Source organism: Hesperophylax consimilis, chromosome 9 (genome assembly GCF_061612785.1).
Source record: "Hesperophylax consimilis isolate HC1 chromosome 9, BYU_Hcon_1.0, whole genome shotgun sequence".
In the NCBI taxonomy this organism is placed as follows: Eukaryota; Metazoa; Arthropoda; class Insecta; order Trichoptera; family Limnephilidae; genus Hesperophylax; species Hesperophylax consimilis.
In genome coordinates this window covers 25,273,853-25,333,594 of record NC_142844.1, presented here as the reverse complement: position 1 = coordinate 25,333,594, position 59,742 = coordinate 25,273,853, and the positions used below count along the sequence as shown (strand labels likewise).

At 36.5% G+C, this 59,742-nt stretch overlaps 5 protein-coding genes across 6 annotated transcripts in view; 3 read left to right on the top strand and 2 right to left on the bottom strand.

The window, feature by feature from the left end:
* Positions 1-2,496, top strand: part of LOC149421103 (tubulin alpha chain-like) — a 7,412-nt gene extending 4,916 nt beyond the window's left edge. Inside the window, exons 4-5 of the mRNA XM_089635163.1 lie at positions 1,139-1,267; positions 1,558-2,496. Coding sequence (XP_089491289.1) covers positions 1,139-1,267; positions 1,558-2,352 — 924 coding nt within the window. The 3' untranslated portion in view covers positions 2,353-2,496. The remainder of the gene's footprint in view (positions 1-1,138; positions 1,268-1,557) is intronic.
* Positions 2,497-10,809: 8,313 nt separating this feature from the next.
* LOC149421102 (uncharacterized) lies at positions 10,810-17,056 on the bottom strand. Of its 2 annotated transcripts, none has more exons than XM_089635808.1 (6): positions 16,906-17,056; positions 16,468-16,813; positions 15,686-15,868; positions 11,753-11,869; positions 11,311-11,449; positions 10,810-11,056 (listed from the first exon to the last, which is right to left on the bottom strand). In XM_089635808.1, exons 1-6 carry the CDS (start codon positions 16,950-16,952, stop codon positions 10,920-10,922), a joined length of 969 nt encoding a protein of 322 aa, XP_089491934.1. In that variant the 5' UTR covers positions 16,953-17,056; the 3' UTR covers positions 10,810-10,919. The 2 variants fall into 2 exon arrangements, with proteins under 2 accessions (XP_089491934.1, XP_089491935.1); XM_089635809.1 differs by having other exon boundaries at positions 16,468-16,832; positions 16,906-17,033.
* Positions 17,057-23,361: 6,305 nt separating this feature from the next.
* mRpL48 (mitochondrial ribosomal protein L48) lies at positions 23,362-26,279 on the top strand. Its single transcript, XM_089635810.1, has 4 exons — positions 23,362-23,453; positions 23,541-23,660; positions 23,753-23,886; positions 25,905-26,279. The coding sequence occupies exons 1-4, from the start codon at positions 23,439-23,441 to the stop codon at positions 26,206-26,208; spliced, it is 573 nt and encodes a 190-aa protein (XP_089491936.1). The 5' UTR covers positions 23,362-23,438; the 3' UTR covers positions 26,209-26,279.
* A 1,818-nt stretch (positions 26,280-28,097) lies between these two features.
* Positions 28,098-35,773, bottom strand: BBS8 (tetratricopeptide repeat protein 8). Its single transcript, XM_089635162.1, has 6 exons — positions 35,483-35,773; positions 34,405-34,674; positions 33,863-34,132; positions 32,866-33,020; positions 29,404-29,578; positions 28,098-28,307 (listed from the first exon to the last, which is right to left on the bottom strand). Exons 1-6 carry the CDS (start codon positions 35,771-35,773, stop codon positions 28,098-28,100), a joined length of 1,371 nt encoding a protein of 456 aa, XP_089491288.1.
* Positions 35,774-36,116: 343 nt separating this feature from the next.
* LOC149421099 (WD repeat-containing protein on Y chromosome-like) lies at positions 36,117-58,288 on the top strand. The gene is made up of 18 exons (XM_089635161.1): positions 36,117-36,398; positions 36,539-36,739; positions 38,042-38,153; positions 40,617-40,836; positions 42,551-42,719; positions 43,351-43,527; positions 45,540-45,773; positions 46,644-46,896; positions 47,390-47,526; positions 47,802-47,890; positions 48,848-49,048; positions 50,575-50,679; positions 50,772-50,878; positions 52,532-52,743; positions 53,581-53,762; positions 54,976-55,114; positions 56,015-56,212; positions 58,091-58,288. Exons 1-18 carry the CDS (start codon positions 36,117-36,119, stop codon positions 58,286-58,288), a joined length of 3,216 nt encoding a protein of 1,071 aa, XP_089491287.1.
* Positions 58,289-59,742: the final 1,454 nt, after the last annotated feature.

The following is a 59,742-nucleotide window of genomic DNA, read 5'->3' as shown; positions in this document are numbered from 1 at the left end:
TTTCTTCTCTCTAAATAAGAATCCAATCAAGTTTTAAATTATTTTATATCAGTAGCATCGATGATATATGTTGTGGAAATTTATTCCATGCATCCACTACTCTGTTTGCAAGGAAGTGTTTGATATTTCCTATTTGGTCGATGAAGGAAGTGTTCCCCATGCATCCACTACTTTATTTGCAAGGAAGTGGTTGATATGTCCTATTTGGTCTATGAAGGAAGTGTTCCCCATGCATCCACTACTCTATTTGCAAGGAAGTGTTTGAACTACAATGTCCTAAAATAAAGTCCCAAATCAAGTCATCCCTTTTTCAACTTCCTTTAACATTGGTAATCCTTAGTTCCTTGTGTCGATCTTCATATTGCCGGTCTTTCAAAATTCAAAACCAAAGCTTTAATTTTTGTGAATCTTCTGTGTACTCTTTCTATTAGATCTACATTTTTCGCAAAATATGGAATCCACATTTTGAGAGCATGTTCCAATCTAATCATGATAGGTCGCACATGTTTTGTTTATTTTTAACATGAATTCCGGTCAAGGAAGGCTTTCCTGAATAATATGTTATCGAATTTGCTCTTTTGACAATCCCAGCGATATGCAGTTCCGTTTCAAGTCTCGTGATTTGGTAACTCCTATTTCTTGTTTTAATGTCACTATTTTTAGAGGTGTTCCAATAAGTTTGTATGCAAGCTTAGGTTTCATCCCCAATAAAGAGATTGACCTACTGACCTGGCGGTAGGGAATAGGTACCTAGTATGCAAGCTTAGGTTTCATCCCCAATAAAGAGATTGACCTACTGACCTGGCGGTAGGGAATAGGTACCTAGTATGCAAGCTTAGGTTTCATCCCCAATAAAGAGATTGACCTACTGACCTGGCGGTAGGGAATAGGTACCTAGTATGCAAGCTTAGGTTTCATCCCCAATAAAGAGATTGACCTACTGACCTGGCGGTAGGGAATAGGTACCTAGTATGCAAGCTTAGGTTTCATCCCCAATAAAGAGATTGACCTACTGACCTGGCGGTAGGGAATAGGTACCTAGTATGCAAGCTTAGGTTTCATCCCCAATAAAGAGATTGACCTACTGACCTGGCGGTAGGGAATGGGTACCTAACTAATATCAAACAATATGTTTTAGGGCTTCCTTGTGTTCCATTCGTTGGGAGGCGGCACCGGTTCAGGCCTGACAACACTCTTCCTCAATACCCTATACGAGGAATTCAAACAGAAGAGCACACTGGAAATAACTATTTATCCATCGCCAAAGGTACTATTGTTTATTACAAATAAAGATTTACCTCAATGAGACTTCCTCCATCAAGGGCCAGTTGTTCCACAGAATTTAAACAATTCATCAAATTTCAACATTAATTTTTAAGTTCTGGGAAAGTTCTATCCAAGTGGCGTATATACTATTATTGGCCAGTTGTTTCAAATAACTAAAACGGTAATAGAACTTTCACAAAACTTTGACTTTAATGGTGAATTGTTCAAATTATGTGAAACAACTGGCCCTAAGACATTTAAGGTGAATAAATAAACACGTTTTTTTTACAGATGTCTTCTGCCGTGGTGGAGCCATATAACTCTGTCTTGTCTACCCACGGCTGTTTGGCACATTCTGATTGTTCCTTCATGATGGATAACGAAGCCATCTATGGCATTTGTCAGAAGAGACTAGAGATAGAGCAGCCGACCTACAGTAACCTCAACAGGCTGATCAGCGTAGTTGTGTCGTCCATCACGGCTTCGTTGAGGTTCGAGGGATCCCTCAACGCAGACTTGTCCGACTTCCAGACCAACCTCGTACCGTTCCCCCGGATTCACTTCCCCATCACGGCACACGCGCCCATCATGTCACGGGATCGGTCCTTTCATGAAGGTGTCACCGTCCCGGAGATAACCGCGCAGCTGTTCGAGCCCGAAAGTCAGATGGTGGTATGCGATCCGAACGCCGGCAAGTACATGGGCTGCTGTCTGCTGTACCGCGGGGATGTGATGCCTAAAGACGTGAACGCCGCTATCGCCAACGTGAAGCTCAAGTCCAATATCAAGTTCGTGGACTGGTGCCCAACGGGGTTCAAGGTGGCCATCAACAACTCCACACCAGCGGTGGTGGCCGGGTCTGACCTGGCGAGCGCCCAGCGCGCCTCCACGCTGCTGGCTAACACTACGGTCATCCGCTCCGTGTGGGAGGCTTTGGACAGGAAGTTTGATCTGCTTTTCTCCAAGAAAGCCTTCGTCCACTGGTACACCGGGGAAGGAATGGAGGAGGAAGATTTCAAAGAAGCCCGTTACGATTTGGCAACCCTGGAAATGGACTATCGTGAAGTTGAGTCGGAAGATATATAATTTTTTTAAATCACGTTTGTGTTTTTATGTATAAATATATTTAATTATTTTATAATCATTTAGTCGGTGGTATTAAATTGAAATACATACTTATAACTAACTATTTAAAATTTTATGAAGTGTCGTTGAAGCTTTGTTATTTTGTTTTATCTAACATATTTTTTGGTAAAAAATAAAAGTTTTAAAAAAAGGTATTTCATTTATTTACTTACTTACTATTTTTTTTAACCGGTTGTGTGCACCTTAAGTGCGTATACGCGCTTTAGGTAGGCGTGTTCACGAGGCCTACCGTATAACATTGGCGCGTTAACACGCTGTTCTATAAGACGATTCGAATTCTATTGGGCCATTTAATTAAAGATAGACAAACATTCCCGGGTTAGCCAGCCGAGGAATTGAACTCACGACGCCTGGATTTATAGCTCCGTAGTAAGCGTTCAAAGGTGGTTTGAAAGTGAGATATGTAACAGAGCGACTGTTAAATAGAGCATGTTGATATTTAAAAAAAAACAATAATTAAGCAAAACTTGTGAAAATATTTAAAAAAACACGACTCGTTTGAAATAGAGCAAAAATCGCTCTACAAGTTGCATTCAAAGATACACTGTGATTTTTTTCATACCTTAAACATATTAAATGACAAAACAAAATGTGTTTTTAATAATTTTCGGAGCTTACTTTGCAATTTTTTTCTATAAGTTTTGTATGTGGCTTGGGTTGGTTCATTGAGTATAAGTTTTGTATGTGGCTTGGATTGGTTCATTGAGTATATGTTTTGTATGTGGCTTGCGTTGGTTCATTGAGTATAAGTTTTGTATGTGGCCTTGGTTGGTTCATTGAGTATAAGTTTTGTATGTGGCTTGGGTTGGCTGATTGAGTATGTGGAACACGATTATTTACTCGTCCACGAATAGAAAGAGTAAACGATCTTGAAGTTTTACTAGATTCTAGAATTACAATAGTCATAACTAGACATCGGATTATATGCATTTGCATATGCAAATGCATATAACTCTCTAATTACGACGTTAATGCATATTTCAGCCTTTTTTCTCAAATCGTGCATATTTCGTTTAATAGCGGGAGGTATCATCTACGTATAGGGAGCTAGGTGACTTGGTTGCCTGTAAAATCCTAGAAAAAACAAATCATTCAACTGTTGCTCGTTTCATAAATGATTCCATAAGATCTTTGTTTCTCGATTGTTCTGTGGATGAAAAAATCTGCATGTTTGTTTCTGATGCTGCGCCATACATGGTGAAAGCTGGCCAAGCCTTTTTATCCAAATTTACTACACATTACCTGCTTAGCTCACGGGTTTCATCGCCTTGCAGAAGAGATACGGCAAGAGTATGGGAATGTTAATAAATTGATTTCCTCTACAAAAAAAGTGTTTTTAAAAGCACCGTCGCGTGTGCAGTCTTATAAAGAGCAATTGCCAAATCTAGCGTTGCCGCCAGAACCCATAATTACTCGATGGGGTACTTGGCTAAATGCAGTATTATTCTATGCTGAAAATTTTGAGGCCGTAAAACAAGTAGTTGGGCAATTTGACAGTTCTGAGGCCATTGCAATTCATTCAAGCAAGCTAGCATTTGAAGACGCATCCATTAAAAAGAATATCGCCCTCATCTCAACACATTTCCATAAGTTACGAGATACCATAAAAAAATTTGAAACAAAAACCTTCCTCTAATTAAAGCAATAGAAATACTGGAAACAATGATCGAACTCGCCAACGCCCTTCCTAATTCAATATCAGAAAAGATTCGTAAAAAGTTAGACTCTATTTTGCTTAAAAATCCGAGTCTTGAAGATATGAAGAACATTAATGTCTACATCAACGGCACAGGTGTGAACCCTGCCTAAACAGATATCTCCAGAAATGGCGCCAAATTTTAAATTTTGTCCAATGACGTCAGTTGACGTAGAGAGGTCGTTTTCGGGGTACAAATTAATACTGGGTGACAAACGTCACAAATTTGAGCTCGAAAATTTGGAAAAATACTTAGTTGTATATTGTCACAAAAACTATGCATAATTTTAAGAATATTTTGCTGTTTTTGTACGGTCTTTAATTAAAATATATAAAAATATAAATGGTTTTTTGATTTTGCATTGTGCATATTTTGGGCAAATCAAGAGTTTTTAGTGCATATTTCGGCCTTTTTTAGTGCATATTTGCATGCATATTTTGGCACTTTGTTAGTGCATATAATCCGATGTCTAGTCATAACATATACCATACATCATAAATATTATTAAACAAATTTTAATTTAGAAAAGGTCGACAAATGCACTTTATTTTACGCAATGCAAAGCAGAGAATCAACCACACAAAGAAAAATGAGTATTGCTAATTTATAAGGAATCTCTTCAATTTATTGATAATTCGGTTAAAAAGAGGATTGCAAGCCGTTTCCTGTAAAACTTTGAGTTATTTCCATATGTATCTTAATTGCCTTGATAATATTTAATCATGAAATGCAAAAATATTAGGATTTTGAAGAAATTGTATCAGGAAACCTGTTAAGTCATTCGTTCTACAGTCTACAATCCCGTGTTTAGCTGGATTACCAATAATTTGAAGAGATTCGCAATACTCATTTGTCTCCTTGCACTTAACCACGGAGGCAATCAATAATCAAGTATGTGTGAGACGATACATAAATGTGAATAAAGGAAGAAAATAATTTCCAATAGGGTCTATGTCATCTCTGGGGATGCTGTGTGGAGGGTCTTTTTTAAGGAATGGATATTAAGAGGAAGTTCTTTATTCTATCCAAGTACTGTGAAACAATCGGCTCAAAATGAAATAATAACAGAACTAGAATAGAACTTTAAATTTTAATAAATTGTTCAAAATCTGTGAAACAAGCCGTCCTTACACATTCACGTATTTAGTACACCTTTAATACCTTTGTTTTATCTTTGGGCAGGCATAGGGCACCAGGTGAAACTGACCTACTTCTAAAACAATGCAATTCGCATTAAAACCATTTCAGACACAAGCGCCAGCTTCTATAAAAGAAGAACATTATATATACCATATAAATATAATTATAATAGATAAGCAGCCTCTTAGTGGCGGTGGACATTCTTTCAACCCTGTTAAATTTCCTGCCTAACTGAGTCATTCCAGTATCTAATGGTATATATAGCTCTTGGTTGTATCTCGTCTACCAGCCGGCATTCGACAAGAGTCTCATCAACATCATTCACCCATACTCCGTGCCCCGCCTATGTTTCTACACACCAAACGGATAATTTTCATTGATTCCGTTGCTTCAACAGTCTGTGCAGTGTTTGGTCATAGTTCACCGACAGCCGGCACACTTCCATGCCATAACTCCCTTCGTTTTCACTATCTACGCTCCTATATTTATGTAGTCAAAATACAAATTTCATTTAAGTATAAATATTTCACCTTCATTAAAAAACAATTAATATTGATTCAAAGGGTGACAAAAAAACAAAATTATTAGATTTTCTTAATTTAATTGTTTTACAATTTATTTATCTTTGTGTAGGTACTTTTAATGTGCCACCAAATAGAAGTATGTGAAAACACATAATATATAATTTTTGTAAGCCATTACGGTTAAAAGTGTCGTAATATTACCAATTCATCTTTAGTATAGGTACAATTCAAGCAGAATAATTTTTTTTTTCCTATGACATAATTAAAATCTCACTCACATATCGAGTGCTAGAGATTGCCTCTCTAATTAAATTAAACTTTTTTTTCTAAAACATAAACTACTTATATGTACAAGATAAGGTACAGGTGAACTAGTTCAAAAGATGAAAAAGTCTTACAAAGATTAATAAGTCGAGTTCCACGATATTACATTACTTTATTTACAAAGAAAATGCATTATTTTCGGCTACTACATACATAGTTACACTTCATCATTAACTGATTAAGCGTTTGATAAAAATACAATTAAACCCCCATTTCGTCAGTTTACTGCCAGAAGTTATTAAGTGAAATTTTTGTCAGAGTTAAAAGTAACAACCTACCTATTTTGTCATGCTTTATCCAGTAAATAAGTTCTTATGTCAAATAACACATTGTTTAGAGCTAATTGAGCACTCTAACGGCCGTTGTTCCCAACATTTCGAACGATCAATCTCAGGGTCCGATCAGCCAAGTGATTTATTCAGTAACGTTCGATTCACCTGTTTCCAAACATCTTTACTGTTGATTATCTTAAGTGGCTATGCCCACTTTCATAGACAATAAAATGACATCAAAGTTAAAACTTTCAATGCTAAATTAACATTGGCGAATTAATTATTGTATTATTATTAATGCATATATTTTTTTAAGTACTGTAATACGTAAACCGATATTTAATATTTAAACGTATGAAATAAGTTAAAAATAAAGTATTAGCTTGACTTTAATGCCACCGTGCCTTGGCCTCGCAAATATGTTTCACTCTGTTGACACTTTTTATAAGTAGTCATTTACTGAGGCAAGCTTAATCCAGTAGTTTGGCTTCCTTAAATTGGTTGATCACTCAGTTGTCACTTTTCCGTTGGAAAGAGCATAGTTGTGCGTTTGAGCAGTGTTGAGCCAAAATTTCGGCTCAGCAGTTGATCAGTAGGATTGGGAAGAACGGCCGTTATAGTCACTAATTGAGTATAATACTTTAATAACTTTTGGATGTTGGATATGTTCACTGTGTGGAAGTTTTTTTTTTTTTTAAAGAAAGATAAACATTCCCGGGTTATGAATAACCTGACAATATTTAAAAATATCTTACTACCACCACAGTAAGCAGAAAATGTTGCTTGTGTTGTGATGGAGAACTTAGCCAGACGAGGAATCGAACACACTACGCCTGGGTGGGACCCAAACGCGATGTCAACTCAGCCACCGACCGGTCGAAATGCACTTAAAATATGCTTAAAAACCATTATGGTGACTTCTTGCATAGCAAAAAAAAATTACCACTTCACATAACAACTTATTAAGGGTATTCTCAAAATGTATTTAGAAACATCACACCGATAGTTGGAGTTATTTTCAATATTCTCGAATAAAACACATTTGACACGTTATTCTTTTAAATATTGAGATGAATTATTGATTTGCTCCCGTACATAAGATATATTAATCTCTATAAATTGTTTACTCTACCTAAAAAACTCAGGTCTCAGAGAATGGCATAAAAACATACAATTTGATGGCAAAAATAATGAATAAAAAATATATTTGCCAAAACTCGCACATGTGTTTGTATACAAATTACATAAAATATATTTGTGAAAAAGAGTGCATCTTAACACAATGTTTGCGGGGGGTTTTTTAATCAATCTACGCCGTAAAGCGGGCAATTTTTATCATATGATTTAAGATTTTCACGGCCAAAAGTATTTTTGTTATTTGTTTTTGGGGTATTATGCCGTGTTGCGCTAACTCCTTCTTTAGCCAACGTTTCGGACAGCATTGCAGTGTCCATCATCAGGGCAGATGTGTTATTAACACATCTGCCCTGATGATGGACACTGCAATGTTGTCCGAAACGTTGGCTAAAGAAGGAGTTAGCGCAACACGGCATAATACCCCAAAAACAAATAACAAAAATTTTTATCATGTTCGCGCGCAAATTTCCGTTTCATGTAAAATAGCTATAACTTCTGAACTATTGATCAAATTTAAATAAAATGTTCAGTATTTTACCTTATTCGATTTTTTTTATTATGATCTGGTCACAAATTTTTATATTTTTGAAGAAACAATTACGATATATAAGTTTAATTAAAAAAAAATTGAAAAAACTGCACTTTTGTCGTATTGTCTATTTAGTCATTTTATGCACATACAACATAGTATATATATTTTTTTAAATACACACCACTAAACACTAATATTGTTTGAAAGTATGAAATCGTTGGAAACAATTCCCTTCATGTAAAGGTACATCATAGAATTTATACATGTACCGGGTTTCGCTAAGTATTTTGTGTACCGCGCACACACGACATCGCTTTCGCAGATTCTTATTTTTACCTGGGCCTTCAATCTTTTCCAATATATGTTTTCGCATATCCATCGATAGTCTTCCTGGAGGATCAGATTTTGAAGATTTTTTTCGGATACCAGATGTTGATGGTGTTGGTTCCGGGTCTCGACTATTATCTGACGAAATCTGATCAGCCACCCAGTGCTCTGCGATTTCCTTAAAAAATTGTTTATATTTTATTTTCCTTTCTTTTACGGAGTTGTACACAACAAATGAGTTGAATAATGCACAATTTATTATATACATCGCTAGCCTTTTTGTTCATTTGGTGGTTTTTCGTAAAATAGAATAATACGAAAGATATTGGTCTGCTAGGTCAATGCCTTTCATATATTTATTGTAATCGATTATCATTACCGTAGTTCATTTTATATGGTATTTTTTATGAAAAAATATCCCTTTATTATGTAACAAATAAATTTTCGAACACAGCACACGAATACTTTGTACGAAATTTTTAAAGCGGAATGTAGACAGAAAAGATAATAGAGAACGTCTTGAACGAAACAATATCGCTTTAACACTGAAGAAATATAAAGATTTTTGTAGTGGTACGCAACTACTTCATTCGAACGAAATTCTAGGAGTCTCGATTGTTCCAAACAAACTTCTTGGATGTTCTTTTATTTATTTGTTTGGAAAATTCTACATAGCAACCAAATTGTTCCAGAAGCTTCTTCACCTTTTAAAAGCTACAGCATGAAGAAGTCGGTCAGTCATCAATCTGCCATCAGTTAACAAGGTGCTCAACAAGTGATAATCCGCGCACCTCACTTGCGCGAAGGACATTCTTCCCGGCTCTCATCATGGAATCCATAGGGACATCATATTAGCGCTTTGGCCCAGATCGCCGTCCCTGGCCAACGCTACATGGATTACAGCGCCCTGGTTCCAGCGTCTCTGACCAGCGCTTCATCCACTCACCATGACCACCACGAGGACACGTAGCATCCTCACTGGTCTACTCAGCTCCCTTTCAACCGCCTACAAGGTCCATCGCACCTTCAGCATTCTCGTCAGCACTGGAGTACTGATTGCCAAGATCGCCAGTGCCTGACAGTCAACGAGTCCGGTCACCAGCGCCCGGCGTCGACTCACAGACCCGCGCTTGACCTGTCATCACCGCCTGCATCCGGAGAATACTACATCTGTCCTACGCCCACTCTCATCACGGCCCTGACTCACAAATAAACACTAAGACCTTCACAACATCTTTCATTCCGTGCCTCCTCACCAGATCACCAAATTTAAAAAAAAAACGAAACATTTATCTTACAGTTATTTTATTTCATGTGCATGTTTTATGACCACAGTCGGCCGGCCACCCGACCCAATTCCACGAATTGCCAGGTACCTAGTACACGTGTCACGAGAGCTGACGCATAATTTTTACTTCACAGAGTAACCAACATCATACGTTACTTGTAATATATTGTTACTCTACGTGTACCTACAACGCATTTTGGCGTCTCCCGCGCTTTACCAATAGTGTACAAATACGAAAAACGCTTTTAAGCGTCTCCCGCTCTCTACCAACAGTACGCAAAAGACGCTTTTAAGCGTCTCCCGCAAACAATGTGTTAAAGTCAGGACTTTTTGAGCCAGGACTTCCGCACCAGTGCGGAATGCTTATATGCCTTAAGATGATTGACAAGATAAATAAAAGAGCATTTTAAAATGACTTTGTTACATATTATTTCAGTTTGAATTAACTATTTTATTTACCTATGCGTATTATTTCTTACTATGTACTTCATTTTAAATAAACCTTTGATTAAAGGTAGCTAAAACTTTAAAGATGATTATCTCAGAATCAACATTTTGTTAGTTATTGACTTCTGACAGTAAGCCCATGATATACAGATGTCCGAGGGTAAAGCGCACAAACTTCGGGAGGTGATTCTACACGATGGTAGAAGTAAAAACGATAAATACTTTTTTTGAAATTCCAACATAAGACATTTTCACGCTTGACCCTTTTGGCCTCATCCATTTTTTAAATACCCTAAATGTGTAAAAAATTATGTTTCACAAATCAATTAATCAGATCTCCAAAGGCTCCTCTAATGGACTTTCTTTAATTGATGATGTTTCCTAAACAATCATCTTTATATGATACATTAATGTTAGCACTGTGAGGTGTTTGGCATAGCCAAGGGCTGCCTATAGATGGGGGCTCCGAGGCTAACTGGGTTAAGGTTGGTTTATTGACACGAAAGAACGGAGTGGTTTAAATTGGAACCCATATACTTACAAGGTTACAAGTTACTAAGTAACCAAAAGACATGATAGACCAAGAAATGTTCATCCATCTTTAGATATCTACATGTATTTAAAAGGATTTTCCCATTAAAAAATTCCCCTTGTTTGAAAAAACCTTGTATGAGGGTTTAACTGTACTGCATAGCCACAAGACACTGTACTGCATAGCCACAAGACACAGTAGACCGAATAGTGTGAGACTCGAGACATTTAACCATCTTTAGATACAGTTTTGTCTGCGGTAGCCTTGTGGGCGCGGGGTTTCTGATGTCATGGCTTGCTGGGGCCGCTGGTCAGCAGCGAGATGAGGGCGGCCTTTTCCTTTTCCTTCTTGCGCACCACGTCCAGGGAGCGGTTTTTCCAGGAGCTCTTGCGTAGCTTGATGGGTCGGCTGCCCACGTAGCGGCCTGGAGACAATACAAACCGGTTATTAGAGGAAGACTAACACAAATTAATCTGTGAGAAATAGTTATGATGGAAGCAAATTCTCCAATTAATTTTTGTTTTACTGTCATGTCTATTACTGTCTGTATCTGTGTTTTCTACAGTAAAATAAATTTAAAAATTACGTCATGAGTTATGGAGCTTTTGAATATCAATTAACTGTTAATTATTGTGTTATACAATTGAATCAAAACATGAGAGATTAATTTATTCTTACCATTCATTTCTTTCATGGCCTTGATGAAGTCGGCGGGTTCTTTGAAGCTGATGAAACCGAAGCCTTTACTTTTATTAGTCCTCTTATCTCGCACCACTTTGGCTTTGGAGAAGGAACTATACTTGCTAAATGTTCTTATCTGAAACGCAACATAACATACTTATCATAAAATACAATACAATATCATTTATTTTTATTTTTAACACACATGATTTCAAGCTGTGGTCCTGCCGCTGAGAGTTCCATTGTAAAAAAAATTTTTTTAGAGTTTTTGATAAAGAGGGATCGGTTACAACGGAGCTAAATCGTTGGGTTTGTCTATACAGTGAAACTCTCTTATAAGGTTTTCCAAGGGACTGGATAAACTCCTTAGGCAAACACTTGTTAAAAGGGTTTCACTCTATTGACTTCATAAAAGATATTGGTGTTAGGATCCACTCACGAGTAATTCATCAGTGACATCATTTCCCAGGTCGCCGCAAAACAAACGGAAGTCTTCCTCACCCCATTCCATCAGGGAGAGGTCCTCCCATGTCTGGCCTCCCGCTGTCCGGATGATCTGAACAAAATGACAAACATTCACATTAATAATACAATCACTTATTTTTTAGAATGATTCAGATACAGTTTTGCAGCTTTTCACAGCTGTTAAACTACAAACACTTATTTGTGATGGTTTTAATCATAGATAAACGAAACAAAGGGAGACATGGTATAGAAGCGTGCCGACTGTAGCCGAGCTTAATTATCTATTTTTTTCAATGTTTTTATTCCAGATAAAAGAAAATTACATTTTCACTTATTTAACCACTCGGAACATTAGAACGTCAAAAGACGTAAATATGATAATAGCGGTCAAGACATTAGTACGTCTTTTCACGTAAACGCGTGAGATTTTACAAAAATCGATTTAAATATTGAAGACAATATTAGTGATTTTTAAACGAAAATCTGAAACAGAAAAATCAGAAAAGGAAACGGTCACATCTGGGACTCGAACCCAGGACCCTTGTCTTTCCGGGACAATGCTCTACCAACTGCGCTAATGGGACCCTTGATTTTTCTGTTTCAGATTTTCGTTTAAAAATCACTAATATTGTCTTCAATATTTAAATATTACAATTTGAGGTTTTACTCAATAAAGTTATTCCGAAAAATTAAAAATCGATTTATTTCCATCACTAGTATACGGATTGCCATGATTTAAAAAACAGAGTATCGATAATGAATAACGCTACGCGTCTGCATTCAAGAATATCTATGGAATTTCGAGGTGCATTATCTAAGTCGATTGGACTTGTCATCTTGTTTGTTCATAATTTATTGCGTTTTTAAATAATTTATTAAAAATATTTTAGTTTGGACGGTTAATATTTTGAGGTGACTAATAGTTTTTAATTATATTTCTTCAATATATAAAGTGTTATTTCTTTATGATACTCAGAAAATAGTACATTTTTCACAGCTTTGAAATAATGGTCAGCGATTTTTACATATTTTTGACGTTTTCAGAAAATGTATATTTAGAAACGCAAATATTTACGTATAACAAAACAATACGATAGTGAATTTCATAATCTTTCCAAAACATTTTTTAGAATGAGGCTACGTTTCCCAAAACGTGAGTTATGAAGCTTTTAACAAAACTCGTGAATAACACAAAAATTTTCGCGTTTTGACAGTTCGCAAAGGAACACAAAGTAAATAAAAGTCCTTTTCTGAGAGGTTAACTAGAAATAACTCAAATAAATACATGTTTTAATTACATTACACCTAAATACAATATTATTCACATTCAGTGTTTTGCTGACTGAGCATAAAAGTGAACAATTTTTTTTTTTAAATGTACCTATACTTTCTTTATTTTTAATGTTGTCTGGAAGGTAATCATATATGTTGCCCCCCACGTAACTAATGGATTGCTTGCCATGGTGAGTATGTATGGTGTTTAAACAAATGTGCTCGTGTCCAACAGTACCTACTCGTTTATCATCTATGCATAGTGAAAATAATTTAGCGACCAAGCTTACAAATTTAGAAGGAGATATTTTGTCTTTGAAAAAAAAGGCCCGTATATCGGGTACCCGGTGATAGAATGCCTACCCATATATTGGGTAACAGGTATAAAAATTATTAGTACAATTACAGGGTGCTCCAGAGAAACTTACTTATTTGAAAAAATTCCCGACCGTTGAGTTGGGCAGGTAGAGGGGCGGGAGGGGGCGCATCTGGAGGGGGACGTCCCCAAGTTTGTTTCCCATTCTCGTCAGTTACCATTATGCTGTGGTCTAGAGAGCAGCGGGCCTTCGCCGTCGAGAGCTTCTTTTGTAACGGTCGAATGCAGCTCGTTACAGAAGCATGATCGAGGAATTTTTTATTCCAAGCCTCGAAGAAATGAACGTTAGGGACGTGTGGTTTCAGCAGGATGGAGCCACAGCACACACAGCACGAAACTCAATGAATTTGCTGCGACAACATTTCCCCAACCGCCTCATCTCTCTCCGAGGCGATCTCCCATGGCCGGCGCGCTCTCCGGATTTGACTCCATGTGATTTTTTTTTATGGGGTTATTTGAAATCCCTTGCTTATGTCGATCGACCACGGACCATAGATCACCAGAAGAACAACATTCGCGATGCTATTGCCAATATTCCGATTGATATGCTGAGAAGAGTGGACGAGAACTTCAAAAAACGACTTAACCAGTGTATGCGAGATGATGGTCGCCATTTAAAAGATGTAATTTTTGAACAGTATGAAAAAAAACTTGGTACATTGCATTTTCAAATAAAAAAAGAATTACAACAATAACTACAGTGCTTTTGTTTTTATTAAACTTTCAAATAAGTAAGTTTCTCTGGCGCACCCTGTACTTAGATAATAATATAAGTATTTTTTAAATTATAATGCATTAAATTAAGTTTATAATATATTTATTATTTTTGTACTGAAATTACAATCCAACGCTTTAGAAATAGTAATGTATTACGATGGTAGAGTATTCAAATCTTTTTTTTTTTTAATATTTTTTTTATCATTACTATGTAGCAATTTCTAGACATTTTTGTTTTTTTTTGTGTTTTATTTTCCAATGTACATTTGTTACTTTTGTTTACTCTACTTAATTTTGATCCCAGTTTCGTTTTAAGATTGCTAGTTAATGACACGGGTGTGTCGAAACCGGTATCAAAGTAAACAAAATTTAAGTAACAAGTACATTTATAGTTTATTGGAAAATGAAACTCAAAAAAACAAAAATGTTCCAATCTTCTTTACCAAAGGCAAATATCACAAATAAAATCAAAGTTATCATTACCAAAACATTATACGTACGTGTGCACATTTTTTCATCCATTATTCTCCTCTGAAATTAGACGAATACGCGTATATATACGAAATAAATACATACTGAATAACTGAAGCCTATTATCGGGTACCTGAAGTTGGGCAAAGCCAAGTACCCAGTGTTAAGCATAACACAAATCTTTTATACAGTCGCAACAGAAATGTAACAGAGCGAAGACATGTCAACACAAAGCATGTTGAGTGAAGTTTATCACACGGGTTTTTATTATAAATAATAATAATCCTAAAAACATTTACCTTTGTTATCAAAATATGGATGGTTAAAACTGTCTTGATATCCAATTTATTAGATTTTTTACAAAAATGACTCCCACTTCACGAACGTGGGAGTGACTGTTGTCGATCTTCGCCTCGTAATGGCCGATGGTAAGATCCATGTTTTACCAATCAATATGTTCACACAGTTGGCATCAGTTTCGAGTTATATGGCGTACATTGCCGGCATTGGGCAATTACCCGGATAATGGCGACTTTACTCTACATATAAAATATCTTTAAAACTTCTTCAACTGTCAAAATTTTTACTAAATACTTTGCCCTATAAAAGGATGATGTTGCTTTGAGTGTTGGTTGGCTTGTCTGTTATTTAACAATCACATCCATGCCAGAGCGCTAATGAAAAGTGAAGAAATGGAACACATATACAGGGTGTACCAGCACGTACCCAAAAGACCAGCATGTCAAGAGTATATTGGCGTAAAATTTTTTTTTTTCAATTAAAAACAAAAAACATGTTTCCATCACACATCGCCACTGGGTACAAACTACAGCATCACGTGCTAAACTGAAAGAAAAGCTCATCCAGTCCAGGCTACTCAATTAACCTTTTAAAAGCAAACCAACCAAGCTGCACTTTTAGACCCAATGCATTTTAATGAAACTTCATGGAGCACATATTACGTTAAATTCGTATCGGGGATAGCTACCGATGAACACGTATGCGACAGCCGTGAATATCAGGTTAAAGGGACAAAAGTGATTGATATTTTTTAATAGAAAAAGAATTAACCTTTCTATTTTTCTTCTCCTTCTTTCCGGGCTTGTGATGCGAGTTGTGTTGCGGTGCGGGCTCGGGTGCTGAGGAGTGTGAGGGGGCTGGGGCAGGGGCGGGCGCCAGGGGGGCTGCGGGGGCAATTGGAGGCAACTCCTCCTTCATCTCCTTGGCCGTAACAACGACAGGGGGCGCCTTCTTCTGTTATAATATGCACGTAAATCAACAAATACATAATAGTCGCAATGAAAACAGTACATAAGAACATATATAAAAAAAAATTAACAAATATATGTGCATAATTTAGTTCTTATTTACTCTTCTATAACACAACTACTGACAGGGGCGCATTGATAGATAGCTGAAACCTCGTTGAATACCTCCTTGCTGTTTATACAAACTACTGCCAGGATCTGTCATGTATTCCATATAGCAAAACGTCCCCTATTCGAAACTATTTTGTGAATAATAATAGTCTTCAGAATCAATAGATATATTTTAACAGCAGGGTAAGCGTAATTTGGATAAGGAAGAGACAATGTTTTGTTGTTGCACTTGCAAAAACGGCTATGAGCCAGATTTCAGCAAAACATTTTTATACAATAAAAATTTCAAAAAAAATCAAGATACCTATCCAAATGTTGTTTTTTGACGCATTTGAATACAAATCTGGGAAGTTTTTTAGATTCCATGCCAAATTTGGTAAAACTCACATAGCCTGTATAGATTTGTATATATGTTAACTAAAAACAATTTGAAACCGACTGCATTCTAAATAAATAAATAAAGAAGTTATTTACCTTTACTTTCTCGGGCTTAATCTTATACAACTGAGGAGCCCCACTCAATACCACAGGCTGAGGCATACTTGGCATCATGTAGGGGCCAGGATAGTTGGGGCCTGGGAGCGCCATGCGTGCCCTCACCTGGGGCGGCAGCAGCCCACTGGGGGGTGGCGGCGGGGGTAGCATGTTCCCAAACATCATGTTCACCATGGGCGGTGGAGGCGGCGGGGGCAGCAAGGGCCCCCCGTGCCCGGGCCCCTGCTGGTCCAACCTGTGTTGAACATTGCTGTAAGTGTTCACTCCGATCACAGGCCTGGGCGGGGCTTGCATGAGCCGCTCCCCAGATATCTCCGCCTCGAACCTGCAAAGCCAACACAAACCTGAACATCCATCAGTAAACAATATATAAATTATAAATATTGGATGACCAATACATATGCATATCAAATTTACCTTGACATTTCGTCTTGCATTTGCTGAAACTTTAATTCGTCTTCCATTTTGAATCTTCCGAGCTTAAATTAGTAATATGTTATCGATAAATATTGCGGTACAATAACAATTTCTTAAATAACATAACCTTTCAAACTTGCGTATGGATTCGTTTTCTTGCTACATAAATTCTCTGTCTCTGTCAAAAAATGCTGTTAGTGTCTACAACACAAATGAATACATCACAAAAAATTGTTTACATGCAAAAATAGCTTTTATATCTAGGTAACTGAACACGTAATTTCGGTTATCTATCAAATTTATGATTTTTTTTTTTTTTTGGTTTTAGGCATTCACCCTGAAAAGAGTGCTGTGTGAAATTTTTAGTTTATACACTTATAACCTGGCTTTTTCATAACCTTGTTTATGGTCAACACTAAAAGCATGGACCTAAAAAGCCCTAGATGGAGCAATTCAAGAACAATTTGAAGCCGCGGGTTGAGGGGGAAGATGATGGAAAATGCTAAAACCTACTTTTTGATGATGTCTCATTCCTTATCTATCAAATACCCCAAAAAATCATCAAAGTGTTAGAACTACATAAACAACACAAAATTAAAATAATAATAAAAATAGTTCATTATGCACCATTTTGCATACAAATCAGTTCAAAAGTTAGTCATGCAAGATGGCTGCCAGGCAATTTCCCCTCAACCTATATTTGGCTTCAATGCCATTCATACAAAATCGCACTAATGTTCTGTCCAGGGCTTTTTAGGTCCATATCTAAAAAGACATACTATCCGTTTTTACCATGATTTAAGATTTTACCCATTTTAGCGCGTTCTGAAAGAAAAAGAAAGGAATTATGGAAAAGAAGCTTGTGTTGTCTACTACTCTTGTGTTTTATAACTTTTCAGTTGTGTTTTGTTATATTTATAAACTTTCAAGAGAGCATCGCGTACACAATATCTCTGTTATTATCAAAAACAGAAAATACATCAAATTTATTCAATATTCAATCAAGTCAAGTCAATCATCAGGGGCAAAATATAATTTAGTACATCGCTTTTAGTGATTACGCGAATACAGCACAATATTTCCCTAATAAAATGGAAGTCGACGGTCCTCCAGAATTCCAGACGATCCGTTTTGACTAACTTGAATAATATCCGCAAATCAAATCTGTAGGCCTTTAATACTTTTGTTCCGTGCAACAATATGCAGGGGTCGTATAATACTAATGGAAATGCAATGTAATCCATAGTGACCATAATGAGAATGAAAAATAATAACCGTTACGGGAGGCCTGGCAGATCTGAAACGTTGAAATTGACTTTTATCGAAGGAAGTGAAAATGTAGCTAAATAAGTCTTGACACAAAGAAAAATATTAAAAAAATAAAAATTCATTATCATTTAGAATAGATCCTCTAATTTTAGTGAGAAAATAAGCAAATATATCGCAGAGAGTTTCGGCGAGCAGAAAGATCCGACGAGTCACAAAGCTGGCCGCAAAAGCGCCGTTTTGTGCAAGAGCGCCGTCCCATATTGCCACATTTGCTACGCAAGAGTCAATTTTACCAAAAGTTCCTAGATCACAAGGCCGGCACATTCCTTCCAACAGCCTCCATATATGATATTGTACAAAATATTTCGTTTTATTTTTTTTCATTTTACGGTTATTTATTTATATATTTTTATGTTTGGCATAATTTAAATAAATAAATAAAATCCGTTTTATGGAGGTTCTTACACGAGTTGGAAGGCTGACCCGGCCTCGGGCCTTGTGATCTAGGAGGTTTTGGTTTTATCCCCTCGGTGCGCCAAAAGTGTTTCACATGTCCCACCTATGTATCTCATCGTCACTCATCGTATTTATCATAGCGATGGGTACAATTGATGAATCATCGACGATTTTTTCGATACTTTTGACCATCGAAATATTTCTATTCATTGTCACGGACAAATCGATACTAAAATCATTCGAAATCACAGTCCTGAGACAATCGTTTTGAAATGCCATAGAACAATGAATCGATTCTGTAAAAAATCATTCGAAACAAAAGTCCAAGACAATCGTTTTGGAACGTCATCGAACGAGGATTCGATTCTATAAAAAACATTAGAAAGGATAGCCGTCACGCCATTGGTCAGAATTAATCGATGTAAAAGCAGTCATGTCATTGGTCAGAAGTCATCGATATCAATTCGATTTCCAAATCCGAGATACGTTAAAATATCTCAGAGTGCTTGACAAACGAGATCCCGTGGGTACATTGTGTTACGTTCTGCCTAATATGATTTGATATGCATTTGGGATTGCAAAATTATTCTTTGCTAATTTGGATATTATCTACCAACCGGAAAAGTTACGAGACCACTACTGCTCCTGCTGAACCCCGAGCGATTTAATTGGTAAATCATTCGATTCTTTTTATGTTTCGATTAAAACATTTCGAGCCTGCCCGTCACTAATGTATCCGCTCCTCGGCCATAAACAAAGAGTTGATTTATGAACAAAGGTTCTAACCATAGAAGAAATATTACCGCGTCATTAATTTTAAAGAGTTTTAGGTTATGTGACGTTTGTTTTGTTATGCTTATTTATCCGAAAATATAAAACATTTTAACGATATGGGTGACGAAGAGGATGCTAGAACACTTTGGTGTGGTAATTTGTCCGAAAGAATAACACACGAAATATTGTACGAGCTGTTTTTGCAGGCAAGAATACCGATGAAAATTTGACAGTACGATACTACCTGTAAACTGAGCTTGTAAATAATAATTCAAACATTTGTTTTAGGCTGGACCTTTGGAGAACCTGAGAATACCCAAAGATAGAGAGGGCCGTCCGCGAAATTTCGCTTTCGTTACTTATACTCACAGCGAGTCGTGTCCTTACGCGATATCATTATTTCGAGGCACAGAAATATTCGATCGAAAACTTTCCTTAAAATGGCAAAATAGTTCCTCAGGTAATAATATGAATGGTCACGGACCCGCCGCGAAAATTCCAGACTCAGAAACTGCGAGGTTGCGGGGTCGACCTCTTCAAAATGACTATGCTGATATGGATGCGGAACAAAACTTCACGAACATAACCAATCGGATGATCACTAATGGTGTTCCAAATAACCATCCACCATTCGGGGGCTATGAGCATCATCATTCTGGGAGCCTGAGCAACGCCAGCCTTCAGGGCGATTGGACCACGAGGCACCCGCCGCAGTGGGATGACAGAAGACACGACTCGTACAGACCAAGCAGGGACCATGACAGAAGCCGGGGAAACAGAGAGAGGAGCAGAAGTGACAGAGACGGGGATGGAGGCGGCAGACCGGATCGACACAACCAACGGGAAGATCTAAGACAGAGACTAGACAGGTTTCCCAGGGAAGAGCAGAGGGACCACCGTAATCGAAATAGAGGAAATAATTACAACCGGAACAACACAAACTATTCCCGAGATTGAGAAAGACTTTTTGGATACTTTTTCGACGCAGTGCGTGAATTCTTTCATAAAAATCTGCAAGTGTACAAATATGTTTTGTGTCTTGACTATGCTTGGTACCTATGTATTGACTGCAGTGCAAATATTTGAAGAGCAATAAGAACAAACATATCTCACTAGAAAACATTTCACATCTAATCAGCTAATCACTTATAAATATGATAACATAATCTCAAGAACATCTCAATAATGTATTATTGCATTGTACAACTTTTTCCAAATCAATGTAGACACAATTTTATGCCCAAATACATAGTAAAACTAAAATTCCTCTGGTTTCTTGCGCAACCGTAAGCTAACATGCTCTGTTCTCATAAAATGTGAATGGAAATGTACCACTAGGAAGTGTTAATAATGTATTTTTATATAAAAAAAATTATATTTTATATTCTCATAGAAAGTAATTTATCCGTGGTTTGACATTATGCATGAAATAAAATGCTCACTTTGTATAAACCACTACTTTAACCACAAATTAGTTGTTCATACAATGGAAATGTTTTATTTCATGTTAATATTTTATTTAAAGAAAGATAAAATATATTAAAAGATAAGATTATAGCAAATCAAATTATATTAAAAGTACAAAACATTAACATGTGGTATAATATTTTTAGTGGTAGATTCAAATATTTTGTCAGAAAACATTCAACATCAATTTATGATTACAGTAGTTCTCGTTACCATTTTTGGCAAGCAAAAAACTGCTGAAAATTTAATTTTATGCAACTATTGTGTTAGGGCTTCCCATGATTTTTCATTTAAATTCATTATTCTTGTAAAATTCTGAAGATTTTCCAGAAGAGAGAACTTTATTTTACTCAGAACTTTGTTTATTTATACGCTGCAAAGTGTATAAATTTGAGTACATTGTGAAGGCTTTTTTTTTACTTTTTAAAAATGTAATTTTATTTTCAAGCTTATTGGCAGGAATTTGTTTTTATTTTTAAATCTTTGCCATTGCAGAAGCCATATATGATTATGTGAAAGACTTATAATCCACATTACCAAAAAGCTGACTGCAACGTTCCACAAATGAACAGCATTAGAAGACATTAAACAAGAATAATTTGCACTTTCAAGTACGACCTAAGTAAAAACATAAGGTAAAGTTGCCGAATGCCGCTGCACCCTTAGTATGCAAAATTTAAAAATGTAACACTTGTTTTGACTTAATTACTACAAGAAACAACTATATTGAGGGATATGGTAAAAATTGCATTATAGTTCCATTTTTCCTCAAAGTTTTGTTTGAAGGTTAGGAAATATGCATAAATTGAATAATCCAAACAAAGAACCTATAATTGTTTTCCCATCCCCTGCAACCTAAATAGTCGTTTTCAGTAGTAAATAATTTGACATTGAGTGTTATTTAAAAAAAAAGTAGAATTCGTTAACTTTACCAAACCCATTTTTGATTTTAAAGATTATAATTTAATCGACATTCATGTATTGTAATTGTTAACAGTTGTTGCCCTTGATTATTAAATTTTATTTTTACTTTTTAGTTGCATCCATCATTTATCCAAATACCCATCTTCTGCAAATAATTTCTCCCGAACAAAGAATGGGACAACTTGTGTTAATTTTTTTTTTTATCATATTTAACTTAACATATTTTAAAACATAATTTACAATGTTGGCCTCACTGGGTGGGTGCCTTACCCGTGCTGAGGCCCCCATTTTATAAATTAATAATGTATATAAATAAAAATGTAAATGTTCGTTTGTTCAAAATCTCAAATCTTCGAAAGTTCTTAACTAATTCTTTGAAATTTTGACACAGCGTTGCATTTGAAGACGCATATGCTTATTATATAGATGTTCCTTGTGATAGGTAAAAACATGCTTTTTGTCACTTGTCACTGTTTTAAAAATATGATTTTTTTTAAAACAGTGACATCTGCTGGACTTAAAACCACCACGCGCTATTGTTTTTCTATCTGCACATACGGACTGAGTTACATCAACGCGTGAGGGGGCTCAGCTAGTATTCAATCAAAGGATAAAATGAAATAAAATAAAATACAATAATAAAGGTAGTAATGAAAAAAAATCAGCAAATATTATGAGGTACAGTGGTCTATGTATAATGATGTGTGTATTGTAACGGCATTCTGTATTACGTAAATGTGTTTCATTCTGGCTTTTTTGTTCTTTAATCCATCTTTTAATTTATGTTTGAAATGTTTTTTGTTTCCCGCACTTTTTGTATCGATTGAAAGATTGTTGAAAATCTTCTAATTAATGAATAATAAATTGAAATTTCAATAAAACTGTAAAATATTGGAATTTATAAGAAGTATTTTTTTTAACTCATATGTAATAAAATTAATTCCAAATCGCCTCACTCCACATTTTATAAGACTGATTAATAAATAATAAGTCTTATGTTATTCATAAAATTATGAATCTTGAAAGATTGACGATGCAAACAAAATGTTTATAATATACACGCATAATACTTTACAATATAATGTTAATCAAAAGGAAAATAAATACCTTGTTTTTAATGTTTCACAGTTTAATGTATTTTGTTGAATATAAAAAATCTTGATACAAACAAAATTGTTCCAATAATGTCTAAGCATGAATAATATACTAATCCCTCTGGTAAAAAAATTGTTTTTACTTGTCACACAAAAATGATGTATCCGTCCACAAACTTGCCTGAATATTGTTGGATCTATTTGTAAGTGTAAGTTTTTGTAAGTGAGACTATGAATGAATCGAGAGCAAAAAAACTGATAGTGGATCTGTTCTAAGTTCCAACTCAATTTGTCGGGCGTCTAACAATAATATGACCTAAAATAAAGATTCAATATTTTCAATTGGGGGTAAGATAAAAAAATAAGATTTAAAAAATATGTATTATGACGTTCATCGGTAAGTACTATAAATACAGAATGTTGCATTTACGAACTGTTGCGAGCGCTTTTTACGGAATTTTCTACATAACCTAAAAAGTCACAACTGTCAGAAAAAGTAAAAACTAACTGATTTTATTTTACGATTACAAATTAATATCTATCTTAACAATGTCGCTGTGGAAGGTTAATTTTTATTTCTTACCGTTATAACGCAAACCTAGCTAATTTTGTCTTCTAATAATAATATGTAATATTTCACCTTTTTACCAGGTACCGAAATTCCTACTATCCAGAGGAAGTTCTGTATTATCGAGAACTATTTCGACAAAACCTATGCATAATTCTAACTCTACTAATTGGACGGAAGTATATGAACCAGATTACCTTGCAGTGAGTAAATTTTTAATAATTATTTGAAGTTTGAAGACAATGGTTTTATCAATAACATTTACTAAGTACGTATCTAATATTATTCCTTCCAGAGTATGGAGCCTGATATTCCCATTTATGAATCTTTGAACGTTCAAATCAAGGGATATGATTACCCCATACTAGAAAACTACCAGAAGCTTATCCATAAATTGGCAGAAACATTAGAAATTGAGGTAGATGAATGGTAAGTCACACTTTCTTTATATTCTCCATAAGTCATAATGTACATTTTTGACAACACAACATTAGGTTTTATATTATAATCCTATTCCTTAGAATCTTACAAAACTTTGAAGATTGATTTACATAATATACCTAAATACTTATATTTAGACTAGCAACTTTCAAGTGCCATGTCGTGACTCTTCAGTGCAAGAGTCGGGAACCATTTTACCTCCAGGGACCATTGTAATATCATTAGAAGGAAGAGATAGTTAATATGTGAGAATCTATATTCAATTTTGTTTTGCACTCCACTCCCGCATGAAATATTTGCATAAATACGTCTCCAGGTTAAGTTACATTGTTTTAAACCCTCCACTCGCCGGTCGATCACACACCTATGTGGCAGCAGCGCAGGGTCGTGACTTTCCAAATACGTGTGCGTCAGCTGCGGTTAAATGGATATATTTACATCACGACACAAACAATATTTTCCGCTTTCTGTGGTGGTAGTGGAATATTTTCAAATTATTGTCAAGTTATTCGTAATCCGTGAATGTTTGTCTTTCCTGACATGAATTTAGAGCAAAATTATGTTTGACTTCCGAATTTGACAATTTAAAAAAAACCAACAGTTATAATATTTTATAATGTACAGTTAAATATTTGTAATTATTCAACCAATAAAAGATTTTCACTGATGTATCTTAATTTACTGAATATAAAAGAGAAATTTTTCATCTTTTTATATTGGTGTGAAAAAAATATGGAAAATGTGTGCTTTTTTAACTATCCCGCAACGGGAGAGTAGGTAGTACCCAAAATTACTATCCTTCTTATATTATATTATTTAAAAAAGACGGATTAATTCTACTGTGTAATTATTATTACGCGTGGCAGCTGTTTCGCCTTCTGAAGCAGCACGGCAGAATTTGTTTATAAATCAATAGTTTTATTAATTGAATGGTAACATTATTGAATATATGAAACGAATTAGTTTTGCAATTTAAATTTGATGGCATTAAAAAATAAATCCTAAAGAGTTATGAAATGTATGTAAAAACATTCAAATGATTTGCTAATGTGACCACCGTAGTAGTCGAAACCTGGTAAAAGAGATTACGTTTTTAACTATCCCGTGGGGGAGTAGGTAGTACCCAAAATTACTATCCTCCTTATATTAGCTTAAATACTTGACATATCATTTTAGTATTTCTGCGCAAATACATAAGTTACCATTAATAATTGGGATTTGTATAGTTTAAAAGCCCATAAGACATGGGGTCATCGGAAGACCCGCTTGGTTACAGATGTTTTGTTTGGCATCTTGGCCTATCAAGAGTTAACTAGATAATTATTGTGTCATCAAGATTGGTGTTGCCAATTAAAACAATTTAAACAATCCCAGCGTCCTCCATTTTTGTCTGCTTTATTTATTATTTTTTTTCAAAAGAAAGATTCTTGGGTACTACGAATAATCTGACAATATTTGAAAATCTCATACTACCACCATACTGAGCGGAAAATGTTGCTTGTGTAGTGATAGAGGACTTAGCCGGCCGAGGAAATGAACTCAAGACGCCTGGGAGGGATTCGAACGCGATGCCAACTCAGTCACTGACTGGTCGAAGCGTCCAAATTGCCACTGGCATGGAAGCGTCCCAACTGCCGCCAAAGTTACGACCAAACTGCACAAACTATCAACACGGCGGAGCGTTAAGCTTTTACCACTCTTCAAGACAAAATACTCTTAGGACGGGTTGTTTCGGAGAATTTGAACAATTCATCAAATTTCAACGTTCATTTCCGGGTTCTGTGAAAGTCCTATTCAAGTTCTGTTATTATATTATTGTAGGCTAGTTGCTTTACAAAACTGAAATAAAAACAGAACTTGAAAAAATCTTTCACACAACTTGAAAATGAACGTTGGAATTTGATGAATTGTTCAAATTCTCCGAAACAACCCGTCCTTAGTGTCCACCATTTTATCGTTTATTTAAACTTATATTCTCATAAACATTATCTTTGTTAACAAAACAGCTGGGGAACACCGGGCCAGAAGCTAAAAATCCAAAAGATGAAACCATTGACTGCGGTTGTTGAATCAGAATACATTCTCTCTGTGTACGAGAGGAATGTGCAGATCATCGATGTCCCGTCTACTAGCTTTGCGGTCCTGCTCCGCCTGATCCAGGAGTCCATTCCCGAGGGCGTGTCGTTGCAGGTTCACGAGTCGGAAGAGGAGCACCAGCGCATCAGATACGTACCGGATAATACGCTCAAAGCCCTCAAGGTACAGTTGACGGATTTGGGTGGGCCGTCAAAGCAAGTGAAGAAGAAGTAAATAGAGTAGGGAATTATTGTTTAGTATATTATGAATTTGCTGTAGCTTTGTTGTAAGTATTTTATTTTTAATAAATATTTAACAGTTTTCATCTGTCTTATTTACACGGCCGCTCTCCGACGGTCCGGTAAGGAATCGATATAAACGGGGTGCAGAAAAAATGCGGGAAATATTTCGCAATATCTCGCTCTGCAGAAGAAATTTGTAGCAAGTAAACTGTCAGATTTCTGTTTTACCGTCAAGCATTTATCATAATAAGTGTGGATAATTTTACATTTATTCACAGTGCTTTTGCGATACTGTCATTACACTATAAATTCAACAATATATTTTTAAAACATTTTGAACTACAAGAAATGTTATTGATAGAAAAGTTAATTAGAAGTTCGTTAAGTGATCTCGACAGCGCCAAAATAATAATTGCAAAATAGCTGAGACCTCGTCTCCCTTGTGGTATACTAGAAGTACGTCACAACACTCCCGCTCCCACCCCGCACCGTGTACTGGCGCTAATAGAAATATATGGAACGGCGCTCTCTCGGTATCTCGTATTCGGCTTATGACGATTCTTTACCGGCCCGTCATGGAGCCACCTAACATACGGAGTTGTAGAAAAAGGTGTGCTTGATTTTAAAATGAAATAACAAAGTGTACATTAAAGGTATACTATATATCTATACACCAAAACATGCTGAATATCTTAATCTGTTTTAAATTACTTAGATCAATTCAATATGAGTTCCCTTGTTGCAAAATCTTTTACTCAAATACCTAATTGTATATTTGACTTTCCTCCAAGTACGCTGAATTGACTGAAAAATATCAGGAGTCACAGTCGTAATTGCCATGAGGATTCTCTCTAAAACCCCACATGAAAAAATCAATAGGAGATTGATGTGTTCACCTAGAAAAGTGACCACAAAACAGGAAGGATAACAGGAGAACTCGTATTGAAATTGTAAAGTAATGTAAAATAAAATGAAGATTTTCTGCGTGTTTTGGTATATAAATAAAAAGTGTACCTTTAATACAAGCTTACTTATTTAATTTTAAAATCAAGGATACCTTTTTCGATTGCCTTGCACAGTGTATTTTTAATAATACAGTAGTAATATTTTAATATCTCACTATTCCAGCACTACGGAGGTTTAGCACCACAAATAAACCACGCACTAGATCGATAGCTTCGGACTTTTTACATGAAACAAATTGGTCCTAAAAAACCATAGATATGCCAATATATAGACAGTACAATTCTCATTCGGTGCCTACTTATTATACTATACACCAATGAAAAACTCTGAAAGTCAATGGAATAAGCTAGTGGATATACATAGTTAGGCAATCATATGATGTAACATTATTTCGGTTCCAATTTTCAATCAGAGTTATACCTACCCCCCTGTTTAGCACCTCCAAAAATTTATGTTTTACCGTTACCCATAGAATTTTCCTGATTTTTAAATTAACACAATTATGTAGGAACCACATAACTTTATTTTCCAGTTTTCTACTATTCAGTGATCCATTTTTTCTATTGAAATTTCTGTGGTTATGTAAATTCATCTTGTAATCAAAAACTCCATCTCGAAGCATCTAAGGACCAAGGTGCCTCCTTCTGTATTATTATATTGGAATAATTAAAGTGATTGACTTTATTTAACCTCTTGTTCGCCGGCATATCTAGCTATAATATTAAAAAATAATTTTTCTCAATATCGAAGTAAGGGTAACTGGATAAAACAAAACAGAACATGATAAAATAATAGTTAGGTTAGATTTTTTTGTTTGTTCTTTTTCTTCACTGTTCTCAATGTTCCGTTTTGTCGTGGAACTGATAGTAAGATACCACGATATTGTAATAATATCTAACAAAATGTTGCCATAATTTAAAAAGCCTTAATATTATTGAGGTTCTCCTTAGCCTCGACGATGTTCTGGTCAGCGGAAAGAGCTGCGGCTAGCAGAGAGCGTGCCGTGCTGACCCGGCCGCGCCGTGCCTCCAGTGTCGCTAGGTTGTTGAGCGCCGCGGCGTGCGAGGGGTCCACTCCCAGGCACAGGCGCAGGCATTGGATTGCTAGGTTTATGTCTCCGATGGACTATAGGAGTAAAAAATGTAAGAATTATAAACTTTAAATCTTAGCAACTGTCACGCTGAAATGTTTTTATTTATATATTATCTCGCTATAAAAACTTGCAAACAGTAAATGGTAGATACTTTCAGTATCGTCCTAGTGAAAGACCACCATTCAGAATCCTTGCTTTGGTGACATAATACTTACCAACTTTCCTCCACCCCTTCTCTTTCTCTTCCCCCTCGCCTCAAAACATACCCCAATTAGGGAGTGAAAATACATCTATTCATTGTGCGTGCATTGTTCACTGTTTCCTCTATAGTATTTAGACCAAACTAAAATAGAGCTAGAGTTGGAACAAGAGCTTCTTTCTTGATCTTTAGTGTAAACAGTTATTCGATTTCACTATTTACACCAACAGAATACCAACAAACAAGAACGAGAACAACAAGAACTAGAATTCTTGCAGATGTTCTAGGGATGTTTAGATGCGGCAAGCGAATGCTCATTGCTCATTCTTAAACAATCAGTAGTAGTGTTCACTACACCGTGTCCAACAGTGAGAGCGATATTTTGATTTCAAGTGTTGCATTTATCGTTTTGACTCAATTATCTAAAAAGAAAAGAAGGAAGGGACGTTGGTGGGTGACGAATTTAATTAAAAGAAGAACACTAGATAATATGGGAGATACTATTATAGGTATGCAACGACAAGAAGAAAGTGGTAAATGCAAAAACTATCTACGCTTCTATCATTTGTGCACATTTTTCATTATTCCAATCAATAATTAGTACAAACAAGTTGATGCACGTTCCAAGAATACAAGAACACTTTGAAGAGACCACCTCGAGGAGCGATCGCGAGCGAACATGAAGGAATGCTCTAGACAACTGTTTACTTCAAACGAACGAGCATTCTACAAAATTTCAGCGAATACACTTGGAGTACCCCAAAGAATGCTCTGTAACTATTTACACCAAAATAATTTGCAAGAGCAGACTAGAATGAGGATTTGCTCGTTTGGTCTAAATCGACCTTTAGGATTAGTAGATAGTCTAATAAATATCTTTTGGCGATGAGAATATGTATATCTCATATGTAAAAGAATTGCCGCCTTACCAGAGCAAGATGTGACAGGTTATACCAGAGGCCAGCGCAGACCCCGGGCTCAGTGGCCAGCAGCAAGGCTCGCCGGAAGCAGGCCAACGTCAGGTCCCAGTGCTGGGCGCGCAGGCAGCACAGGGCCAAGTTGCTGAACACCTCTGCTGAGTAGGCGCCCATTGCCAGGATGCGACTGTACATATCAACAAAATATTTCCAATTTAAGCTCAACTACAAAGTGTGAAAATCTTTATGCTGAAGCAGCATTAACTCAAACAGTGAGCTATTCAACTGGCTCAACCCCATAACAGCTCATGACATCATTTAAGTCATGAGCTGTTGTGGGGTTTTTAGCTTCTAAATGGCCATTGTGGTGTTTTGCAAAACTGTAGAAGATATGGGACATCACATTTCTTATTGTAAATTAAAAAACATTTGCTTCCCAGAAGGCTTATCGTTAGCTGGAGTTAATAATCAAGGATCTTGGCCCCACAAAGGCTCCAGGCTTTGATAAACTTAACTGTGCCATCATAAAACAGGCATGGAAATATGTTGTAGGAATTGTCCACACTTATTTGCTGAGGGGGATTTTTCCCCTAAGGAACTGAGGCGTGCTCAAAATCATTCCAAATGGTAATGATAAGCCAAGGTTGGATCCAGGAGCCTACAGGCCGATTACTTTTTTACCAATTCTTGCAAAATACCTGGCGCTGTCGCCTCCTTTAGACAGTTTGGCATTGTTCTGAAAAAATCTTTTGAGCATGCCATTCTGCAATGCAAACATAAAAGTCGTGAATGCCCTAATGGCTTATTTAAAATACTGGCAGATTATTTTTCGGATCACACAGTATCGGTCTCCCATGGAGCTACCAAGGTATGAAGAGCTGTCAATATTGCTGAGGGTTCTTCAGAAGTCTCTTCTCCACTATTCCACCATCTTCATAGGGGTCACCTCTGGCCACTATGCTGCTGGGGACGGTGTGAAGGGTTTGTAGAACCACCTTCCTGTCCCACTGCTCACTGTCTCTCGTTGGGACTGCCTGTAGTACGCCAGAAGCTAAGACTGTTCTTGTGTTGTTCGCTGCCATGGGAGCGTGTTTAAATTTGATATTTCTTTCTTTTTCCTTTGTATGTTCTTCTTTATAAATGTTGTCTCTCTTCACTAGCTTCAAGAACAAGAACAAACTGCCTTGGATGAGAAAACGTTTTTGGTATGTATAAATGTATGTTGTGCCATGTACGGACAGGGCTTTCAGAATCATTTAATAGTAGCTTCGTTTTAAAAAAAAACAAAAATAGAGTATTGATGTAAGAACTGATAGAGGGTCCCATCTGGTCCTGAAAATGGTTCGGGAAAGTGGTGGGTGCCCTCGACTGTGCATTTAAAAACTATTATTGAACAAGAAAGAAGTACATATAAACTCATTTCAGTCCAGATTCATTTAAATCATAAAGGATTCCAACCAGTGGCGTAGCTAGGTAACCAAGGGCCCTGGGGCAAATTAAAAAATGGGGCCCCACTGCTATGTAAACTGATTAGGTTTTATCAAATAAAAATATGAAATATACAAACACTTTAAAAATGCTAAGCTACTTAGCTCTTTTTTGTGTCCAGCTGAAATAAACATTATTATTATTATTATGTGCACTGCAGACTGCAGGGCAGGTAATAAAAATATTAAACAGTAACAAAATAAATTACAATTAATACTAGGTGTAGGTTTGGCTAATAAAACGAAATAGAGATGATTCAAGGGTTTATTATATGAAGGTCGGGCCTACCAACTGACTAAATAACAATTATCTTTACAATTTTTTCCTAGCTTTAGTTTTCGCAAAATTATCAGTGACTTCGTTTATAAAATGATTTTTTCATTTCATTTTCAAGTTCCTTGTTGATAGTATTAGTATCGTTTTTTTTTCCAAAATTCATACACAGCACATGCTTCCGAATGGCCACTCGAACAACTGTGTTGTTTAATTCTTTCTGATAAATGCTTCCAATCTCTTCCCGTACACCAAACATTATTCCTTTGTGAAGCAAATAACCAGCAGGGTTGACAATAGGCAGCGTCTAGTATTTTGGAATAACACAACCAAAAAAGATTAACTGGCCCATATTTAGAACACGAAAAGTAGTACGATTTTGAAAAACACCTATTTTTCTGGTTGATGTCTGTTGGAAAAGGTCCTGAAGGCTGTAAATGCCCCATATCAAGAATTTGACGTTTTTCGTTGTCACTTAATATTTTGTTCGTGAAGTTTCCCAAGTCATAAGAAGATTTGTCGTACACATTTTCGAAAAATGTAGAGGTCTGTGGTTCCTCCAAACCCTCCGCTCTTATGTGTGTCATGCAAACATCATCCACGTTCACATGATCGGCGGCGGAGGTATCTCCAACTGCAATAATTGTCGAATCTTCTTCAGTAGGCTTCTCAACCAACACTGCAGTTACCACATTATTTGAGTCACTATCAATAGAAATATTTTGGCCAGATGTACTTGCAGAAGGCTGACTAAAAAACTTGTCAATTTTGGGCAATTTTTGTTTACTATCTTCTCTTTCTTGGCGTTGTTTGCGTTTAAATGCACCACTGGGTTTCTTCTTTTTAAAATTACAACACTGCCAACCTACAGAAAGAATTTAGGGGAATTCCCTAGGCATAACTTTTGAATTTCTCTCAACTGAGTTGTCATGATTAAAGTGGGGTTGCAAGTTGCAACCTGTCAAATTTATTTTGAAAATGGGAGAAATTTCCAAAAGTTCAGTTCGATCGAGATTTCTGGTAAGGATTTGAGGGCCCCCTGAGCTTAAGGGCCCCGGGGCACTGCCCCGCGTAGCCCCTAGGTAGCTACGCCGCTGATTCCAACATATTTTGGATAAATGCAGTACTTTTAGTAGAAAATTGAAAGCTGTTTTTCCTATAATTTAAAAAAAAATCGACATGCTTAGTTTATACATTCTGTACTTTTCTCACTTCTCTGTATAACCGCATTTTTGATTTGATTTCCTAAGAAAATAAATCTTTTAATTATTCAGAGTTCTTCAAGTGCTGAAGACCTCCGATGTAAAGTATGCAATTCGCCTTACCAAGTGATTTTTTACATAACTGTTATTTATTTTAAATCATATAAAGGGACAAAAATATGGAGCGTTCGCTCGACTCCGCAGTTAAGATTACACTGAAGTTGAAGATGAAGGATAGCTGATTGACCCAAATGTACAAGGCACCGGCGTACCAACGTTACATATTTTGACTCGCGCTCGTGAATTTACATATATATGCACATTTGCATTATGTGAGTGAACGAAAAGAAAGATAGCTCGCTCGTGCAACCACACATTATAACGATTCCTGGAATGTGTCGAAGCCGGACAACTGTTGTTTAAAATACTGCGTTATAACAAATCCGCACTCACCTGGGTCGTGATAAACGGGGGTTACCTGTACTAGGTTGTTATTTAAAGAACTACTAACCGGTAGTATCGGAGTGCCAGCTCGGGCTGATCATTATAGAAGTGGTAGACTGCGATGCTTGCAATGGCCTCCGTGTTCATGGCATCTTGAACAGCCACGCTGCGGTACACCTTCACTGACTGGGGCAAATCCCCCAGGGCTTCTAGTAATCTGGCCTGCATTAATCAATTTACATTTACTGCTACACTTATGATAATAATAATGAAAAATAAATAAATATAGGTACTTTTTTAAAAATCCACACAACGAAGCTCAAACTTATTTTTTTAAACAGGTACTCCTTCCAAAATCCTTATCAGGAGATTGAAAAGCTGATAAGGACATTGAAAGAAAGCGAGGTTAGCAGTCCACAATGGAGTGCTGATAACAACCCTGATGTATGGCAGTGACGCATGGAACTGGCAGAGGAAGGATGAAAGTAGATTGAATGAAATCCCTGAGGTATATGTGTGGTAAAACCATGTATGACTGTGTTACAAATGTGGAGATCCAGAAAGAATGCAAGGTTGAAGAAAGCGTAGTGAACAAGATTAAGACAAGGACGCTAACATGATATGACATGTAGAACGGATGAAAGAAGGGTGAGGAAAATTATAATATTCCTAGTGAGCTATCGAAAATTATACACAAAGTTTTTCAATCATGAAATAACATAAGGCGGAAGTGAATTTGGAAGAATTTGGGGATGACTGAGGAAAATGTGGCATGACCAAGTGAATCGCATATACTTGTGTTGTATCATGTCAAAAGTCTAAATGACAGAAAAGAAAATATGAGATGGTGCATGAATGTGAATGAAACAAGAAGTTTATGCCAAGACAGTGTGTGAAAAGGAAGGAGAGAGAAACGAGGAAGACTGGGAAGTACCTGGCCAATCAGATCTGGTCACCAAACATGCTTAAAGTCATTTTAAGCAATGTTTTGATTCAGAATGGTGGTCTTCATCAGGGCAATATTGATTACTACTATCTAAGTTGCCATCGATAGATAAAAATACCTGTTCTGTCAATAAGCCAATGTCTCCTGGAAAAGACTTCTCGGCTGCCCTGCAAACCTGCAGTGCTGCGGTGGGCTGGTCCAGGCGGCACAGAACCCGAGACACCCTCAGCGGAGTGTCGGACCTCCTCATCTGGCGGGAGGCACTCTGCAGCTGCTGCTCGGCGTCACGCAGCAGTCCCAAGGTCAGGTAGCAGCGCCCCAAGGCCAGCTTCCACCACCAGTCTGTGAAGTTGCAGGCCTGAGTCGCGTGCACTGCCAGTTCCATTGCCTGTAATGTCAAAATGGCTGATGTGTGTCAGTAATTGTTGCTTTTAACTCTTATCTGTAGGTTACATGTAACTTGTAGCAAGTACAGTGATAAGTGACTAACTGCCCAACTGTTTTTTAGAAATTGTAAGCCCGTCAAGCCTGTACGTGCATAACTCTATATAGATGACAAGATGGCAGAGATAAATTTTTATAGCATCCATAAAGTTAAAACGTCAGTTAAAAATTGCAATGCTCCCTATTATTTGACTACGTAAAGAACTATATACTCACATTTCTGTAGTCCCCTTCATGAAAAAACAGATATTCAAACATCGTCTTGGCCACCTTGGAGTCTCGGGCGTACTTGGGCACCTCGAGGCGCGTGACGTCCACCAGCGGCGGGATGCGGTCATTTTCGCTGGCCGTGCCGAGGCGGACAGCGCGCGCGTGTGCCGTGGCCAATGCTGCCCGGGCGGTGGCCGGAGTGCGGCCCAGCCGGGACGGGCCACCGCGCGCGGTTCCTGGGGTACGAGCCGTGGTCATGCCGGTTACTGGGCGGCGCTGGAAAAAATAAAAGAATAGGTAGAGTTAATTTGATTAAAAATGAAGGAATAAGTGGAGTAACTAACTAACTAACCATCAAGTCTTTTCTCCGCACGGGAAGGCTCTGCCTGCGGAGAAATGACCACATACACTGTCTCTGCACACACTCTGTGCTTTATTCACATACTCTTGTTATTCTCGCTTTCGACATGACAGGATTTGAGCAGAATGGAAAGGATGGAAGATTGGAATGGCGAACTGGGATTTGAATATATTATGGTTAAAATACATTAGACCAGTGGTTTCCTTACGTTACAGCAGTACTTTTTGAGCCACGGAACTAAAAAGTCGCTCACATCGAGGGTTCCAAAACCAATTAAAATCTGCAAAGTTTAGTGAAATTTGATTGGGGAAAGGTTGACAACATCAATTATAGGTGTGTACACCTAACATCTGTATCCACACAACCCTTTCTATCTATTCTCCTACAGACACAAATGATTAATGGATATACATTATAATATGACCTCCTTAAAATAAATGTTTTTCTTTCTTTTCAGGAGTACTTAATATAATTAGTTATATAATTTTCTTATAAATTTCAATATTTTTTATTCTTATTGTGTTGTTTTATTATAGGTACAGTTACAAGGATGAAATCTATAATTGGTTTTATTTTGGCTATACTAGACATGTACAAACTAATAAAATATAACTGTTGATTTCCTGAAAATAAATAAAACTTACACCGTTTCACAGCATGTATTTAACAGTATGTTTACGCAGATCTTAAGAATGACATTTTATTTATTTTATTGTTTATTACCAGAGCAGTGTTCACAGTCTGCAACGCATGTCTTAATGAGGTTCCTGGTCTAGGTGCTGTAGCTAGGGCTTCACTCCACACCCCCTCCCCCTCCGCTAGAGCCCCCACGCCACCCTCGGCCCCTTCTGCATCCAGTTCATCCATCTTCACCCGGGCTGTCATGGCCTGCAGCTGTAATGCCCAAGCGGCCTGGTCCGATGGATTCGATAGTAAGATGGCAGCACATTTCTCAGAACACTTCTCAAATTTTCTATTTCGGAAGAGAATGAGAGCTTGGTATAATGGCTCCATTAACAGTTTTCCGGAAAATAGATAATTTATATTGAATGATTATCACATTAAAGTATTTAACAAAAGTTGTAAAATGTCAAATACATCACATCAACCTTCACAATACTGCATAAATAAACCAATCACCAATAGTGTTTCAATGTTTGTTTTTATGGTAACCAGGCAACCATTGAATGTACAAAATATGATACAAATTCGAAATTTAAATTTGACATAAAATAATAAATAAATTCATCATTTTCTTTGGCCCTTATTAATGTTTTAAATTTTTATAAATGTCTTTTTAGTATTTTTTCTGTTGAATTATTTATAGAAGTCAAGGTTTTTTAAATAATTTAACAATATGGATGAAGATGAGGATGAAGACTCTCAAAAGTCAGAGGAATCTCTCAAACCAGAGATTGTTGAAGAAATTGTAGTAATAGAGGAAGTCACAGAAGAAGTAGAAGAAAAACCGAAAATTCAATTAGATGAAGTTTGCAACGTGGAGAACTTGGTACATCTGAAAGTGAGATTTGACGAAGCACTCTGGAATGTTCTAGACCCAAATGAATTGAGAGAGTGCCTCAAAGAAGTAATAGATGTTGAATTTGATGACGATGACTTCAAAATAATGTTTTTAAAGGTTTAAATTTTGATTTGACTTTTCACTTGAATTTGGTTTCTTTTGGATTGATTTGGCTTCCCTTGGATTTTCATGGTTTGGCAATGTTCACATTATAAGTCCAGTTGGTGGTGTAATAATTTTATAATTATTGTTTGCAGATCAATTCCAACCGGAATGGGGTTGTGAATTGGGACGAATTTGTGTCATACCTGCTTTTGTGTTTTGCTGCAAAAGACAGCTTTGAACTGAAATTTGAAGCTGGTGGATTGGTACCTCCCATCAGTAAAAAGCCAAAGATCTTAAAATCACAACATCCACATGCCATCAATCGGATATGTTTTTCACCAAATGTCGATAAAGTAAGTACATATTATACTACTTCTTTTTTCATAAGCTATAACATTATGATATACAGTCGAACTTGGTTATAACGATCACAGCAATAGCGATTTCACGGCTATAATGAGCAATTACAAAACAATATTTTAGTTCAGTATTATTTTCATTAATAGTTGATTGTTATAATGAGGTAGATTTACTAATATACCGAGCAAATAATTTTTTCAACACAATTTCTGAATACATGAATACATGTCGGGTTTGAAAAAATTGTTGGAAATTATTCATGAATTTCTTATCCCGTTAGGGACGGATTCATATTTTTATGGCACTGCTTGTGTAAGATTATCGGCTATGTCAATCATTGCTATCCATCGGACAGAATGTAAAATTGTCATAAAATCTGCGAAAGTCATGCGAAATTTGAGCTTCGCATATTTGTTCCCTTTTTTATGTCTTCTTTTGTATTAGAACCCTTAGTCAATTTTGTTTTAAAAACCAAAAAATTATGTTTATGAAGGTACCTAGTTATGAGTACTTACATCCCAGCACGGGGTAAATATATAATAGTGATGCACAACTTTTTCAGCAGAGGGGCCGCTTTGCCTATTATTCAAACAGGCTGCGACCTACAAGCGATTTTCAAGAGTTAAGGTTTCTGTTGTTTTTTTTTAATCTCCTGTTTTGTTTTCTTCAAATTTGGTTCTATTTAGGAAATGCAGCATAAATTAATCAAAACTAATAAAAAAATATTCTCAGCCAGGGTTTTCAAGAATTACTCAAAACATTTCGATTTTTCTCTATGGCCAAGTGGGCCGTATGAAATTGACATGCGGGCCACAAGAATGGGGCCGCGGGTTGTGCATCACTGGTTTGTGAGAAGTCAAATTTTATAGCCAAATACCAAAACAATCCCGCAAGCTAGTTATTTATGACAAATGCGATTTTACAAGCGGTAGTACAGTATGCACAAGCTAGTGATAAAGATAGACAATTTAGTGATATTTTTCTTGGAAGCCTTGACCAAATGATGATATTACAATGCGTTGATTGTTTTAAAGAGGAAATTGAGAAGTATGAAAGCGAAATCTTTAAAACAATCATGGAAAATAAATTTGAGTAGTAAAATAAGTAATACCTACTCGTATTTTGAAAATATAATGTACTTTTGCGAATATATTGATAGTAGAAGCAGGTAGGTGGGTACATATGACTTTTAAAAAACCTTTTTTGGATATAACGATTAATGGCTATAAGGAGTATTTTTATTCAGTCCTCTCTTACTAAAGTAGATAATTTTTATTTTATAATAATTTTCACAGCATAGCTGGGGAAACCCCATCCAAGGCAGCTATATCACCCTCAGTCCTGAAGGAGTCATCAATCGTTGGACTCTTGACATGGAACTCATCAGGACCACCTGGGCAGATTGCGGTAATATATAACGTACAATTATTATTAAAACTGTTGCAATTAAGTGCCACAGGCGAAATTATTTACATTGTATCCCCAATTGGGATGCCTCATGGAGGAAAGAAGGGAGTGTTAATGGGTATCTATGAGGCATATCCAGAAAGTAAGTGTACTGAGGCTCTCACGACCGAATGAATTTTATTTTCGATATGTCTGACTCTTCCCCTCCGCAACGAGACCTGTTCAAGGTCAGTACGTTGAGAAGTGTCAACGCGACAACACGTTTCGTGAAAAATGTCAATCCAATCTCCCGCCAAATGCGAAATACGCGGCGTCATCCGTTATCTCGTTTGGAAGGAAAAACCTCCGTTTGAGGTTTATAATGAGGTTAAAACTGCATATGGTGATAAAGCTATGAATTGTACGAGTGTGTACAAGTGGTATCGCGAGTTTAAAAATGGTTCTCACCTCTTCACCCTCCACCAAAAAGTTCAAAACCACAATTTCAGCCAAGAAAATCGTGGCATCCGTGTTTTGGGACTGTCAAGGCATAATTTTGATTGAATATCTGCCTCAAGTGGAGACCATCAACTCTGCAAGATACTGTGAGACCCTAAAAAAATTGCGGAAGGCGATTCATAACAAGAGGAGAGGCATGCTGACAAAGGGAGTCAGCCTGCTGCACGACAATGCCAGACCACACACGGCCAACGCCACGAAGGAACTGCTTGCTTCGTTTAAATGGGATATCCTGAACCACCCCGCGCATTCCCTTAACCTAGCACCTTCAGATTATTATCTCTTTACCTCCCTGAAGCTGTACATGGGTGGAAAAAGGTTTTTAACCGACGAGGAGGTAAAGGAGGAGGTGGAAAAGTGGACGAAGGTGTTGGCGGGAAACTACTTCGAGGAAGACATCAAAAAGTTGATCCCCCGCTTCACCACCTGCATTGAGAGGAATGGCGACTATGTCGAAAAATAGCTTACATATGTACTACGGTAACCATGTAATTTTTTTGTTTCAATAAAAAGATTTGTAACCTACAAAAATTCAGTACACTTACTTTCTGGATACTCCTCGTATATGGTGCAGGTGAAGGGAGTGAAATATAAATTATTACATTCACAAAGACATGGAAAAAGCACAGCAGGCGAATATTTTACTAGGTGCAATGCTTTCGTTTTTTATTATTCGGAATGTTAAAATCTCAACAACATTTAGACGGAAACCTTTCAGTATTTTATTAAATGGAAATCTTTTAGTATTGTTGAAAACGGAAACCTTTAAAATGTATCAGCTTAACCGACTAGTAGCTCCGGATTCCCACCCAGGTGTCGCGAGTTCAATACAATACTAGCTAAGTCCTGCGTCATTGCACAAGCAAAGTTTTCCGCTTACATAGAAATGTCAAATATTTAGTTCTGTGTTCTCAATGTGTGTCATTTTGATACCCAAAAGGGGCCCCTCCGAGGTTAGGGCCCTATGAAAGAATTGATATATTATTTTCTGTCCTGTGTCCTCAGTGTTAACCATTTTCATAGCATCCCCAAAGATGATATATTAGGCCCTAAGGAACTTATTTCCTATTGAAACCTCCTGTGCAAAGTTAATGTTAAAAAAACAATGTCTACATTATTTATTGTATGTATCTTAATAATAATTGGATGATTTGTAGTTGTACAGTGACGTTATCTTAACAAAATTATGTCAAGCTTTAAATATTAAGGCGATGCACTACGTAGTAATTTAAAATCATGTGTTTTTGGTTTGAAAATTTGGTCACCTAGAAATGTTTCAGATGCTTTAATTAAATACTGCGAGTAGAATACATCCTGGCCTTTGAAATAATCGAGTATTTTTTAGATAAGTCTTTTTATAAGCCCAGAAAAAAATAATGTATAAGCCTATGAAAACTGCTTTAAAGTTCAAAATCTCCTACCTGCAAACCTATTTTCGGTTGTTTTTATTGTATAGTGTGGAAAATTAAGTTATTTATAAAATGATCGGAAAAAAATTAAATATTTATGCCTGAACATCCACAAAATAAAATAAAAGGCACTTTTTGGCCATGTTTTTTTCTTGCATAAATCAAAACAGGCAGATGGTGTTAAGCGGGAATTTAAACCTTATCGCCATCTACGTAAGGGTTGTTATTGATAGCGGCTCAATTAAAAATATTACACAATGTAGTGCATCGCCTTAATAAAATACTGCGATTGCTAGCCCCAGGCTGGCCGGGTCCAATGAATTATACCCCCCCGATCCCCCTCGGCGGCTGTTTATGGGCATGAGTTTGAGGGCCCTGGGCTTTTGCCCCGCATGCCCATAGGGTATAGACGGGGGCAGTCAGCATGTGCTGAAATGCTAAGCATTAGATCCGCCCCTGGTAGTGGAAGATTTTGGGAATGTTTATCTTTCTTTTTTTTTCCATTAAATATTTATATTTTATTGTTCACGGTATCAAATGATGTCATGATTTTTAGCCCTAAAGAGAGATTCTAAGACCCGTCCCACGCTGGTGGCAGCTTGCTGCATGCCAGATGTGAATATCTTGGTAGTGTCCACGTCTCTAAATGAACTGTACTTCTACGACACTACGGCTGGTTGCATGACTGCTCGGGTTGTCGTGGTCAAAATGAAACATGTTGTGGAAGCATTGTACTTCCACTCCGACAGCTTGATGAGCCTCATGAAGTCCTACAGGTAATGAATCTACTAAATGGATAATAATTTGCATGCACTTTAATCGCTTGAGCACTGATGTAAACATATGGATTCTGCAGCACAATAAACAAATCATTTCTCTGTGCTATTCTGGGGAAACTACTTGTGGTAGACAATATACTGTTTTCATCAACAACATCAAACACAAAAACATTGTTGTGCAAAAAACAAATAAGTTGTTTCGAAAATAGAATTAGCTGGTAGAGTTAATAAACATGTTTTTGTTGATTTCAAAATGAATTAAATACATATTGACTGAGAGAAACAAAGTTCTGTTTACACTCAACCGTTTGGCATTTCATTTGTCTTTAAATTTGTTTGTAAATTCCGTTTCCGGTTTCGAAAATCTGCAGCATCCACTTTATTGTTCAAGCAAGCCTTACTTTGACTATGGTTCAGTAAAGATTCTTTTTTCAAAAGTGAAATCATCGCATTTATTTGGACTTTCTTATTTAGATTTTTTCAATATTATGATACCAACCAGGTATTGGTGATATTTTGGAAAAATTGTGTAATTCCTTACAAGAAATAAAAAAATGTTACGTAAAATATTTATGGTTTATAATTAAGTAGGTAGGTATTTAAGTACCTACCTACTTGCAAATCATATGATTTCAGGGGATATTTTGATTTTAATTTATTATTAGAGAATATTAGAAAAATACTTTTTAAATACATCTATTTGAATTTAGATTTTGTTTTCGTAAATGAATGAATGCATATCTCGGAAATTGGATGACATTACAGCTGTTAATACACATCGATAAATAATGTCGATCCTACCCAATCATGATTTGGCTCAGTTGTTAGCGTGGTTTACTCCAATCCCTGGGTAGAAGGGTTCAATCCTCAGTTAAACAATTTTTGGTTGTTTTTGTTTAATGTTTTAAAATTTCACAGCAGTTGAGGAGCAAGTCCATAGAGATTAAGGTTCAATCCTCAGTCAAACAAAAATAAATCATATATATTTTTAAATACATCTGATCGATGTATTATAATAAAAAAAAACTTTGTTTTTTGCGGGTTGTTTTGCTTCGGACGAGATGTCTACTGTTCACAGAACTACTAGTTTGTTTAACCAACACATATTGTGTAAATGCCAAGATACTGACAGTTAAGATGGCTGCCAATATTGTTCCAACATTATTTCTTTAATGGTGGATGCTTCTTTATTTATTAAAGTTAACTTACTGAAAAGGCAGCCAAATATGAAAAAAATATACAATTGTAAAAATGTGACCAAGTGGGGACTGGAGCAGGAAGGGAAGATAACTGAAGGCGAATAGTGAGGGACCAGAGACAGTGGAGAATATATATGGAGGCCAAATCCCACTCTCAGATGTGTCTCTTAGTTGTAATGGTGAAGAAAAAATATGAAACGAAATTCAAATGTATGAAGTCAATAAATGTGCCAATGCGTCTGCTACTAGGGGAGTTGTGGCATTTGAAAGGAAAGTGGAAACATGGAAGCGTTGGTTTAGTTGGATCGTCTTTTGTAATTTTAGGTTGTAGATTTGATTCCTGCTACAGCACACAAAATATTTATGGACATAGCTTTCTTCTCTGTATTTATGAACATATTCGCCATGAGTATTGCAATCTTAATTATTAAGTTTGATTAACTTTATAAAATTGATCTAGCTGCTATCATAAGGTTTATACTGTTAAATAAGCTTGAAATATTAACTAACAGGAGTGGTGTCAACTTGGGTCCTCCTGTCAATGCGGAGAGTTGCTTTTTGGTTGCGGGAGACAACGGAGGAAATGTATTTGTCATGACCTTTTCTACCTGGAATTTGGGACCCTTTCAGAAAAGGATGGGCAAGTCTTTGACCAGACTGTCCTTTATGAACCTTGTAAAGGTAAACAATTCTTTAATATATTTTGTCTTCCGAAAATATATGTACCTACCTACCTAGATTATATTTTTTTACTGTACAACTTTAGCAAATTTCTCTGATCATCTTAGCCCTTTGGTGATGACATTGCTGATAGATTGAGAACTATGTGACGTATCTGACCCCGATTGCAATGACTCATCGGGCTTGTTTTCAGTAGGCAAGAAAACTAAATGTCCAAAAATTTGACCATAGATATTAAAAAAGTAAATATGTAAGTACATAATATTATACACTTTCTATTTCATTATTCAATTCTTCTTTTTTTTACACGGGAGATACGTTTCACAGAACAACATGTTAAATAAATGCAGTAAGTACCTACATTATGTACCTGAAAATTAGTAGAATCTAATTAGAACATGTAATTCCGTTACATTTTGTCAACCGTTTTATCAAAATCGTGCAAAAAAAGATCTGTGTTGACAGTGAATAAGTAAGTTAGACGGTGAATATTGTAAAAAAATAAATAAGAAAGTTGACAAGAGTTCCTCATTATTGAAAGTTTCACAATGTTTACAAGTACTCGATACAAATTATGATGCTTCTTTATTTATTAATTTATTTAGAATAAAGTAGTAGGGAAATCTTTCAGGGAAAATTGTCTGGCATGACGGTGCGGGAGTTCTATGGTATCCACAGCGCCCCAGTGCGGCAGGTGTGCTACTATGCCAGTCTGAGCTGCGTCATCTCCTGCAGTGACTGCTCCGTCCCTCTCTCCATGTACAGCTTGACCAGTTCCAACTCTTCCAAAGTGTTTCACACTACCAAGGCAATAATAACTAATTACTCCATGCGCACACGGTTAATTTTTGCTATGGCAACAGTTTCGTCACTATTTCAAAATTCATAAAAAGTCACCCTAATTTTACATTGCTTCAAAGACCGCAATGGATTTTGAAACATTGAAGGAACCGTTGCCGTCAAAAAAGTCGCCTGTGGGTGTAACTTGCTTAATACTGCAACGATAATTATTTTTATTTATTATTCTTATTCTTCTAATCTATTATCCCGAAAATTTTGTGATATTTCAATTTCGGAGGTGGGTATTGGTACCGCCTTTGTCATAGGTCACCCAAAGTAACCTTTAAAATCCCTACGTTTGGTGACAAAACAGGGAATGGCCGGGTTCATGCACACAGCTTCCCTAAAGGTGACATAGGCCAAGGGAAATTATAGGAATCCAGGCGTGGTAGGTCATTTGAAAAAAATGTGTGACTTATCTTTTATTGATATTGTGATGCCTATATATATTATTATCTATATCAAGTATTAGGTAGGTACGTCATGAGTCGGCGATTCAAAATATATATTATGTTAATATAGTAAATTAGAAATAACTACACAAACCATGTACTTACTGCAAATTATTTTAAGGAGGATACGGTTTAATGTAGTTGTGCAGTAAATAAAATAAGAGCTTGAAACACTCTTCCGCAGTATCCAAAGATACTGGGTGCAAAGCGAAGAGTATGGTGGTTTCGTGGTGCGAAGCGACGCGACGTTTATCAATTCCATTTAAATTTAGACTTGCGATTCTATTTCACAATGATCTTCAACTTTTTTTAATTTCATTCTTCAGCTTCATTCTACATAGATAACAACATAAAGAAATATTCCAAACCTTTGCCGAACTTTTTAATTGAAAAACAACCATTGTTTCACACACGACAAGCGTGTAAAATGAAAAATCGATCTATGTTTAAACATATAATATTCATTGTGCTGTCTCCCTCATGGCCATGACCTAAGCGTTCCTAAGTTTTCTTCAGTACCTAATTTTTACTGAGAAGAAAGACATAGTGCTATCTCGTATATTCTATGGCGCGCATAGGGACAGAAGATGCCAAAGCCATGGACATTTTTAAAATTGACCCATTGGTACATTTCAAATAAATTAAGAATAAGACCATTTTTTTTATGTACATAATTTATTATTATTGTCATTGTAATTTTGGGGGTTCAAAAACCAATTGACCTAAGGGAAGAACCGCCCCTGGTAATACCTACTGAATATTTTATCATTTCGAGAAAGCATTGCTATTTGGAATGATGAAATACTTGCTTTGTATATGTTGCTTCTTTTGGCTAACCATATTACTTATTATTTCTTTTTGCTTCCATAATTTTTACTTTGACCGGTCATTGTCTGAGTTGGCATCACGTCTGGGTCCCACCCAGGCAAACATGGCATCCCTACATCCCTAGAACTCTAAATTCCTAAATCCCTACATTATGTACTACATTCATGGTTGAAATAACATTACAAAATGTATCCAATGTAAATTTTCTTAGAAATAAAATAATAAAAAAAAATTGTATAAAATAACTTAACTTCACTTGACTACCACTTTTTTATGAAATATATCTTTAGTATATAAAACCAACAGATTTCGGTTCAACCTGAACCAATACGGTTTTTATATAAACCTGATGAAGGCTCAAGTTAAACAGGTTGGTTTTATATATTAAAGATATATCTATACAATAAAGTGGTATTCAAACTAAGTTATTTTATTATAATTATGTACTCGTATATCCACGAAGTGTTTGCTGCATGTGAAAATTTAGTAAGTTATAAGGTAGGTACCCGATGCATTTGTCAATTCATCATAATAATATTATGTATTTCATAAATATTGCAATGTTCACTATTGTTGCACTCGTAATTAATATGAGACGCCAGAGGAAGCAATGGAACAACCAAATAAATCAATCTATCTGTTGTTAGTTCTTACTTGTTCTTACTTTTTGGTTTTTTACATTCAATCTATTAATTTGAAGGGGGTAGTGTGCTTTACGTTTGACGAGAATAAGCACGTCCTAGCAACGGGAAGCAGCGACGGAACCGTGTGTTTCTGGAGCATATTCGTCCCGACGAAAGCCAGCATTGTCTTCAAGGGCCACCACGCCTCCATCGTAATGGTCATACTACAGAGCAAGAGTACCAAGCTGTACTCATTGGATGCTGCTCGAATCATCAAGGTGTGGAGCATCAGAGATCAGAGCTGTTTCCAGGTAAAACTTATTATTTCTTATGCACACCATTTATGATATCCAAAAAGCTAGGGAAGTTTTTAGACAAAAAGTTGACCACCACCTCTAGAAGGTGCTTGGAGTGAGGCCAACCTAGTCAATTTCAACGTCTCGAAAACCCAAGCGTGTCTGATTTCGGCAAAGTGGAAGATCAATACCGTATAAGAATAACTGTTTGGTGCAATTTGATGGAACCACCTTTCCTAATAAAAACTCAATTGAAATGCTTGGAGTAAGTATAGCAGATCGTGTCAAGAATCGGGGCTTTATATAAGCCCATGTAAATCTGGCTTTCAAGAAACTGGTCATCTTGTGTAGGGCTAACAGGTTCTTCAATACTAACCACCTGTTTTTCCTCCTTCATATAATCTGGGCTTCCCGAAGACTCGCATTAATAAATCACTTCCTACAGCCCCTACCTTAACCCGCCTCACAGCGCTGCCCAACGGGGTGGCCTGCCCGTACAGTGTACAGAGAGAGACGCTCTTGAGATGTGTCACAGAAAAAAAAACCATACAGAAGTGCATATCAACTCCGTCCTGACTCATTGGGAACTGCCTCGAAAGCTAAGAGTGCGGTGATCCTTAGATCACTACATACCTAGGAATGGTGGTTGAAATAACATTCAAAAGTTTGTCACACAAGATGGCCGCCAGGCAATTTCCCCTCACTCTAGATTTGACTACATTGTCATTCATACAAAATCGCACTAACTCTCTGTACAGTGAGTTTTAGATTCATGGTTCTAACAGTCTGCACCGGGTCACCAAAATACCAATGTAATACATCTTACCGAATATTAATACCTACATGTACTTACCCACTATCCTGTGCACATATATTTGGTTACAGACATTCAGTGATCTCCCCGTCACCATAGGAGAGCACACAGAGCTGGCTGCGGTCTATAACCCCGCCAACAGAAACCTGATCCTGGCCAGTCTCCAGCTGGCCATCATAGAGTGCGAACCCAAGCTAAATGAGCTGCACACGGATGGCTTCACCCATGCTAAATCTGTCTCTGTGGTCCTCTACAATGCCCTCTTTAAGACCGTGGTCACTTGCGGCGCTGATAGTATCATCATTTGCTGGGATATCTCTACAGGCAAAATATTTTTGTTTACTAGTTAAGCTTACCCGATTTTGAACACATGAAAAAATTTTAAACTTACACAAAAAATTTTATATAAAGACTAGCATTTCCGGGTTACGAATAACTGAACAATATATATAAATCTCCTACCACCATCGGGTGGAAGATATTGCTTGTGCAATGATGACACATTGAGGAGCTTCCTCCACAGGTGCGGTTCTAAGATTTTTTGTGAGTCAGTTGTTGTTTGGTGATGTTGTTGTAGCTGAAATTATATATAATTTTTTTATAAATTGAGTTTTATCGTAACGCTCACCAAACATGGGGTTCATGATTCTCAGCAATGCGGAAATGACTAAAGAAGAAGAAGAAGTTAGTAGCACTAAGTGAAGAGGCACTGTGACATCACAACTAGACTGAAATATTTATTGTAAATCACTATCTCTAGGTATCTGCAATATCATTACAATATTTCGCATAGTAAAAATAAAATTTTCAATTTTAGGTGTCCGTCAGACGACCATTCATGAGGCTCACAAAAGGGTCTTCAATGGAGAAACAATATCAGTTGAAATAACAGCGGCTACTTTTGATCCCAGCTATCAACTCCTGCTAACCGGAGCAAGAGATGGAACCCTTAAAGTAAATCTTTAGTAATATGTAATAATATTTACTAGCAGGTAAGAATGTATAAATTTTTTATGTACATAGAAATATATAATCAAAGTATTACTACTCTGGAGAGTGCCACAAATATTATAATATTTAATATTAAATATTTGTGAAATAACAAATTTAGAAAAATATACATACATTATTTTTTTGAGCCGGGTTTTGAACCCGCGATTTCTGCATTCGTACCGCTCGGATACGGAGATCATAATACAATCTTTTTAACACATTTATATAATTTTTAGACTTGGAATTTCAACACTGGCTCCTGTTTGAAGAACATGTCCATAGAATATATGAATGAAGTTACCTACGTTCTATGGATATCAAATATGTGAGAAAAGTTTAATATGTTTTATAGCGCCCAAAGATGAGAGACTTCAGTTGCAGCGATAGTTGCGATGCAACAGTTGGAGGCATGAAAATCTATGACGGTATGTGGAGGTGTGCGAACGAGCGATGCGACACTAGGAAGACTTTTATGAATTTTGGAAAAGTTTCCAACTGTCGTCGTGACTGAAGTCTCCCGTCTGCGGGCGCCCTTATTCTTTTTAAATACTATAATGACTGTGCGAACGAAAGAGCAAGAAGAAAGAACTAATAATAGTGTGAATATTTGTTCCATGTCTCTTCTTCATCACCAGACTCGTAATAAGAATAATAAATGGTGTTAGATATTGACTTTTATTCGGCCATTCTAATAAATAACGTTAATACATTTAACTGACATTACGATTACTAGATTTCAAAACCAGTAAAACTGCTGACTGATGAATGTTTTGGTTTAATTTTCAAATGTTGAATATCTGAAGAGAAAGTAGACTGAATGCTGTAAAAATGAGATCCCTAAATGTGTGTGGTAAAACCGTGTATTACCGTGCTAAAAATTTGGAGATCCAGAAAGAATGCAAGGCTGATATAAGCCTAATGGATAAGATTAAGAAAAGGACGAGTTGGGCATGTAGGACAGACGCACGAAGAATGTAGTGTAAGGAGAATATATGATGCGGAAGTGATTGATAAAAGAAGTCAGGCAAACCCAAGGAAGACAGGCATGGTCAAGCTAATCAAATACTTGAGTCAGGCCGTGTCTGGAGTCAGAAAAAAGAAGAGTATGTATGATACGATGCACGAATGCCAATGAAGCAAGGAATATGTGCCGAGGCAGACTTGTGTGACAGTTCATCCTTTCTGCCTACCCCTGCGGGAAATGACATAATAATTAGTTAGTTAAGCAGTTGGAATATCTGAAAGTTACAAAAATTTATAATCAATTTTTTTTAATCTTCAGAATTTTGGCAGTAGGGTGGAATAAGCACATCACGGAATTTGACGACACTTCCATAAAGGCGGGTGACACAGGCAAGATTTGGGAGACTCGCCACAATGACGACGTCTCGGGGGCCGCCTTGCGGACCACCGAGGTGATCGGCACCATCAGCTTTGGCGGGGAACTGGTGCTGTGGAAACTGGACACCGGAAGAGCTATCAGGTAATGCTTTCGCATAAATCTATAATAAATCAGTACGGTGACAAAATAGAATATTTAAGAAAAAGTACAAACAAACATCATATCGTTCCGCTTCCGGTTCAAGTTGGAGGCCATTTTAACAGTTCAAGATTCTTTTTTCAAATGTGAAATCTTTGTGTCTATTTGGATTTTCTTATTTGCCTTTTGTATATTATTTGATATCTCCAATTGGGGTACCTGTATGATTGTGGGGGAAGAGACTGTAAAATTTGTAAGAACTCTCACAAAGACACGAACAAACGCCGCGGGCAATTTTTTTTACATGCCATTCCCAATTGAAGTACCTATGTGGTTTGGGCAAAGTGAGTAGAAAATTTGTTATAAATCGCACAAATGCTTTTGATTTTTATTTTTCGGAAATAATCCCAACAATATTTAGACAGAAACCTTTTTTTGTATTTTATTAAAACAAAATCTTTAAGTATTGTTGAAAACAGAAACCTTTAAAACGTATCAGCTTAACCGGCTAGTAGCCGAGTGGATAAATGCTTTGGATTCCCACCCAGGCGTTGCGAGTTCAATTCTATATTATAAGTACTCTATGAGCCTACTACAAGTAGAATTTGTATTATTTACATGTAAAGTGCATGACAGCAATATTATTGACTTGTTATCTTTTAATTAACCATTTAATTTATTGTGTGCATCTTAATAGCAATTTATAATAATTGGATCTCAAGGGTGCATTAAATATTAGTAAAATACTGCGATTGCTAGGGCCCCGGGCGGTCCTCAGGCCAGGTCTGATGATTTATACTCCCCCCTGAACCCTCCTTTCGGCGTCCTTGTCTATGGGCATGAGTTCCGGGCCCCCCTCAGGCCAGTGGCCCTGGGCTCGTGCCCCGCGTACCCATAGGGTAAAGACGGAACTGCAGGAGGGCCCAGAGGGGCCCAGCAGGGAGGGCCCAGTCAGCATTTGCTGAAATGCTGACTGTTAGATCAGCCCCTGATACATACTTACAAATTTAAAGACTTCAAAGGAATTTTTGACTCTGATTTATTAAATAAGAGAAAATTATGAACATACTTTTCAGACTTGAAGTCTACTGTTTACAGAACTCCAAGTAATAACATCTTAAAATCTACATTAAAATGTGGGTTTTTTATTTGCTTTTAAATTTTTTTTATTTTAACCCATTTCATTAATCTATGGACGCACATTGAAATGGTTTGTGTTTATGTAAAATCTGCTGCTAATTCAATCAGTAAACCAGCAATTTTCACTTTCGTAATATTGACCAGAGCACCGCCATCTTTATTAATACAGGCCGTGCTGTAGAAAATGCACTGATAGTTAAAAACTAAACCCTGGTACGATGCCAAAAACATAAACAGGTCTTTTTTACTGTCAATGCATTTTCTACACCACTGCCTGTATTAATAAGGATGGCGGTGATTATAGCCATCTTGCGCTATTGGAGTATGGCGAAGATTGAGAACATTTAAAAGTAATATGTATTATAAGTTCTTTTAAAAATTTGTTGCAGACAGTACTTGTGTCAAAATCCCACAGAGAGGGTCAAAATTCAATATTCCAAAAGGACAACTAGAAAGTTGGGTTCTCCATCCTCTAGATCGCAGGACATTTTCAAGTAAGATTTTCAAACATTGTTTTTGTCTCAAGTTGACATCATCCATCCCCTTTAAGAGTCAATATCTAGTTCATACAATCTCGCATCCTCAGGCAAAGAAGACGCAAAGGTGAGCCGCCCAATATGCCGCAGATGATCCAACAAACCTCGTGTCATGCCATTATCTTCCTTAGTGCACGAGCCATCAAAGCTGGAACAGGTAAACAAAGAAAATAAAAATAAAAAACGTTATAAAAACAGACATGATTTTAGATTTTCACACCCAAAAGTAACATAGTGATTTATTTTTGGGGTATTATGCCGTGTTGCGCTACATCCTTTTTTAGCCAACGTTTCGGACGGCAATACAGTGTCCATCATCAGGGCCAGGATCGGCCCTACGCGGGTGCAATTGGTACCGTCCGCTCCGGGCGCCTAATAGCCAAGGCGCTGATAATACTTAACAGTCCTAAAGCATTGCCCTTGAGATTATTTTTCATTAAAATTGCCCTACACAAAAATACAAATCATCCAAATATTATTGATTGCTGTAATCACTTACGTACTACTTACTACCTAGGGCAGGCATGGGCAACTTTTCTTAGGTCTGGGGCCAAATTATCATGCTGTCTCCGAGTCAAGGGTTTGGACCAAATTATTAAACATAATAAAGTAATATTAATCATGAGCAAACAGCGGCTCGTAACCTACTGTAGGTGTTATCCAAGCGGTGTTGATCTTGAACTAGTAGAGTGGAGCCACTGCAAGCGAGTCATCTCAATTATTTAATCTCTTCTTGGATCAATTATTAATCTTTCTCTACTACTTCGCCGAGATGAATCAGGGCCGGACGAAATAGCTCAGCGGGCCGGCGGTTGCCCATATATGACCTAGGGCCTAGATGTCCACTGGTTTTGACAAGGGGCCACCGCTTGGCTCACGGCCTGCCCTGATTGGGTAGCTGTAATGTCGGACAGTGGTTTTATCGGGCACAATCCGACAATCTCGCCTAAAATAAACGCTACAACGAATAACAGTAATTTAATAAAAGCGCTGAATAAGGTACGAAAAACATCATGTATAATTATATTCCCATACTATATACAGTAAATAATTGCACATATTTCAATATTTTAACAACATGCCCCCAAAATAGTGTTTATTCTGGTCCTTTTAAATTAAATTGAAAGGAAACAGCAAGTTCGTTACCTTACTTTCCTGTCGTAAGATAAACTGTAAAACAGTGAGACTATGGCATCCCCAATTAGGGTATATTTTGAGGCTAGGGGTAGTGAGGAGGGGAAGGAGATGGGGAAAAGAAAGTTGGGGAAGTACCTGGCTATCAGATCTAGTCTACTAGAGCTTTAGCCATTTCAAGCAATGTTTCAAATATGATGTGGTTTTACACCAGGGCGATATTTAGAGTATCTTCCACAGTGGAACTTGCCACAAATATACTACTATGTATTATTTTTAATTAATAAATTGCAAAACAACACAAATAATAGGCGTCAGGTGGGAATGCTTTCCTTGTCCTACACAAGGCCGGCAGTCCGCTACGGGTGCTGAATTTCCAAGGTGCCAAGGCGCTGATTACACCTAACAGTCCTAACACATCACTCTTGAGGTAAAAATTATCCGAATATTATTGATTGCAGTAATCACCTGCCTAGACGTCTACTGATTTTGACAAGGGACGTCAAAATTTTAGCATCATTCATCGGTTAGCTTTATAAGTTCCAATCCGATTTTTGGTTCTTCGTTGGTGGCCCAGCAAACAGAATATGTGAAATCATATTGTATTAAAAAAACAAGAATCTCTCCATTACTTGTTATGCATATTTAAGTTTTAACTTAACTTATTCCAATCCAGCCAATTTCTTGATTGCCCTGGGCGACGGGTCCATCCAAATGTGGTCGGAGCACGCAGCCGGTGGCTACCTGGGATCCTTCATCGCAGTTCACACCGAGGGTGACTACATCTCCAGTCTGGCCACGGATTCTGACAACAAGTTCATCTTCACGGGCTCGGCCACCGGCTACGTAAAGGTGTGGCTGATGGAGGGGTACATGACTGGTGAACAGGTTAAATAAACTTTGTTTAAGGATAATATTAACTGTTCTACTAATTAATCTAACTAATCGTAACTGGTTTTGTGTCGAAACATAACACTGAAGAAAAGTAAAGAAACAAAATATACCTAACCTATTATTTTCTCGTGGTTTTTTTTTGTTATTGTTCTACTTTGGTCGGTTACTATTGTAAGTGTAAAGTAGAAAATTTGTGTTCTAATGCAGCAAAACTCTCAAACTACCGTTGTAGTATTATTTTCTCATGTTCTGTTTTGTTATTGTTCTACTTTGATCGGTTACTATCGTAAGTGTAAAGTAAAAAAATTGTGTTCTAATTCTACAACGGTAGTTCGAGAGTAGGTGTTAGTGTTAGTTTAGGTGTAGAAAGTTCTACAAATTTTTCTGTCTAGAATTTCTAGGTCTAAACAACTATTTTCAGGTTGCAAGGTCTTTCCATCATGATGCCTGGCTTCATGAAAATTGAACAGATTTTTCTGACTAGAATTTCCAGGTCAAAACAACTATTTTCAGGTTGTAAATTGGAAAGTCATCCTATCATGACCTCAAAATTATGCTGCCGACAGTGCCGACCATCAGTTATGTATCATTCCACTTATTTTATGAACTCTGAGTTAAATGCCTTCGGAATTAGATTCATTCCACTCATTCCGGCCGGAATGACTCACTCCTACCGACCCTTGAACGATGATTATACTTTCCTACCCCAAATGCTTTTAAAATTGCTTTAGTAAACATAATATGCTTGGTATTTGAGGTTATTAGTAGGTGTAGGTAGTGTTTGATAATTTTAGCATTGACATACCTGATCAAACTATAAGTGTACTTAAGGTTCACGTCTGCATGCCCCTACTGCGCCTGCAATTCCCGTTTCTGTGGCGGGACCGTGTGGAAGGACGAGCCAAGAGGTTCTGCCGGAAACAGCCCCTCCCGCTGCTGTGCAACAGCTACCGGGCACATCTCAGAAGCATAAGCTCCCTCGTCTACATACAGGAAAAGAACTACGTCTTGAGGTGATCAACACGCTTCCATGATTAAATAAAACAGTGACAAAACAGAACTGTGATGAAACAAAACACTGAAGAAAAGTGAAAAAAATAATAAATAAACCTAACCTAACCTTTTTTTACCATGTTCTGTTTTGTGACTGTTCTGTTAACTGACTGACTGTGATCCTGTTACCTATCAAAACCTAGGTAACCTTATTTAACTTAAGTATTTTAATTTTATATTTATTCATGCCCGTTAAAAAAGATTTATTTATTTTTGTTTTTGTGATCTCACAAGAGCGTCCCTGTCTTCACAGTGTAAAATTTACATTTAAATATATACATAGTTTATACTGTATAATCACAAATATTGCAGTAGGTTAATAGGTATGCCTGATGCACACATATTTATATTAGGATATAATATACAGGGTGTCCGGAAACTCGTAGTACAAGCGGGAAACTGGTGAATCTACATCACATTTGTAGTAGATTTTGTAGATTTTTTTTTATTTTTTTTATTTTTTATATCAAATTCTTATAAATTATCACTGAAGATCAAAGTAGCCAACTAATTAAAACTATTTGAAAGTAAAACAAATGAAGAAACTCGGATTTGAAGCATTATTTTGAAATCACCCTTCATTTAATCCGGTGTAGTCATAAAATATTTCTTCTCTGCAGGGTTAAAACATCTGTTGTTCAACCCTAAACACCAGAAAAAACTTTAACCCTAAAATAGCCGAAAAATATTTTTTTTTGTTTTTTTTTTTTTTTTGTGAAAATGCTCAAATCAAAAAACTTTATGTTTATTTGTGTTCCCCATGTGGTGTAGATTCTCCAGTTTCCCGCTTGTACTACGAGTTTCCGGACACCGTGTATATTTTATATTAGGACTGAGTCATTCAGATACTCGCTTGTACCTATATTACATGCAGTTGGCAAGACTTTCTCAGAAATAGTAGAAGTGTTCGACCGAACAGAGTTTAGTTACAAGAAGACTATAATGACATACCTCATGAATAAATATTAATGTTAGCTTTTATTATTCTTTCATATGTGTTCTATTTTATCATTTCTTTAACAAAATTATTAAATATATCACATGTTTCTAAAAGCCCATATGGGCATAAGTATAATACAAATAAATAAATATAAAAAAATAATAACAAAATAAAAACAAATTGTCTGCACAGTATTTAAAAAATTTAATAATTATTTTGAATTGCTTTATCAGTGGCAGTGCTGATGGCAGTGTTAGGATCTGGACTCTGGGGGGACAGTACCTGGGCACTTTGGGCACCTTTCTCCCGTGGGACCTGCAGCCACGCAAGCCCCCCGACATCAAGAAGGTGGCTAGTTCCACTACACTCAAGGTACCGAGGTTGATGTGTATAATGATGAAATTGAGATGTCAATTTAAAAATTAATGTACAAGCTGGCAGATAATTATTTGCCACTTCCCATTAGGGCCATGACTGTTACTGTTCGGAGGAATGCAGACAGGCGTGGGTGGCCATTAATTATTAATTATTTTTCACAAGAAATAAATCTATTTGCTGTTGTAGACCCGTGAAAAATCACAGTATAGTCTGAAATCTTGACAAATCAGTTCCAATTTTTTACACTTATATTCAAAACGAATTTGTGTTCATTGAACAAGATTTCACTCAGGATTAATGCACAGCACAGGCAACTGAAATTAGTATGTTTGATTACTGATTACAATATTGTTATATCTGTCTTACTTTGCAGATTTAAGGGTTGGGAACTCTTTGTTAAAAAGTAAAAGGTTCTACATATAATGGTATTTATTTACGTTAAATAATATTATTGTTATTGGTCTGGATTTAGCTACACTGTTCATTAATCGAGGGTTGGTAATTCTCTGGTTCGAGAAGCTTGTTCCCTGTCACTATAATCTCACAAGCATCTGTTACACTCTAGCGACATCTGACGGACGCTGGAGTAAGCTTTATGACTAGGGCCATCATCGCTTAAATACTCAACTTATTACCATACATCACAAATATTATTTTTACATTTTTGTTACATAAAAATATTGTGGTTAAGTTGTCAAATTTTTTTTTACTTAAACATGCTTTCATTATTGTAGTTCAATCAAGTTGTTGCAGTGACAAGGAATTACTTTTGTAAACGCACTACTCGCTTGGATGAACTCCTCCTATAAGTGTTATATAATGAAACCCTAAAACTTTCCAAATTCTTATCATCAATATTATTAATAATACATCAAAATAATGATTATTTCCCAGGTATTGAACGGCGGAGAAGTATCCCGTTACGTTCCGATCAGGGGCAGGAGTAAGCTGGAGATTACAATGAGTGATTTCAAGTTGCTGAAGACTATTGATGATAAACTACCCTCGGACCATTTGCTCACGAGGATATGTCGACTCCCGGTCCATCCACCTTCCATACCGAACATTGTTCTTAATGATGCACTGGCACATGTAAGATTTCTTTAATATAACTATTTAAGGTCAATGAGAGGCAAATTGATACAAAGTATCCTTTAAATACATTATTAGTCTTTCTGGTGCTAGTGGTTACTATATAGGATGTTAAGGGACGTACTTGACTTACTTTAACCAGTGATTCTTTAGATTATTAATAGTAAAAAATGTAAATAGCTTTGTGCTGAGTTGATCAGTAATTTTTTTGCCTCTGTAGGAAGGTTTCTTCGGACTGAATTGAGACGTCTTAGGTGAAATACAAAAATGGCATATATCTAAAGTAATTAACAGGAAATTGATAATCATATTATCTATCTGGTTGTTTCCTAAATATAATAAAATACAAAGTAATCGGAAGAAGAAGTCGGAGACACCCGGGGAAGACATGGCAAGATCAAGTGAATCAGATACTTGAGTCAGGCCATGTCAAGAGTCAGAATAATAGAAGAGTATGCATGAGAGGATGTACGAATGTGCCTAGTTGTTTGGGGGTCCGTCCTCTATGCCTACCCCTGCGTGAAACAGCATGATGTTTAGTTAGTTGGTGTTATATCTGCCTTTACTCAAGCAGACTTCGGGTGTTGTGAACTCTTATAATTAATAAAAGGTTCTTAATATAATACTGTTTATTTACGTTACAATAACCTGTCTGGCTAGCTACCACTGTTCGTTAACCGAGGGTAGGTAAATCTCTGCGCACCCAGATGCTTGCTCTATCCGATAATATCTCTCGCTAGTACCTGCTATACACTAGCATCATCTAAAAATATTGTACCTCCAATTTTGATCGAAAATGAGTTAAGCACTGAATTTTTTTTTTGACAGCTTATATTTTGTTGGATTCAAATATTGCATCTCCTAAACATATCGTCCCAAAAATATAAACATTAATAGAATATTCCTTAGTCCTTAGATTTAAAGTATTGTACCTCCAATTTTGGTCGATAATGAGTTAAGCACTGAAGTTTGTTTTTTTTTTATTTTGACAGACTATATTTTGTTGGGTGCAAATATTCTAAACATATCGTCCCATAAGATATAAACATTATTTGAAGATATATCGTAAATATTCCGGGCAATGTTTTTATGAGCACAGATATTGTACCTCCATAACAATATAATTTTTCAATGTTGAAAAAAAATTAATCATGGAAAATATTTTCCTGAAAAATTTCATGGTGGAATATTAGAAAAAAAATTGGTATGAAAATTGATGGGAAAATGAGTCAGGAAATTGTGTAACAGTTTTTAAAAATGAGATATTCCAAGTTTTGTAAATTTTCTTTTTAATATTTTCTAATCGGGGATGTTGTTTGGAAACTTAAACGGTTCTTTTTTAAAATAAGAGACTTTTTTAAAATAAAATAATCCTAAACTGTAATCTTTAAGATAATAATACTATCAGCTTCTTAACACCAATAACGAAATACACGTCTTATAGATGGTGAATAAAAAATAATTAATTATATCCTACGACAATCTGCCAATCAAAAGCGCTGTTAGCATTGTCACTTTGGTCTCTGATCACATTTTTATTCATTTATAAACTAAAAATTACCAACAAAACTCTAGTGCCAGCACGCTCATACCACATTGTAGGCACCCTTTTCTATTCACATTAATTCTTCTAAGCCAGTTGAGGATGCATGCGAGAGGTTTTAAATATAAATAATATTGTACTGCCACTTGCAACATTATAAAAATACTAGAGAAGGGTCATGTTAAGAGTTAGTATAACAGAAAAGTTTGAAGGTGAAAGAACCAAGGAGTGTGTGAAGAGACCAAACTGAATGGTGGTCATACTCTCTGCTTAAACTCTGAAACGGTGTGTTGGTTAGTTAGTTTTAATAAATTCTTATTTCCTTTTGCTTTCAGATTCCTATCTACACCCATTTATCGACTCCTGCGTCCAAGCCACTGCTCCCCCGCAGCCGGTCACCCCCTACCATACGCAGCGTGCGCCGTAGGAAGGAAGCCTCCGGCCAGAAGAAGCAGCTTACCTTCATCGCGGACCAGGTCACCGATGCCAAGCGGAGCGGCTTCTCTTTCTACAAGGAATCTACATCCCGTTAGGCCATACATGTAATAGAAAAAAAGGCTGATATAGTTAAAACATGGAAGCGTGTTAACTGTTGCCGAGTTACGACATCTGCCTTCTTTGGCAATTGATTCATCGCAAACACACACAAAGCAAATAATATATTGTCGAGAAGAGAAAACTTAATTCTTCTGTCACGTATCAGTGAAGACCATAGATATTAGAAATTAGAGAATATTACTTGGAAGTATGACCAAACTGCGCGCTGACGCTGAAGCGGAGCCTATGAAAGTTTGCTGTGTAGGTATAAAGTATATAATGTTTGCTGTGTGGTATGAATGTAATGCAGGAAGCCGTGGTGTGTAGTAATATGAACGATGTTGGATACACTTTTGTGCGTGCGTTTCATACTGATGTTCATGGCCCGTCACCCTTGTTTCTATTATCTATGATCCAGATGGACGAGGCGGGTTTCAAATGTAGCAACACAAGTCTTCATCTGGATGAAGTTAGTGAAATGGAATTTTCAATTGACTATACAGAGAAATTCTCATAAAGATTATAATAATACATAAATAATTTCGCCAAACATATTTAAATTTAGGTTTTCAAGAACTGAAAAAAATTATTTCTTGTACGACAACCCTTTGTATAGGTTTTATTGATTTTTAAGCTAGGGTTATTTTTCATTATTTGACCACATTTATTATATGAAAATTTTTTGACATGAATATATTGGCCGAATAATCACCAATGGTGACGGTGAAAATACCTTTTAACCACAGTCTTCGACATATTTAGACATGTTTCCAAGAAAATTTGGCCGATTTCATCACAATGTTATTTTTTAGGTGGCCGATAAAATAAAATCAAATAGTGTTTTGAGAATGTATTACATTATATATCATTGTATCACATTTATTCTGAAATAAAATCTCCGCAAGTGATAAACCTAACTGGGCTGCATATTCAGTAGGCAAAAGGTTAAAAATAAAAGTCAATAATTAAAGCTGTTCAATATAATTTAACACTAAAAGGTATCAACAATTTATATAACACAACATTTAATAGGCAACTGGATTGACGTGTTCAACAACAAATGCTTAGTTTCAATTTTGACAAGCTATAAATACTCTAGAACATACATAAATGCATTATGCCTGTGACAAACCACGCTATAAGCGCTCTATTTTTTCGTGGCTATTTCAACATATCGCTCGCCATAAATTTTCCATTGGTAGTGTATGGGAAGCGATATACTTAAATAGGCCAAGCCATGATGCGTATAGCGTAATGTGTCGCCTACCTAATGGATTTCTATAGGGCTATATAAATAAATAATTAATTAATTAATATGTACATTTTAATTTAATGCTAATGAGCTCTGTGATGATAGTCTAATGTTAAAGGCCTTCATTCGTATCAATTGAATTCATTTTGGGTAACTAACACACTTAAAAATATCTACAAAGTTGTAGTGTGAATATAA

What these genes read in the sequence shown, in the direction of transcription:
- BBS8 (XM_089635162.1), bottom strand. Translation starts at nt 35,773, where the DNA reads ATGGAGCCATTATACCAAGCTCTCATTCTCTTCCGAAATAGAAAATTT. An exon ending in ATGAAGGGGACTACAGAAAT is followed by an intron (nt 34,133 to 34,404) that starts GTGAGTATATAG and finishes TTGACATTACAG; the next exon opens with GCAATGGAACTGGCAGTGCA. An exon ending in TTGGCTTATTGACAGAACAG is followed by an intron (nt 33,021 to 33,862) that starts GTATTTTTATCT and finishes TGATTAATGCAG; the next exon opens with GCCAGATTACTAGAAGCCCT.
- LOC149421102 (XM_089635808.1), bottom strand. Translation starts at nt 16,952, where the DNA reads ATGGAAGACGAATTAAAGTTTCAGCAAATGCAAGACGAAATGTCAAG. An exon ending in ATGTCACTGATGAATTACTC is followed by an intron (nt 11,450 to 11,752) that starts GTGAGTGGATCC and finishes GTTGCGTTTCAG; the next exon opens with ATAAGAACATTTAGCAAGTA. An exon ending in GGCCATGAAAGAAATGAATG is followed by an intron (nt 11,057 to 11,310) that starts GTAAGAATAAAT and finishes TATTGTCTCCAG; the next exon opens with GCCGCTACGTGGGCAGCCGA.
- LOC149421099 (XM_089635161.1), top strand. Translation starts at nt 36,117, where the DNA reads ATGGATGAAGATGAGGATGAAGACTCTCAAAAGTCAGAGGAATCTCTC. An exon ending in GAGATCAGAGCTGTTTCCAG is followed by an intron (nt 45,774 to 46,643) that starts GTAAAACTTATT and finishes ATTTGGTTACAG; the next exon opens with ACATTCAGTGATCTCCCCGT. An exon ending in AGCCATCAAAGCTGGAACAG is followed by an intron (nt 50,879 to 52,531) that starts GTAAACAAAGAA and finishes ATTCCAATCCAG; the next exon opens with CCAATTTCTTGATTGCCCTG.
- mRpL48 (XM_089635810.1), top strand. An exon ending in ATGAACCAGATTACCTTGCA is followed by an intron (nt 23,661 to 23,752) that starts GTGAGTAAATTT and finishes TATTCCTTCCAG; the next exon opens with AGTATGGAGCCTGATATTCC. An exon ending in GAAATTGAGGTAGATGAATG is followed by an intron (nt 23,887 to 25,904) that starts GTAAGTCACACT and finishes TTAACAAAACAG; the next exon opens with CTGGGGAACACCGGGCCAGA.